This window comes from Aphidius gifuensis, linkage group LG2 (genome assembly GCF_014905175.1).
Source record: "Aphidius gifuensis isolate YNYX2018 linkage group LG2, ASM1490517v1, whole genome shotgun sequence".
In the NCBI taxonomy this organism is placed as follows: Eukaryota; Metazoa; Arthropoda; class Insecta; order Hymenoptera; family Braconidae; genus Aphidius; species Aphidius gifuensis.
The window spans coordinates 16812422-16884510 of NC_057789.1; the positions used below are offsets into that span (position 1 = coordinate 16812422).

Genomic DNA, 72089 nt, shown 5'->3' on the forward strand with positions numbered 1-72089 from the left:
AATCTGTTGTTACAATACATAGCTTAAATGATTGGGCAAATCAGTATTATATGTAGCATAAGCAATTAATAATTTTTTAACTTATGGTGTTAATAATACACTTTTTAATTCATTTGAAGAAAATGTTTCATTAATTTTTTTTTTTTTTTTTTACAAACTATCTAATGATTCCGTGAATGTCTTATTATTTTCTATTGACATATTGTTTGATAAACATGTATCAACAATTTTGTTATATTTTGTTGATATAACATCAACTAGTTTCGTGAATGTGGAATTATTTGTTTTTTTAAATAAAGTTGAAGTCTCAAGATTTGTTTAGTAAAAGTATTATTATTTTTTTTTGCCCAATACATTTAATGATTTAGACGTAAAAGTAATATTTGTATTAGTAAGAGTTTTACTGTGAAAACTATCGTCAATTTTACCATATGAATTATCCAAATAATCTTTTGAAGACGGATTCCAGAAACATCACTAAACATACCTATTTGCATCATTGATTCAGTTAAAATTTGTGAAACAGCCATTGCTAAACAATCACCAATGTCATTGTGAATATTTCAATCCATTGTAAATTTATTATTGTTAATTTCGTTCTTATTAATTTTATCAATATCTGTTGTTGATGTATCTAAAAAAAAATGGTCTTAATGTGTTCATAATTGTTGGAACCTCAAAATTAGGTGTTAAATTGATAGAAGAATTAATACTATTGAGACATATTTAAAAATGCAACAAGACTTTCTTGACCATTTGATAATGACGGTAATATTAATAAATAATAAATAAATAAATATTAATAACGTGCCTGACACTTATGGTCTCAACATTGCTAACACATGTTCTGTGTCTTTTTGATTTCTATGATCATTTTCATTATTCATTTTTATTGATGATTATTGTTGATAATTTAATTTCCAAACATGATTACTCGTTGGTAATGTTATTTCCATTATTAATTCCAAACTCATTCTTCCATTTTTTTCGGTCTCGTAAAAGTTCTTATATCGATTGTTTTTGTTGTATCATTTGCCCAATCATTAAGTGAACTTACTGATAAATCTTTTCTTAACCAAGCTTGAATATCCCACACAAAAAAAATATATAATTTATATATAAAATTATATATAATAATTATATATAACAATTATATATAAGATTGGACGAAAACGTGTATGTAATTTATATAAAATTTATATATAACGATTATATATAATTTAAATATAATAGTTTATATAAAATTATATATATTTTTTATATAATTTTTATCACATTCCTCCCCTCCCCTGCTCCTCCCATGAATTGTTTTTATTCAAAAATTTTCTTAAATTTTAATTCAAAAAAATCAAAAACAAATCTTCCATTAGGATTTCAACCCGGGACCTTCTGGTTGCGAGGCAAGTACTTTACCTCGAAGCCACAAATCTTATGATAGATCTTTGTAAAAATATAAATAAGAACATGACTTTTCTCAATTTTTTTACTTTCTGGTTTTAATACCGATTTTATCTTTTTTTTCATAATAATATGAACGAAGAGATGTTAAAATCAAAATTTTATATATTGGAATAAAAGTCAGTTATAGAATTTTGATTAAAACAGCAAAGTAAAAAAATTTAGAATTGTCATATTCTTATGTATATTTTTATAGTAATCAATCGTAAGATTTGTGGCTTCGAGGTAAAGTTCTCGCCGCCCAACCAGAAGGATCCGAGTTCGAATCCTGACGAAAGTTTTTTTTTGATTTTTTTAAATTAAAATTTAAGAAAACTTTTGAATAAAAACAATTCATGGGAGGAGGAGAGGAGGGAGAGAATGTGATAAAATTTATATAAAAAATATATATAATTTCATATAAACTATTATATATAATCGTTATATATAAATTATCTACTCGTTTTCACCCAATTTTATATATAATTGTTGTATATAATTATTATATATAATTTTATATATAAATTATATATTTGTTTTCCGTGTGGGATCTTCGACACTTGATGATATTCTGTCACTCACTGACAGCAACCATCTTTCATTGTCATCAAAATTAACATGTGATACATCAATTATACCATCGAGAAATTCGTTGATAATGATGTCTTGGGCATCATTGTTTTCAATATAATCCACCTTATCTGACATTTTATTATTATTAATATTTGTTACTCGAACTTACTAAATAGTTGTGCATAACAAAAAAATAAACAAGTCAAAAATAGTATTTAAAAATATGTTAGCTTTTTTGCTCTATAGACAGATGCTTCTGGCGGCTGATTTAGATTAAATCCTTTTACATATAACTTAATATAAAGAAAAAAACGCATTAAACTTGATGAAAAGAAAAATAAACAATAACAACATGTGACTTGAAATTATAGCTTGAAGCAGCTTAAAAAATCATTATTGAATTCGCGCCATCGATGCGATATTGAATACTGTAAAGATACCTAAAAGTTTTTTCACACTATTTACTATTCTTGCTCAATTTTATTTTTATTATGAATCGCTCTGGACCTGGAATCAATGATGCTTTATGTTGCTTTGATTTGATTTCATTTTATAATTTTTGTCAGAATGCCCTAACTTTTGAGAGAAATTTCAGGAAAAACCCAATTTCTGGAACTGCAATAGTCCCAACAACATATGGCGCGCGCACCATCGATGCGATATTGAATACTGTCCTGATATAAAAGTCCTTTCACACCATTCTACTATTCTTGCTCAATTTTATTTTGTAATGTTGTCAAATTGCTCTGGACTTGGAAGTCATTGTATTGTCCGGCGGTAAGCGGCACAAACTTTTTCAATTTTAATATTTAATTATTACAATTTCTATTCAGGGTACTTTTTGATGCCCCTAGCTCCATCTTACAAAGCGTATATATATTACATTTGAGGGAGCTAGAGGTTTTGCACCCTCAACAATTTACTTGAGCCGGCACTATTGCCAAGCGCATCTACCGCCAATTTTAATTAGGAAAATTAGATATAAATTAATATAATGAGTAATATCGACGGAATCCTAAAAATATAGGGATTCTCTCGATACCACTCATGTCATAATTCAATGACTAGAAATAATTTTAATTAATGATTGAAAATTATAAGATTTTCCTCGACCAATCAGAAATGAGTGACATAAGGAAAAGTAGAAATCGACCAAGGAGGAGAACTGAACATCCCCGAAGGATCCCCACCTACCCTTATGCTCTGAGAGTATCGAGTGAGATTGATCGCTAGAATTCGGCGACTTGTTCAGTGCTAGTTCCTTGACCGACATCTGCTCTTCCAGCTCTCATAGTTTAGGCACTTTGTCTCCTCGAATTTTAATTGCTTTAAAACTTAGAATATTTTTCTACGAATCAGCACAAGCTGTAAGTTATCCTTACTTAATATTTTATTGATTATTTTATTAAATTGTTGTCTTAACAAAATTTAAGTAAATTTAGTTACTTGAATTATCAATTTGAATTCGTCAAATTATTTGCAATTTTTACTTCTATTAAATCACGACCGCATGGTCTGAATTTTTCTTGCTCGTGTAAATTAAATTCAAGGCACGCTTTGTGTTAAATCAATTAATCAAATAAATATTGAATAATATAAATTATTGGTTTGCTGCAGTAAATAATCAAGTTATTTATCTAAAATAATTAAATATTTAATTATAAAAATTCACGACCTCGTGGTCAGCCATTTGATCTTGAATACGACTTATAAAGTACAGTGAAAAGTTTCATATAATTGTTATAGTAGTAATATTTATTGTGATCCTTTTGACATAAAGCTTCACACATTTTACATTATTTTACATTACACACATCTATACACGCTGTCTCCTTCCCTAGCCTACATGTATTTACACGTATTTTCACTGACTTATCTTTCATTTCCTTCCATTCGTTTCTCACTCTCTCTTATAAACACTCTCACCCATTGGCATACCTCCCGTGTCGGTTCTCCCCTAAGCATTTTCACCACCTCTCCCATAACTTCACTACTCGACGTCTTTTGGAACAGCTGGTTCATCTTTTTCACCACACTCTCATCACACATTTCTCTCACCCTATCACATAATAATACATGCTCTAGCGTTTCCATTTCATACCCACACAACCTACAGTTCCACTCCTCTTCTCCTCTTCTAACATATCCTTTTTCAAATGCTCTTCCTATACCACCACATCTCATCTTTGCCCAGCATTCTTTATCAATAGCTTTTATTCCTTCTGCACTCCAGTACTTCTCCTCTCTCTCTCCTGTTCTTACAAACTTGAACAACGTCGCATATGTGCTTTTATTAACCATCTCCTTCTTTCTCTCTTCTTCTTTTGCCAGCCATGCGTTGTGTCTTTTTTCTATTAGTTCTATCACCTTTCCCTTTTCTTCTTTATCCATTATCATTCTAAATATTTCTGTAGATTCGATTTCTTCCATTACTTTCCTACACTCTACACCCCACTTTGTTTCATTTTTATTCACCACATTTCTACACTTTTCCCTCAGACATATGTATGGTAGCCTCTCCTCTCCCATACTTCCAATAATTTTGAGTAAAAAGTTTAGTACCCTTCTTATTCTCTTTTCTCTGGATGTCTCTGTCCTTATCTCCCTGCTCCATACGTATTCTGGCGTATTTTTTGCCACTCCGAGCGCCATTTTGCACATTCTCGCCCTCATTGTGTCCACTATTTTATTCTCGCTTTCTCCCTATCCCCAGCATTCCACGCCATACATTAATACCGACTCCGCCAGCGCTTCGTATAGGTATATTCTTTTCCTCATTGTGTCTCTTTTTGCCCTCTTAATTACGCCCCACGTTGCGTTTGTCGCTCTCCATGCCCTTGCTACAACGTACTTTCTGTGCTTATTCCATCCTCCTCTATCCGAAATCCAGCACCCCAGATACTTGATACTCCTTACTTCTTCTACCAACTCTCCCTTGAACCTCCAATCTTCCTTCAATTTTTTCTTCCTTCCTTTCGAAAACCTCATGACTTTCGTTTTCTTCGCGTTCACCTCCAGCTTATTACTATTTACATATTTTTCCAGTATCAGCAACATCTCCCTTATCTCCTCTTTATTTTCTGCCATCATTACAATGTCATCCGCGTACTTCAACGCATTTATCTTTGTCTTTCCCATCACTAACCCTCCAACATTTCTTCTTTCCCATTCATCATCTAGATCATCTATAAATATGTTGAATAGTAGTGCACTCATCGCGCATCCCTGTCTCACTTCTTTATCTGCCTGTATTTCCTCCGTCAATTCCTCTCCTGCTATAACCCGACACGTCGTCCGCCTGTATACCGCCTTAATAAATTCATACATTCTACCCTTTATTCCTAATTTCTCCAGCTTATTGTACAGTATTTTCCGATCCACCATATCAAACGCCTTCTTGAAATCGACAAAAACTATTCCTATTTTTCCTCCTTTCTTTTTCAATTTCTCTCCAATTATTGTGTTTATGACAAATACATGGTCCATTGTGCGTCTTCCGCTCCTAAATCCCGCTTGATTCTCTTTCAGTTTTTTTTCTTTCTCTATCCACTCATTTAGCCTCCGGGTCATGATATTTGTCATCACTTTATATCCAGCGTTCAGGAATGCTACACCCCTGTAGTTCCCTGCGTCATTCATATCCCCTTCCTTGAAAATCGGATAGATCAGTGCACTCTCTCATTCTTCAGGTATCTTTCCCTCTTTCCAGTTCTTATTCATGATCTCTCTCAATTTTTCCCTCCCCTCTTTTGGCAATGCATATATGAACTCTGCCGCTACTCCGTCATCCACAGCTGCTTTTCCCATTTTCATTCTTTTCAGTGCTTCTATTAACTCTTTGCTGGTGATCTCTGCGTTCATTATGTATTCCTCTCTCCCCATGCTCTCTTCTCCCTCTCCTTTTCTTTTATATTATTACTGTTAGCCTAAACATTATCTCTACTTGCACCGTCCTCATCCTCTTTGGCATCATTCTCTCTCTCCTTCATCCTTTCTACCCTTTCCATCGCTCCTATTAGATTTTCAAAATGCTTATACCATTCATCCTTGCTTATTCCTTCACTCGGTACCGATCTTTTCTTATCTCTAAATTCATTGAACCTTTTCCACCATTCTCCCTGGTCTTTGCATCGACTCAACTCTACACACTTCTTCTCGTTCCATAGCTCCTTTTTTTCTTCACATATCCTTCTGTATTTTCTCTTCAACTCAATGTACCGTCTCTTATCATCCATCCCATTCGTTTTCCTAAAATTATTTAATTCCCTATACATCACTTTTTTGCACCGTTCGCATTCGTCATCATACCATTCACATCTTTTAACTCCTTTCCTATATGCTTTCTTCATCTTACATTTTTCGGCCGCACTTTTTACGACCTCCAGCATGTCTCTCCATTCCCGCTCCTCTTTCTCTCTCTCACTCATCTCTTTAATAATCTCTTTTTGGTACTCTTTTGCCTTCTCACTCATCCATCTACATTTATCAGCTTCATCCTGCTTCTTACTTGTATTATTGCACTTTACACTTCTATCATCATCTTTGTTTTTGCTTCTATTCTTATCCGCACTTCCATTTTTTTCCTCATCGTATCTCAGCACAAATTTTACCGGCAAGTGATCCGATTCCGTCCTTGTTTCTACCCTAATCTCACTTATAATCTCGCTTGCCTTCTCACTCACTGACATTATTAAATCCAGCACTGATCCTTTTCCCTTTTCGCAGTCGCCAATATATGTCAATTTACCTGGCCGATCTCCTATTATTTTTCCATTCATCACACACGCCCCTATCTCCTCGCAAAAGCCAAGTAACTTCTCACCCTCTCTATTTAAAACTCTGTCTTCCGATGCTCTTTTTTCATACATATCGTTTCTCATATGCTCTTCAACGTATCCGCACTCCTCCCCTATTCTCGCATTCCAATCTCCTACAATAAACATTGCCCCTCCACTCCAGTTTAATTCATCCATCACAATTCTTATTTCCTCGCACACCTTCCCCACTCCTACGTTATTATACACCGTCACTATACTAATTTCACTCTCACCGCCTATCTTCATCACTAGTGCCATTCCGTATTCCCACTCCCTCACATGTATAAGGTACTCCAGCTCTTTATTAATTCCGATTAGCTGTCCCCCAGCTACCCTTTCCCTTTTTTTTCTCTTTTCGCTGCCTTTCCCCACCATTTGAAGCTCTTACTTATGCGGTTCAATTCTCTTTCTTGTCTCTCTTGTTCCAACCATGTCTCTTGCATTATTACTATGTCGTATTTTTCAATGTATTGCCTTGTCTCTTCTTGCTTAATTTTCCCGATTCCAGCTCTATTCCATAGCATGCATTCGATACTTCCATGTCTACTATCTTTTCTGTTCAGCTCATTCTCTCTGCTTTTCTTCCTCTCAATCTCGAAAAAACTCGAGTCTTCCTTTTTTGTCATTCCATACCCTCACCTTTCCATCTCCTATCAGTTTGTGGTATTTAATTTTGAACTCTCTTCCATCCTTTTTGCCTTCTTCTACTATCTTTTTCAGCTACCAGTGAACTTGCTTCTCTCTCGCTGTCATGTCACTTCCTATAAACATGCCTTTTTCTTCCAGCTCATCCTTGTAGTCGAACATCTTCTGTTTCTCCCTATATGTATCACATTTAATCACTACTCTATTTTCGTATCCTGTCGCCTTAATAATTTTTATTCTTCCTCCCGTTGTTTTCTTCAACCCATCTATTATATCCTTTTCCACTCTCCATTCCTTCGGAATCCTTCCTACTATTACACTATTCTTTTTACGTAATATTCTTTTTCTAACTTCCTGGTCCCATTCCTCTTCACTCATCGACTGCGGTCCACTCTTGCCTTTTGTATTTTCTTTTCCTTTTTCTTTTTTTTCATCCGCTTTCTTTCTTCCCTTATCAGTTGTCTTCCCATCCTTATTTCTTCCTTCACCCTTTTCAGTTTCTTTTCCGCCCTTGCTCCCGTCTCTTTTAGTCCCAGCTCCTGGTCCTCCTTCTTTTTGTTATTGTCTTCCACTCCCATTCTCGCTCCTATATTGCTTATTCGGTATCTGCGAGTCCTTCTTAACTCCATTATCTTTCTGATCATTTCTTATCCCGGGTGTTTCACTCTTAATCTCATTAATTATGTCTCTTTTAATGCTTCTCACTTCTTCCTGCATTTTCATTAGCTCTTCCGACTTCTTTGGCTGACCCTCTTTTTGCCGCTTCAATCTCTCTTGTCAGCTCCAGCACTATTTCTGTATTCTCCTGCTTCATTAATTGCAGATTACTCCTTAGCTTTTTTAGTATTTCTTCTGTACTATCCCTGATCATTGATGCTATATTTATTTGCATCTGTCTCGTTTCAAGCTTCATTTCTTCCATAATTTCCTTCCTAATTTTTTCCCAGTTTTCCTCGAAAATTTCTTGCCACACTTTCTTCATTTTCTCTTTAACAGTCTGTTCCCAATCCTTTTCTTCATCATCTCCATTGCGACCTGCCTCATTAATGTTTTCTATATTTTTTTCCGGTTCTTCCCCTTCATCTTCCTCTGTGGTTTGATTTATTTCTTCTCTTCTATTTTCTTTCATATCATCTGCTGTAGCCTCTAGGACTTCTTCGTTGCCTCCCTCTATTGTCTTATTATCTAGCTGAGTACTTAATCCTTGGCTTTCTACCTTGCCATCTGTTTGGTCAAAGCATTTTGTAGGTGTCCTCGCTAGACTCTTCCTCGCAACGAATACATACGTCATATCAAGCTCACCTCCGTGCTTACTTTCTCTCTCATCCATATCACTGTCCTTCTTTTCCCTTTCGCTTTTTGATCTCAGATAATTAACAAGTGATCCACTTTGCTCGTCGGGCTTCTCTTCTTTTGTTGGCCTTCTTCTCCTCCGTTTCACCACTAGCTCCTCTGCACCACCCTTGTCATCGTCATCATCTGTGATGTGCAACATTTCTTTGATCTTGTTTCTTTTACCTCCCAAACTAACCTTACTCTTGTCCTTCGCCACCTCACGTCTTTGTGTCACCCTCATCTCCTTTGTCTCCACTTCCTTTCTTTTTCACCTTATCCTTGACTTTTCCACTTCCTAATTAATCCTTTTCGCCAAACCTACTCGCTTTACTATTCCTTTAATTCCGTTTTCTAATCACTTATTCGCACGATCGCAAAAAACACGTCTTTCCTCCACGCGCGCTAACTTACTTCTCTCATATAATTGTTATATTTAAATTTGAATAAAAGTAATATTTTTATTACAATTTTACTGTAAAATCAGTGCTACGCTTGTGTCTGTAATTTGACATAATTCAACCTTCGACATCAAACAACCAAATTGTATAATAATATTGTACCACATATATATATATATATATATATTCGCATCATCAATTCATTGGCAATAAAATTAAACAAGCGAACCTGTCATTTACGAGCCAAATTCAAGGTCAACCCAAGGTACACGCCGTCACCAGATTTTTAAATTAAAACATCTACAACCAATGTAAGTACCTTATCATAACAAAAAAAAAACCTGGTTTTTTTCACAAAAAGAAGCGTCAAGTATTCGAAATCGTTTAGCTATTTTATTGTTTTAGGTACTGTGTCAAGAATTAATATATTTTTAATGCATTGTCTCTGTTGTTTTAAACTTGACCCCACCTCTTTTTTCCAATTTGAATTTCATATTTACATATAATATATATTGAACGAGGTAGGGTCAAGTTTAAAATTTTGTCAACAGTTAAGACTTAATTATATGCATTAAAAATATATTTAATTCTTGACTTTTTTTGGTACCACATCTTTTTGTATTAAAACAATAAAATAGCTTAACGATTTCGAGTACTTGACGCTTTTTTTTGTAAAAAAAACTAGGTTTTTTTTTTTGTTATGATATCACATCTTTTTGTAAAGTTTAAATAATAATATATTTTTTTTCATGCGTAGACGAATTTATTTATTATTTATTCTCATGGAGTTTTATAAGGAGGGTAATCTGTGACGTTAGATTGTGTATTAGCTTTTAGCATATAGGCAGCTGTTGAAGCTCGCGGAATGGAGCAATCGGAGGAAGCCAGTGCATATTATCACCAGTAACGGTGCTAGTAAGTCTTATGCACAAAGTCACATGTTGTTTTTGTTTATTTTTTTTTCCATCAAGTTCAATGACTTTTTTTTTTTTTTTTTGCGTTTATATATACAATTAATTCATTAATTAATTTTAATTGTTAAGTTAAAATTATTTTTTTAATTGTCAATCAATAATTATTTCAACTTTCTAATAAATTGTAGGCTAGATGTCAACGATTTATTGATGTAACATCGGGAAAATCTAAATATCGTATTTTTATCATCACAATCATCATCATCTTGATTTTTAGGACAGTTGAATGTTAAGTTTGGAGATAGTTGTAAACGAATACTGTCATTAATGTTTTGATTTTCTTCTAAATAATAATATGAGTCTAAATCTGTTGTTACAATGCATAGCTTCAATGATGAGGCGAATCAGTATCATATGTAGCATTAGCAATTAATGATTTTCTAACTGATGGTGTTGATAATGCACTTTTTAATTCACTTGATATGAATGTTATATTATTTTTCTATTTTTTTTTTTTTACAAACTTTCTAATGATTCCGTGAATTATTTTCTATTGACATATTATTTGATTAACATGTATCAACAATTTTGTTATATCATCAATTTTTAAGTCTCAAGTTTTTACCATTAAAAACATTTGATGATTTAGTAAAAGTATCATTATTTTTTTTTGCCTAATACATTTAACGATTTAGACGTAAAAGTATTATTTGTATGAGTAAGAATATTACTGTGAAAACTATCGTCAATTCCACCATTTGAATTATCCAACTAATCTTTAGAAGATGGATTACTTCCAAAAACATCACTAAACATACTTATTTGCATCATTGATTCAGTTAAAATTTGTGAAACAGGCATTGCTAAACGATCACCAATGTCATCGTTACATTGTGAATATTTCAATCCGTTTTTAATAAATTTATTATTCTTAGTTTCGTTTTCATTAATTTTATCAATATCTGTTGATGTAAAAAAAAATGATCTTGATGTGTTCATAATTGTTGCATCCTCAAAATCAGTCGTTCAATTGATAAAAGAATTAATACCATTTGATTATGACATATTTAAAAATGCATTAAGACTTTCTTGACCATTTGATAATTTCAATGATATTAATAACGTGCCTGACACTGATGGTCTCAGCATTGTTGACACATGTTCTTTGTCTTTTTGATTTTGATTATCATTTTCATTATTTATTTTTATTGATGATTCTTGTTGATAATTTAATTTCCAAACATTATTACTTCTTGGTGATGTTATTTCCATTATTAATTCCAAACTTATTCTTCCATTTTTTTCGGTCTCGTAAAAGTTCTTAGATCAATTGTTTTTGTTGTATCATTTGACAAATCATTAAGTGAACTTACTGACAAATCTTTTCTTAACCAAGCTTGAAGATCTTCGACACTTGATGATATTCTGTCACTCACTCACACTGACAGCAACCTTCTTTTATTGTCATCAAAATTAACATGTGATAGATCGAGAAATTCATTTATAATGATGTCTTGGGCATCATTGTTTTAAATATTATTGACATTATCTGACATTTTATTATTATTAATATTTATCACTCGAACTTACTAAATAGTTGTGCATCAACCATCACAAAAAGATGAACAAGTCAAAAATAGTATTTAAAAATATGTTAGCTTTTTTGCTCTATAGACAGATGCTTCTGGCAGCTGATTTAGATATTCAAAAATAAATCCTTTTACATATAATGTAAAAAAAAAAAATTATTAAACTTTTTATTATTTTTTTATTTTTTTATTTTTTATTCATTAATTTTTTTTTTCTCATACTTGACGCGAGGAACTACCGTGACTCTGGATATTAGTAACATTAGCACACCTGATGAGCAGGATTCGCGCCTCTATCCCAACGACATGTGACGCGCGCACTATCGATGCGATATTGAATACTGTACTGATATAAATAAAGGTTCTTTCACACCATTCTACTATTCTTGCTCAATTTTATTTTATAATGTTGTCGAATTGCTCTGGACTTGGAAGCCATAATGCTTTGATCTCATTTAGTTTTATAATGTTTGTCAGAGTGCGGTAAGGTTTTAAAGAATTTCAAGAAAAACGCCATTTCTGAAAATGATTCTGAAGTTTAAAAAAAAAATATACATCTAAAAAATCTGTTTTTTTTTTTTTTTTTTATTAAAAATCTTGTATTGATTTATAGGATGATCAGAAAACAGAATATTTTTATCTCATCTCAATCATATTTCGGACGGTTAGGGTTAGCTCTATGCCATGTATAATAGGCACAGTAGTTATCTCGTTTCCCCACTTTTTTTTTTTTTCTCATACTTGACGCGAGGCACTACTGTGCCTCTTGATAAAATATAGAAAAGAAAAGGATTTTTTAAATTCATCACACTATCAATTTTTTTATAGAAATGGAGATTATTAAACTTTTATTTGCACACAATATATTATTGCATCTACTATGATATTTAATGCCAGTATCTAAGCTTATAGTTATAAAGGATATTATTTCTGATTTATACATATAATTTGAATATTTTATGCATTGATGTTGGCACGAAAACAAAAAATATTATTTATGATTTCATTAAGGGAGTTCGAACAACACTCGATTCTATTTAACTTTTTATTAAATTTTTAGAGTAGGTTTATGAAATAGTTATCCATCTTATGCCAAAATTTCAGAAGTCTATACCTGCTAGTAAAATAGTTATTAATGTTTAAAGTCAACAACTTTTAACGTGTACGTTTACGGGAAAGTCGAAAAATGTTAAAAAAAAAAAAACATATATCAAATTTTTACCGTGTTCTTAAATTCACACCTCAATAAAAAACTATCTGTATGAAACTTTAAAATCTTAGAATAATTATAGAAAAAAAAAAAGTTCAAGTTACCTGCTAGAAAGTTAAACAATCATTGTTTAAAAAAAAAAAAAAAGTCAAAGAGTGAAGGAGTGGAGGTAACAAAATACGTTTGTGTGCATATAGATACACACAACCGCACATGTATTGGGGGAAAACAGGACCGTCTACGCAGAAAAAAGTGAGGGGTGCCGCATAAAATTTTATAAATTTTTACTATAGGATTGAGGGGCCCACTAGGTCACATTTCTTGTTTGTACTTTTTTCGTTCGAACTCCCTTAAACAAAATTATAGGTTGTCAATGGTACCTGGCTGAATCCTTTCATGTACATAAGGGTTTTTCAATTACGGCCAGATAAAATATCAATGTTAATCACTGAAAAAGAAATGAACTATCATTAACATTTGCTTGAATTTACGTGCTTTTGAATAGTAAATGGCTCAACACGCATATGAAATCGTTTTATCAAATTTAATCTCGAAAATTGATGAGAAATGCATACGTCATGTAAACAGAGTGATTCGAATTCAAGGAATACACGTTTTTATAAATGAATATAATTCACGAGTTAAAGATTTTAATCACTAGATTTATTTCATTTTTTTTTTTAGTGCAATCTACTTTTTATTGAATCGATGAGCAATGTATAAATAAAAATGTCGATTACGTTCTGTGAATTTTATTCAATCATAATATATGCCAATGAATCAAATTAGCTACTGTACGAATATTTTTTCTTACGGAACAGGATTCATCCGAATAAGCCAAGAGATTTTTTTTTTATCACAGATGGAGCTACCGTTGAAATATCGTAGCCGGATCAAGAGGCAAATTTTCCTTTTATAATTACGGAAGGCTCCAGTAATACCGGGACGTAAGACCATTCACTTAATAATTCAGAGTTTTTCTTTAAGATATCCGTATGTTTTTATTTAAAGTTAATGGAAAATCCCGTAAAAATTGAAGGAATGGTCTTACGTCCTGGTAAAACAGGAGCCTCCTGTAATTTTAGAAGGAAAATTTTCTCAGTGTGAGAAAAAAAAAAAAGTGGGAGAAACGAGATCAACTACCGTGCCTATATATTATCGGCATAAAGCCTAACCCTCCAATTCCTTGGGAAATTATTTTAAAATATGATTTATCAGATGAAAATATTATGTCTTCTCATCATTTTATTAAATCAAAATCACACTTTTTTATAGAAAAAAAAACAAATTTTTTAGATGTATACTTTTTTTTCAAACTTCAAAATCATTGTCAGAAATTGCGTTTTTTCTTGGATTTCTTTAAAAAGTTAGGGCACTCTGACAAACTTTATAGAACGAAATTTTATATTAAAGTATTATAGCTTCCAAGTTCAGAGCAATTCGACAACCTTATAAAATAAAATTGAGCAATAATAGTCGAATGGTGTGAAAGAGCCTTTATTTATATTAGTACAGTATTCAATGTCGCATCGATCGTGCTACAGTATTCAAATCGCAGCGTTGGTGCGCGCACCATATGTCGTTGGGATATGGGCGCGAATCCTGATCATCATATGTACTAATGTACTAGTATCAAGAGGCACGGTAGTGCCTCGCGTCAAGTATGAGAAAAAAAAAGAAAGTGGAGGAACCAGATACCTACCGTGCCTAATATACACGGCATAGAGCTAACCCTAACCCTCCAATTTCTTGGGAATTTATTTTAAAATATGATTGATGAGATAAAGATATTTTGTCTTCTGATCATCCTATTGAATCAATATTAAACTTTTTAATAAAAAAAAAACAGATTTTTTAGATGTAAACTTTTTTTTTAAAGTTTAAAATCAATTTCAGAAATTGCGTTTTTCTTGATATTTCTTTAAAACCTTACCACACTCTGACAAACATTCTAAACCCAAATCAGATCAAAGCATTATGGCTTCCAAGTCCAGAGCTATTCGACAACATTATAAAATAAAATTGAGCAAGAATAGTAGAATGGTGTGAAAGAACCTTTATATCAGGACAGTATTCAATACCGCATCGATGTTGCGCTCGCTATATGTTGTTGGGATTATTACAGTTCCAGAAATTACGTTTTTCCTGAAATTTCTCTCAAAAGTTAAGGCATTCTGACAAACATTATAAAATGAAATCAAATCGAAGCACTGTTAAAAAACTTTTAGGTATATTTACAGTATTCAATATCGCATCGATGGCGCGAATTGAATAATGATTTTTTAAGCTGCTTTAAGCTATAATTCCAAGTCACATGCTGTTGTTATTGTTTATTTTCCTTTTCATCAAGTTTAATGAGTTTTTTTTTTTTATTAAGTTATATGTAAAAGGATTTATTTCTGAATATTTAAATCAGCTGCCAGAAGCATCTGTCTATAGAGCAAAAAAGCTAACATATTTTTAAATATTATTTTTGACTTGTTCATCTTTTTGTGATGGTTGATGCACAATTATTCTGTAAGTTTGAGTAATAAATATTAATAATAATGAAATGTCAGATAAAGTGAATAATATTTAAAACAATGATGCCCAAACCATCATATCAACGAATTTCTCGATAGTATGATTGATCTATCACATGTTAATTTTGATAACAATGAAAGATGGTTGCTGTCAGTGAGTGACAAAATATCATCAAATGTCGAAGATCTTCAAGTTTGGTAAAGAAAAGATTTATCAGTAAGTTCACTTAATGATTTGTCAAATGATGCAACAAAAACAATTGATAAAAGAACTTTTACAAGACCGAAAAAAAAAAATGGAAGAATGAGTTCGGAATTATTAATGGAAATAACATTACCAAAAAGTAATAATGTTCGGAAATTAAATTATCAACAAGAATCATCAATAAAAATAAATAATGAAAACGATAATCAAAATCAAAAATACAAAGAACATGTGTTAGCAATGTTGAGACCATAAGTGTCAGGCACGTTATTAATATCATTGAAATTATCAAATGGTCAAGAAAGTCTTAATGCATTTTTAAATGTCACAATCAAATGGTATTAATTCTTTCATCAATTGAACTACTAATTTTAAGGATGCAACAATTATGAACACATCAAGACCATTTTTCTTTAGAAAAATCAACAACAGATATCGATAAAATCAATGAAAACGAAATTAACAATAATAAATTTACAATGGATTGAATGTTATTGTATGAATAGTGTGTGTGTGTGTGTGTGAGCATGTGTGCGAATAGGGTGACCAAATTAATTTAATAAAATTACAACAATACTTGATTAATATAAATATAAATTGTTGTGCTATTATTATTTAAAATACCAGCCATTTTCAGGTTATATTTGATAAATTTGTTTGTTAATTTTTAAAAAACAATTTTCATAATATCAAATAAATTTGAAATATTAAAATAAAAATTCAGAATATTACAAGTAAAATCTTGATCGGTTAAAATCATTCTAATCTCTAATTAAATTTATAACTCACTAAATTCATTTGATCGATAATAACTTAAAATCATTATTTTGGTCGTATTTTTGTTCCTCATTAATAATTAAAAATTTTAACGTGAGATATAAATCACCGCCTTGAAAGTCAGCTTGCTAAGGTTTTATTGTAAGTAATAATTAAAACTAAAATGTAAAGTAATTATCAAGTGGTAGTTGCATCATAAAATTGTGAATTATTAAATAATTGTTTATTTATTTATTTGTTTATTTATTTATTTATTCATTTGATTTTCATGTACCCAGCGGCTTTTACAGCCATTAAAGGGTTACAGAGTAAAATTGCAGAAAAAAAAATTCCACAATTTAGCAGTTTTACAATTAGAAATATTATTTTACAATAACGTAGTACACTATATAGTAGTACAATATAACAGCTATATATACAATAAGTGAAATAAGATTTAGTAATTAATGACTAAAATTAGAATTAAGAAATAAAAATAATAATAATAATAATGCCTTAAAATTAACGACATCAATTTATTGAATAATAACGTGTGTCTGCATACGTTATTAGTTGTGTTTATCATATTGATTAGCGGAGGTTGAGATGACGATACACATGATCCAGATACAGCATAGAACGGTGACACACTACGTAATTTATTTTTTATTTTATTTTATTTTATTTAATATCCCAGGGCTGGAGGCCATTATTGGGACCAGGGTAAAATTGCAGTAAGCAATTTAAATACAAAATACATAATATATTACAATTTCTCAAATTAAATCCTTAAATATTAGATATAAGTGTTACTCACAATAATCAATAATCATATTATAGTATATATTTTTGTTGATAATTCCTAAATGATGATGGCTTAAAAAGTTAAGAATAAATAACAATATTAGAAAACTACCCAAATCAAAGTCAAATCAAAATACCATATTTAAGACTGTCTAGACAATTTGACACAGTCTAGTATAAACCCAGGTGTAATGTGCTCACAAGACATAACTCTGCTAAACAGTGACGTGTTACGACACGCTTTATTTGTAAGTTCGATCATATTTTGTAAGGGAGGAATAGTTGATGACACACATTGTCCAGTTGTAGAGTAGAATGGTGATACATTTCTTAGTTTAGTTGCCAATATTCGTAACCTAACATCAGAGAGTAGACCTAGACAATCAACAGCTCCGGTTAGCAATTTAATAAAAAAGATTATTGTTAATGTATCACGATGTACCGAGATGTTTGTCATATCATCACATCCTCTATCTAGAACCAATGCCTGTGTGCGATATAGCAAGTACTTTATGAATCTACGCTGAACTTTGTTCATTAACTGAAGTTGTTTTTTAGTTCTTAATGCATACGCCGCTGTACAATAATCCAGCTTAGACTTTACGAATGCATTGTACAGTGCTTTTATTGTAGAGGGACTCTTGAATGATCTAGACAAACGAAAAACCAGGCCATAGAGTTGCACTTGGCTATATTTACTTGAAGGTCGTTGGACTCACACCAACCTACGAAAATATTTAAATTTTTTTGTAAGTAATGGCAATCATTCAGTGTTTTGATAGGTAAGTACAGTTTAACATCGTCAGCATAAAGTAGTGTATAGCAGGATAATCTGCTAGATAAATCATTAATATAAATGTTAAACAACAATGGGCCTAAATTAGACCCTTGAGGTACACCAGAAGTTGGTCTATATGGTGATGATAAAATCCCATTGACACAGACATAACAGCAGCGATCAACAAGGTAAGACCAAACAAGGTTTATGTAGGAGAGAGGCAAGTTAATTGCAACTAATTTAGTAACTAAAGTTACCCAGTTTATCTTGTCAAATGCCTTTGTCATGTCTGTGTATATCACATCAACCTGAATGCTCTTGTTAAGATGAGACGATACATATTGACTAAACTCCACAAGGTTAGAACAGGTGCTACGCATGGGTGTGAATCCATGTTGGTAGCTAGACAGATAAGGAGAGAAGTAAGACATGATAACCTTGTAGAGTAATTTTTCAAAGATTTTAGAACAAACAGGGAGAAGAGATATTTGTCTGTAGTTCGATACTATCAACGGATTACCTGCTTTAAATAGTGGCTTAACCACTGAGTGTTTCCAACAGGTAGGGTAAATACCTGTGGATATAGCCATATCAAATATAATCTTGAGAGGTTCTATCAAAGCATCTGGGCAAATCCTTATTAACGAACCAGGCAGGTTATCATAACCACAAGTATTGCTGTTTTTAACAATTAGGATAGCACGAGCAACATCCTCAGAGGTAACAAGATCCTGATCATTCAAAAACCCATTATCCACAACCAAGTCCAAGCTGGATTTTACATTAGTACCAAGTTTATTAAATACACTAGAGAAATGTACAGCAAATGCATCAGGATATATCCTGTAAATTATAATTAATAGTATTATTAATTAACAGACAGTTCAGTGTGTTAGTTTGATGTTTTTTATCATTGATAAATTTCCAAAACATCTTTGGATTTTTACTAATATTACTCTCGATTTTCTTATTATATAACTCGAGATCTCGAGTAGTTACTTGTTTTATTGCTAAAGTAATTGATTTGACTCTTGAATTTATTGCTAGTGAATCATTAGATTTTTTAATTTTTAGGTATTTATGTTTGCCTTTGATAAGAGCAATCAGCTCAGATGAGTACCAGTTAGAATACTTATATGTCCTATGATGATATTTAGGGGGACAGTAATTACTGTCAACTAATTTAAAGAAAGTATCATAAAAGTTTTTACAAAGATCATCAACTGTAGTTGTAGTATCATCAAGGTTGAGCTGATTTACCCAGTTTATGTTTCTTAACTGTATCTTAAATTTATCTACATCTAAATACTTAATATTATATTTTGATGATAAGACGAGTGATGACTTAGAGCTACTACACTTAGAGGTGTAGTGAGCAATGTATAGGTGAAGAGGTGGATGATAGTCATCCTGTTTAACCAAAGCTGATCCCTGAGAAACGATACAAGTGGCACCAGATACAAGAATAAGGTCAAGAATTTTATCATGAGAGTTCTTAACAGAATTGAGTTGTTGTAGGTTAAGTGTATTAATAAACATAGATATAATAGAGTAGACCATAATATTTGATGATTTTGATGTTGTATTGTAATCAGGTAAATTAAAATCCCCAGCTATAATCAAATTGTTCTTATATGTACTTAAATATTCTTGCAGTAGTTTTATAAACTTAGTAAATATTTTGCTCTTACTATTAATGATATCAGGGGGAATGTAAACTACAATTATTCTGTAAGGTAGACCAAGATAATCAAGGTATATACCCAGTATATTAATCTCAATAATGTTATTGATCTCCTCTGGTAAGTTAAGTATGTGTAGATTATTAAATTTATTTAATTTTACTGCACAGAGTACACCTCCACCTTTTGTTTTATAATTAATATCTCTATCAGCTCTGAAGACAACAAAATGTTGGCTTTCAAAGTAATGATAGGATGATATACTAGGATCCAGCTATGATTCAGTAATGAGAATAATATCAGGATCAAGTACGAGCGAATTAACATACGTATCCTCAAATTTGTTTTTGATGCTTCTAGTATTTTGGTAAAGAATTGTAAAACCTAGATCAGAATGTGCCATAGTACCAGTAGAATTAGAACTGAAAGATAAAGATGAATTAGCTGAAGGAAGACATGTAGGTGATTGAGAGTATACAATATTTGTTTTAGACAGTGATAATGATTTATTATTGCTAAATTTTGTGCTATTATTAGATATCACGTTGTTGGGTGTGTGTTGGCCTGAACCTTGAAGACCCCATTGATGAACCTGATTCGTGGGTTTGTAACCCCATCTTGTGCCAGCTGAGTTTTCAACTGACGTCTTTGTGCCAGTTGAGAGGGTGTAAAGTCCTGTGAGATAACCAGTGCTGCCATCCAACCTGTCAGTGATTTCGCCTTTTTCATCTCCATGAATCTCTGCACAAAGATATCTTTATAGAAAATATTATTAAATTTCACCTTTGTCATTCTGGGCTTTGTTAAGGCACCAGAATGAGGGTGAATTCTTGACGATGTCACTTTGACAGTACCAATACTCGGTTGAGAGTCAAAAACAAGTTGTATTAGTTGATCAACCTTACCTCTATCACTTACAACACGTTGGGTAACATTTAACTCGTTATCTGGGTCTTCAGGTATGCCAAAAACAATGACGTTTGGCATACGTTCCAGAATTAATTTACTATTATTTATATCATCACTCATTTGAGTGATACTCATTTGATTATCAGCAATAGTTGATGTATTTGTTTTGATTTGTGTTGAGTTGTTCCCAATTGTTGTATTTAGTATTTTTACATTGTTGTTAAGCTGACCTAATTCAGCATCAATTGTTGCAAATTTTTTATTTACAGTAACTGTAAAAGATTTAAATGTATCAATAATATTGCTTAATTTAGCATCAATCGATGCATCAATTGATACTGTTTGTTGATCAAGGAGGCTCTTGATTTGTTCAAGTGTAATATCACCAGTAGATGTTGTGTTTTTACGTGGCCGACCAGGAGGACGTTTATCAGTCATAGTTGACTCAGATGATTGTGACATAATACCATTGGAGCTTGCTTGTTGTGAGTTCAATAACATGATGTTATTGGAACTAAATACATCATCATGACAGTCAAGAGATGTGCTAGGTCTTGTTGGAGATCTCACTATTGACATTGTGTGTATATGATGATACAGCTGATGATACAGCTGATTGATATTCACGAGTAGCGACGTCTGGTGTGACAAATTAAAAACCTTGGTAGGTAATGTAGAACAGAATAACAAAGTGCTGGTAGTGGTAAGATTATGAATTAACTGCGATATATTGAAGATAAAGAAGAGTATACAGGCGACCACGCCCAAACCACCAGGTCTAGAAGATGATGTCAATGTAACGCAGTGATACTATATACATATGTATATAATATGATAAACTCCACAATTATGAACCAACAAGATGTTTCTTGATTTAAACAATTATTTATAGTAGCACACTTTGACTTAATATTGTATATGTGACCACGCCCAAACCACCAGGTCTAGAAGATGATGTCAATGTAATGCGGTAAAACTTATATACATATGTATATGATATGATAAACTCCACAATTATGCAAGATGTTTCTTGATTTAAACAATTATTTTATAGTAGCACACTTTGAAATAATATTGTATATGTAACCAGGTTAAAATGACACTGATACCACGCTTGGTCTTAGATCTTATGTCTCTAGTGCTTTTGCAGTTTGATAATTACACTATTACTTTGTAATGTTTATGTGTCAATAAAATCAAGTTGTTAATCACTTTATATTTTAAATATCGTATAACAATTGTTGTATTAATAAAATTATATGTGACAAATGTCGTTAAGTCAATGACGCCTGAGAGGTTATGTTACAACCGACTCAACTTTTAGCACATAAAAAACTATTAAATTATTGAAAATAACACTTCTTTTTTACACAATAATATATATAGCTGGTGGATCCGTACTGACAGTATGATAATTAACAATTAAATTGACTTTAAGATCAATAATGGAAATTTGTTAAAAATGCTTACGAGAGACGATGCGCAGCGTACGGCGTCCAACCACATACAATTTAGTGGATAGAATCCTAATCCTGACATCAGATAAGAGGTCAGGACAGTTAACTACACCTGTTAGTAGTTTAATAAAGAAAATGATTACAAGTGTGTCACGGTGAACTGAAATACTAGTCATGTCTGCAAGTTGGATTAAGGCATCGTCATCACAACCTCTATCAAAGGACAGAGCCTGCGTACGATAAAACAAGTATTTCATGAACCTTCTCTGAACTTTATAGAATAGAGCTAGTTGTTTTTTAGTACGTAAGTAATAAACAGAGATACAGTAGTCCAGCCTCGATCTGACAAATGATTTATAGATAGCCTTGATGGTAGTAGGGTTTTTAAATGATTTTGCAAGACAAAAAACAAGACTCAGTGATGACATCGCAAATTTAACAACATGTTCCACTTGAGAGTTAAATAGAAGTTTATTGTCAAACACAATACCAAGGTCAGTAGTAATACGCAAGCGAGATAGCATTGTTCCTTTAATACAGTAGTTATAAATGAGTGGATGAGTAGATTTACTATATGACATGGTACTGCATTTTACAATATTAACTTCAAGACTGTTGATTGTGCACCATTAGACAAATTTATTTAAGTTTGCCTGCAAGTGTTGACAGTCATGAACAGATTGAATAGGCAAAAATAACTTGATATCATCAGCATACAATAATGAAAAGCAGAAAAGACGTTCTGATAAGTCATTGATATAGATGTTGAAGAGTAGTGGACCCAAATTGGATCCTTGGATGACTCCAGATGTTGGCGAGTAGGGTGCAGAAAGAGTGCCATTGATGAACACATAACAAAGGCGATCGACAAGATAAGACCAGATTAGGTTGATGAGAGAGTGAGGTAGATTAATCGATAGTAATTTAGAGACAAGTGTTAGCCAGTCAATCCTATCGAACGCCTTAGTCATGTCAGTATATATCACATCTACCTGTACGTTATTGTCTAAATGACTGGAGACAAATTGTGTAAACTCAACAAGGTTCGTACATGTACTTCTCATAGGTGTGAAGCCATGTTGATATCGAGATTAAAAAGGTAAAAAGTAGGACATGATAACCTTATAGAGTATTATTTTAAATAGTTTAGAGCATACAGGAAGAAGTGATATTTGCCTATAGTTAGAGACAAGTAAAGGATTACCTTTTTTATACAAGGGTAGACTGTTTCCAGACTGATGGATAAATACCAGAAAACAATGCCTTGTTGAAAATATAGTATAGTGGTTGGATTAGAGCATCAGGGCAAATCTTAATTACAGTACCAGACAGATTATCAAGACCAGATGAGTTATGATTTTTTACTTTCAGAATTGCACGAGAAATGTCATCAAGGGTAATGTGTGTAATATGATTATTATGCGAGTATGGAGACATGAGTAGATCAAAGCTGGAGTGAATATCACTTACCATATTATTATTGGTTTTAGTGTAATTTTTGATACTATTACTATTTACCATATTATTATTATAGCTGCTATTATCATTAAGAGTATTTCTGTTACTACTATTGCTATTAATATTATTAATATTATGAAATACTTCTGCAAAGTGCGAAGCAAATGAGTTAGAGATGGTTGATGAATCATGAATTATATTAATAAGCAGACAGTTTATTGTCGAAAATTGACTTTTTTTTAGTTTATAAATTTCCAGAATAATTTAGGGTTCATTTTGAGGTTGGAATCAATACTATTGTTTTGAGACAAAAAATCTCTGTGAGTTAAATGTTTAATTGACTTAGTAATTGATTGTAATCTTAAAGAATTAGTGGCTGATGTATTGCGTTTAAGTAATTTATAATATTTATGTTTAGATAAGATGAGACTGATAAGTTCAGTTCAGTACCAGCATGGATAGGATAATGATTTGTGATTGGGCAACTTAGGGTGGTAACAAACATTGAGTATATCAAAAAGAATATTGTAAAAAATATCACAAAGATAATCAACCGATACCATGCTGTCACCCATAATAGCTTGCCAATTAGTAGATCTTAATTTGATCTTAAAATTATCTATGTTAATATATTTAACAATATATTTAGTATTTAAGTCGTTAGAGATTGAGGGACCAGTGATAATGTTGGGTGACGGTGAGTTATGAAAGATTTGTAGCAAAAGTGGAGGATGATAAGTATCAGGCTGAACCAAGGCAGAACCACGTGATATAGTGCAGTTAGGACAGGATACAAATACAAGGTCAAGTAATATATCATGAGAGTTTAGTATGGTATTACATTGTTGAAGATTTAAAGCAGACAACAGCAAAGAAATATTTGAGTAAATTTTACCAATATGTGATGAGTTCATTGAGTTATATTCAGGGAGATTGAAGTCACCAGCGATAATCAGGTTACTTTTAAATTTAATTAAATACTCATGAAGTACTTCAATAAACCTTGAAAATAACTTGCTGTTGCTATTAACAACTTCTGGAGGTATATACGTGACAATAATTCTGTACGATGTGCCTTGGTAATCAAGATATATACCCAGAGTATCAATTTCAACTTAATAACTGTTGGTAAATTAATAACATGAAATTTATTAAACATGATGCGTTTAAGAGTACAAAGAACACCTTACACCAACACTTACTTTAACATTAACTGGACAAACATCAATTCTTGAGACACAATATTTTCCACCAATTCAATTATCTAATGGAAAAAAATATTCGCTAGCTCTCATTTCTTTTTTGTCATTCAATTTAATACCAAATATTGATGAAGACAATAACGAAATTCCATATTATAGTAATGAGAGTGATGATACAATTACAATACCAGTAGGTAGTTGTGAACTTGATGATCTTGCTAAAGGACTAGAAGTACATAAAGTCAAGTTGACATACAATAAATATACTTTACATTCATCTATTGAAAGTGAAAGAGCCATTGATTTTACACGATGAAAATCACCAGCAAGTTTACTTGGATTTGCACGAAGAATATTGGAGCTTAGTCAAGTACATGTAACAGACTTTTCTGTGAATATTATAAAAGAAAATACACTGCAAATAGAGTGTAACATCACAACGGGTGCTTATGTTAATGATAAAAAAGTTCATACAATACATTACTTTTTCCCAGCTGTTCCTCCTGGTTATAAAATAATAGAAGTGCCAGCAAATCCAATCTATCTACCAGTTAGTGTGAAGACAATTGATCATCTACAATTAAGAATAGTTGATCAAAACAATAGACTAGTTAATTTTTGTGGTAAAAATTTGGGACTCAGAGTAAAAAATTCTGAACTTGGAATTTTAATCGGATAAATAGAAATTGTTTTACACGTCGGAATTATTAAAGAAAATATGTTTGATATCAATGCACCAGTCCAATTCAATGATGATATAACAAACTACGAGTTACATGCACATCAGGCATTCAGATCATCAAGCTTCAATAATAGTGATGAAATTAGGATATCTATACAAAATCAAGACGTGTTTGTTTTACCTGCAAAAAGCTACATACATATAAGTGGCAAATTGTGTAAAAAAGTAGTGATGATGCAGCAACTGGCATTGATCTGACTCACAATGCAATGGATTTTTTGTTTGAAAAAATACGTTATGACTTGAATGGTGTTTTAGTTCATAAATCACGAAATGTTGGCATTAAAACAACGATTAACATTTATTTATCATTGAACTCAAAAATGAATTATGAAAATGCTGGATGGCTGAATCCTGACAGTTAATATAAATTAACAAATGAAGCTGGCTATTTCGATATATGTATACAATTAAAAATGCTACTTGGCTTTGGTGAAGACTACTAAAAAATTATTGCCAATGCAAAGCATGAAATTATCATGATACGATCTCGTTACATGATAAAGATAAAGATAAAGATAAAGATAAAGATAAAGATAATAATAAAAATAATAATAATAATAATAATAATAATAATAATAATAATAATAATAATAATAATAATAATAAAAATAATAATAATAATAATAATAATAATAAAAATAATAATAATAATACATAATAATAATAATAATAATAATAATAATAATAATAATAATAATAATAATAATAATAATAATAATAATAATAATAATAATAATAATAATAATAATAATAATAATAATAATAATAATAATAATAATAATAATAATAATAATAATAATAATAATAATAATAATAATAATAATAATAATAATAATAATAATAATAATAATAATAATAATAATAATAATAATAATAATAATAATAATAATAATAATAATAATAATAATAATAATAATAATAATAATAATAATAATAATAATAATAATAATAATAATAATAATAATAATAATAATAATAATAATAATAATAATAATAATAATAATAATAATAATAATAATAATAATAATAATAATAATAATAATAATAATAATAATAATAATAATAATAATAATAATAATAATAATAATAATAATAATAATAATAATAATAATAATAATAATAATAATAATAATAATAATAATAAATTTCTGTGTTTTGATTCATAAAGCCATTTCTTTACCAAAATCATCATTATTTATTACGTAGCCATTATCAAATATTATATCGCAATTGTCTGTGCCATTGCATGCCATAATCAAACGACCTTTATTCACACCTTCTTGTAACTCAGCGAATTTCTTTTCATCTGAATTAAAAAGATCTGCAAATGTGTTGGGTAAATATAAGTAATAGTTGTTGTCGATTTCAGCTGTTACTGCACCACCATATTTTCCTCCAGTAAACTTCTGCAGCTTGGTTACTTTATAAACAATATTTTTTTGTAGATCTCTCAATGTTTTGCGTTGTTCTGCTTTTTGGAGTTGTTTCGTTTTTGTGAATAACATTTTGAATTATCTGAAATATTAAAAAATGATAAACATATATATCATTTTACATCATTCATAATTATAATAATAATAATCAATATTTTGTATGGCTATTTATTTATAATGATTGTTCGAATAAATTGTTTTATTTTTTGCCAAAATTATGAAGTAAATTTATTTAATATACTGATTAATATAAAAAGAAAAAACTTACCTATAGATGAATATTCAATTTGTTGTTGTCCTAGCCTTGCTCTTGCAATAGTTGAGAGAATCTAATGCTGTTGGATGTTCAAACTACAGTATATATGCAGCACAAATTCTCTCATCACTAAATTACACATTTTTCGATCGGTTTAAAAATTTTTTCCGATATTTTTAAAAGTTTGTGAATGGTTGAAAAAATATTTGGGTGGGAGACAAATTGAAATTATTTCACAAAAAAAGAATTCATTGATGTTTTGAAAGTGGGGAAATACCGAGAAAATTCTGAAATTTCTGCTGGGTTTCGCAGACTGTCAATCATATTTTTTATTATTATTTTTCAAAATTGTCATGCTGTTTTTAAAACTTCTTAGCTAGAAGATAATCATTAAATTTAAATTCTCCTGGTGATTTTCTATGAAAAGAAATTTTAAACTGTCGGAGAAAGTTTTAAAAAATTATTGTCAAAATATTTAAATGAGGATTTGTAAATATCATACGGAGTTAAAAATTTACTTCTATAGAAATAATATTCCTCTTATGTTTGCCAATTCAATTCTAGGTATTTTGCACCATTTTTCAATACAATGCAAATAGTGTTCGGAGACAAGTTGGATCTTGCATAAAATTCTTTAAATGTGGAAATGTATAGAAAAATGATAAAAATTTTATTGATATGTATGTATGTATTGTAATAACTAAATTTAAAGAACAATTTTATTTTATTTTATAAACGATTTTATTTATTTATTATTCATTTTATTTATTCAGTTATACAAATTCATTGCAAAGTAATAATATTGTTCATACAATTTAAACACATAAACGAAATTTTTTTGGCTACATTAATTCCTTAGCTTAATCTTTTCCTTAGCTACTGATTTTTTTTGGTATTTTAATTTATTAAAATAAATTGTATTAATTTTATTTGTCAAACAAATAAATAAAATACCAAGGAAAAGCAGTAGTTGAGGAAAATATGAAAATAATGAATTAATGTTGCTTACCCCTTAATTTTTTTGGCTATATTAATTCTTTAGATCCATCTTTTCCGTCGCTACTGCTTTTTTTTATATAGGTAATTTATTAGATAGTAAATCCAATAACTAAATTTTTAAATCATTAATCAAATAAATACACAAAAAATGATTTAGAGAGATTTACCACTGCTATTCTCTTATGAACACTGGTACGCCATCTAGTATAATTCAATTGTAAGTTGTTTATAATTCAATTATAAAAATTGTTACTTTTGACGTCAATTTGACATGAGGAATTAAAAAAATTGACTTCAATTTCTACCTGGGTTTTTCAATAATTTATCCCGATGATATTCTGGTTAGGATTTGATGTATAGTATTTATATGAATAATATTGATTCGTCAACTATTATGACGTTACTTTTGTAATGCCTTATATATCATAAAAACCATAAAAAATAACGCTGGTAAATGCTGAGCTTTGCATGGACGCGATACTTCTTCTTTCGACTACCCTGTGAAAAAAAAGTTGCACACTAAAATTAAGTAAAATAAATGATCCGATATGAACATATAAATCTTGTAAAATATAAAAATGAACAAACAATTCGTTTATTATAAAAACAGCATTATTGTATTTCTTTTTATTTTATAATATACACTTCTCAATTATCATTTTATTTCTATAGCAGTATCAAACAATTTCCCTTCTTTGACGTTATCAATTAGATTACGTTCAATTTACAACATTATCTTATAATTCTAATAACTTTTTCATAGGTTGTTATATCTCTGGGTATGCGAGAATGCCATAACAATAATAGTACATTGTGATACGAGTGTGTAAAGCAGGGCTTTCTCAAACGCTGTGAATGAGAAAGAACCCTACTTATATGCAGATGTGTCACAGACGTTTTTTCTTTACGTAGGCATTTTTATCTCTACTTCAATATACGTTTGCATTGGTGAAGCAGCTGTTATCTTACTTTACACTTACTCATCTTTTATATTTTACTTCACAAAGTGTTTTTTCACTTCAGTAATGCGAAAGGCGTGTCAAAGTGGGATAATGGCCTGCTTCACCGACGTAGATGCGTTCGATAAAGTAATGATAACAATGCTACAGTAAGGGAAGACTATAAGATTAATTAGTGTAAGACGTTATAAAAATATAAAATCACTTTCGTTTTTGCTTTCGCTCAAACAATACACGATGTATTTACAAAATGATTTATAAAAATGCTTGTGATTTTATAAAAACGATCAAACGAAATTTTTTGTATTTAGCTATGTTTAAGGCCACTCTTGGTAAATCAACATAATAAACTCTAGCTTAATGTATCAATAAAACTTGAATAGAATAACTTAAGATCAAACTCACTTTAAAATAAAAAATAAAAATTCGATTGTCTTCATTCGAAAAAGCTCAACGAAATTCCTAATTGAATATCCAAATACTTTATCCAGTACAACAGTTCTATTACTAAAATACTTTCTTTCATTTTTAATCATTAGCACACTAATAGAAAAAAATGCTATTGTTATTTTCTATATTTTCAAAAAATTGCGATATTTATTGGAAAGAAAATTATATCCGTTAAATTGGAATAAAAGAGTAGCGGCAACAAAATACGTTGGTGTGCGTGTTGGTACACACAACTTTATATTTATCGAAAGATGACTGGATCGTCTAACCAACAAAATTAGTGAGGTGTTGGAGACACTAAAGATAATAGGAATCGTTACGTAAAACGCCAGATTTTATTGATAAAATCATTGCGCCCTGGCAGAAGACGTCAGAACAAATTGAGAGCGTTTAAGCTTTAAAATGAGCGTTATTCCAATATCAGTCTAATCGCTATTCAATAGCAAAATAACGCCATAATTATGAAGCCCCTAATTCGAATATAAACAGATAAATTAGATGATGATACTTTTCAAAAAATTGTCCATACAATTTAAACACATAAACGATTCCTATACTAGATTTTATTATAAATAATTTGTCGATTCTAAAATGGAACCTTTTCAGGTTATAAAACAAGTTATGCCATAAGTTAAATCAGATGGAAAACCAGAATCATGGAAATTATTTATTAAATATTGATTTTATGATAAATATTATTATTTTGAGGTAATATATTGTTTAATATGCAAAAAAAAAAAAATTCTGTTAAGATCAATCAACTAGCATACAATTGCAAATCAATAGCAAAATATTTTGTAATATCAAAATATCAATATATTTATTTTGATTTGTATATTGATATAACAATATATTTTCTGAAATGACAATATTTATGAAAAAAAAAAAAAACAGAAAAAAAAAAAAAAAACAATATTTAATGAACAATATCCATGATTTTGGTTTACTATTGATTTGCTACTGAAATGCTATCGAACGCCTGTTGATCAATCAGGTGGCCGACCTCATTTTAGAATTGGTGATAATAAAATATAGTTTAAAAAATGATAACGTGTTCAAATGTATAATTTTTTTTTTTATGTTTCATCATCTGATTAATTTGTTTATATTCAAAAAAAATGCTTCATTTTTATTTTGCTATTGAAGAGCGATTGGACCGCTATTAAAATAGCGCCGATTCCAATATATTGAGTTTTTTGCCAGAGCAGAGGTTGTTAGGCGCTGTTGACGTCACAGACAAAACTGAGACTTGGCTACACTGTAAAGAATTGATCCAGGCAAGTTCTGTTTTAAATGGGCATTTTAAAAAATTTTACCCGATTTTGACGAAAAAGTTATTTTAAAGGTATTTCGACCTCCCGATTTCAATAAAAATATTTAAAACATTCTATACCCCTGCGAAAGGGTTAAAAAAAATTAATTAAAAATAAAATTATCGATTCAAAAAATTTTTTTTTAGTCATATTATAAATTAAATAAACTATCGTATGCTCATAATAATATTGCTATTTCTATTTTCTCGCGGCCCGTAATTATTTTTGGGGGAAAAGGGGTGGTTTTTTCGGGAAAATGTCCTACAACGAAATTAATGTACTACGATTAAAGAAAATTTTCCCGTTTTTATTTTTTTTTCCGTCGATTATTGAGAAAGTTATTTGTGATTTTTCCGTGATTTGAGAGAATTGATTGAAATCGAATTTAAAAGTTTATGTAACTAATACTATTACGGTGCGTGTAACTACAACAGCTGTGTGTGCGTGTGTGCGTCTAGTCGGGTACAGTCGAGTAGCGTCGGGTAACGTCGGGTCAAAATAAAACTGTCTCTCTTTTTTATATATCTATCGCGATCGCGCAGGAGAGTTTTGAGTGGTGACTCGTGAGGGGAAACGCGTTAATCAAAAAATATAAAACTTTAAAAATTAATTACGCGAAAACGGATGGTTGAAAAAAAAAACTTATAAAACTAACCCCCCCCTAAAATATTATTCTCTACAACTTTTATTTGGAACATTTTTATCTTATTCTAACATAGATCGCGGAATCAATAATTTTATTTTTAATTAATTTTTTTTAACCCTTTCCCAGGGGCATAGAATTTTTTAAAAAATTTTATTGAAATCGGGAGGTCGAAATACCTTTAAAATAATTTTTTCGTCAAAATCGGGTAAAATTTTTGAAATGCCCATTCAAAACAGAACGTGCCTGGATCAAATTAAAGCGCGACTTGCTTGCACTCTGTACAATATTAGTCCAAGTTAGTGTGTGTAGGTGTGTGTGCCAGCCATATGTTGCTACATCTAATTTTATTAGAGATTTTAAATGGAAACTTATTATTGACCTATCGAAAAATTTTATTTTTCAATTGATCAACGAAACTTGACTTCTAGTATAGACTCTTTTTATAGTATATCTATTTTTTGAAAATGATGAAGATGCCTACAAGAGCTAATGTTGAATATTATTTTTAATAAAATAATTATGAAAACTTCCTCCGAACAACATGAAAAGATAAATATAACATCATATTGACAATTTGAAAATCTGACTCTGTAAAAAATTTCAGAACATTGTCATTATCTTTAAAAAAAACAATCAATATGAGTAAAAATCGTCATCATTTGAGCGATCCTTTTGAAATATAGACTGGTTAACTTAATTGAGATGAGTTTTTTTTTATCAAAATGAATAGTAACAATAAATAAATAAAACAAAGCAATAAATTTTGAAAATTAACCAAAATGTATTTTTGAATTTGCCAATATTCAATTAACTTTTTCAATTTATATAAGTACAATTTTTTTGGTTCTTGAACGAAATATACCTGAAGGAGATTTCTAGCCTAACCTAATTTAAGATTATCTTGTAAAATCTTGTTCGCTACTCCGCGAACCATCACGCATGAACAGAACATTAATAAACTGTTTATGCTGATGGAGAAAATTTTATTTTTTCATATTTATATGTAAAATTACTTCGATAAAAAAAATTATTTATTATATTTTGGAACAATATTCAACAATAAAATTATTGTTGGAACATTTTTTTTCCAACTAATGAATAAATTCATTGAAAAGAGTCAATGTTGTTCCAGCTTAATCGATTATTTATCGAACTCGATTAAAATAGCTTTCAAAATGAACAGAAAGCTTGCTTTCTGCTCCGAAAATAATCTCTTAAACCTAAAAAAATACAAACGGTCTGAATCTTGAAAAATTATGTCCAAATGGCAACAGTTTTCAGGAAAAGGAAATATTTTTCTTTAACTTGAAGCCCCAAATTACAAAAAAAAATCAGCTAGATTGTAGCATTTTTCTCTCAACAATAGCAATTGTTTGTGTTAGTGTGCTAGCAGATAGAAATAGTAACAGGTACCTGAGGCATATAATTCTTGAACTAATTTGTTTCATTTCAAAATTGAAAAATTAAATAATATAAAAAGACATAATTCTTTAAAAAAAACTATGCGTTTCAAAAATTTATAATATACAAATCTAGTCATATGAACTAAAACGTAAAAAAATTTTGGCACATATTTAAAACTTAATGAACAATAACTGTGAAGTTGAAAAAAGTAATAAATGCTCCAATTATGGTTGACTCTGAATTATTGAAATTCTCGTAAATTATATTTTTTAGACTTATTTTTCAAATGAAATAACTATCTAAACTGTCAATTTTTTTTCAATTTATTCTCCTATTCATTTTTTGAGACAACAAATGTCAAAGCAAAGAGTTATCCAATATACAAAATCATGCTGTCAGAATATTTAAAATCAAGCATAAATCACGTAAAACCACAACTAAATATTGTTTAACGTTATTTACTTTTTTAGATTATTGATTTTTAGTCACTTTTAATATCAAGTAATTAACATTTTTTGTTAGCAGCAAATAAAAAAACCTTTATTTAAATGATCTAAAATAAAAATTTTATTGATTTAAAATCTTAAAAATTAAATAAGTTGATTTGAAATTACACCATGGTGTCATAAAAATTCTTTATGTTACAAGGGCAGTGGGAATAATGTGTAAATTTCCAAAGCGTAAGAGGGGTAGTGCGTTTTTTGGAAATTCACACATTATTACCACTGTCTCTAGTAACATAAAATATAGTTCGATACATGTGCCCAATCAGAGAGCCCTCTCACAACTCGCCAAGGCTCGTGCTTGCCCCTCCAGATTCGTTGTGAGCACACTCTTTGCTTGGGCACTTGTAACGAAATATACTATTAAGAATAACCCCTCTTGTCGGAGTTGACATCTTTTATACGCAAGGATCGATGAATCCTGACATTTCTGTTCTTAACAATTTTATTTCCTGGTAGAACACCCTGAATTGACTATCAATTTATTATTTATTTGTTGTGCTTGGAAAACGAAATTAGTTAAGATTTCGAGATTTTTTTCTCAACATAGTTTTCAAAATAAACTTTTGAACACTAAAATTTTTTTGTTCTTTCCAGAAGCAAGATGCAAATAGACAGAGGCTTCAAAAATCACTAGGGCATCCAAAAATCAGGATAGCGAACTTGGGAAAATTTCTGACATTTTGTTATAGAAGATGTCATTATTGTTATAACGTTAAGCCGTGTCTTCAAATTAATAAGGTAACTTCCAACTATTTTATTTCTAGGCTATTATCTTGGATTTTGGATGTCCAAGTGATGCTTTGAAGGCAACAGCCAGCATATATCATTGTATGTAGAGTATGATCTACACTTTACTTGCTAGCGTATATCTGTTCACACACATATTACTAAAGAACTTTTCAAGCAGTAGTACGTGAATATGGCTTGGAATCAACCTTAACGACTAAAAAGATAGGTAAAGATAAAAAAAAGCACAACCGTCATTAATAGTAGCAGCTGGCATTGAAAAAATTGGGCATTTTCAAACAACAATGCCCATGAAAATAAATCAATAGAAAAAATTTTTGAAGCATGCTCATTAATAGTTAATGTAACTGATAATACTGCTAGGTTGCTTGCTTGTCTATAATGAATGAAAAAAAAATATTAAAATTCGACGATGCACATAGTAATTATGTTTCATAATGATAAATAATTTGTCGATATTTTAATATTGTTTCTTCGTCAGCAGTTGGTTTTCAATTTTTCTTTTTTGTGATTATCTGATGCCTGTTTTCTCAAATGACACTTCAACAGAAACAAAACATTTAATAAATGTGACTCAATAGATTAAAAACTTAATCAAATAGACGGATTCAGTTAAATTCTTACTTAAAAATATATAGAACTAAACCAGTCAGCTTCATTAAATATTCCAGAACAAAATGAATGATAAAGATAATATCGTCATTCAGTTTTAACAGTGAATGAATCTAGCAAATGAGTTGAACTCTCATTATCATTTTCTTCACATTTATTTTGTCCATCTGAGTATCTAGCATGTGTTCTGAGGTGCCTGGTGATCATGTCTCTTCGACAGGCAGCGTAGACACATTGCGGACATTTGTATGGTTTTTCTCCGGTATGAGTTCTCTGATGAGTGCTCAAATGGTCCGATCTGCTGAATACTTGTCCACATACTCTACATGTGTAGGGTTTGACTCCAGTATGTAATCTCATATGCCTTGTCAGCATGTCAGATCTTGCAAAACTTCGGTTACAAACATCACAGCAGTATGCTTTTGCAGACGCATCTTTGGATCCTTGTTTTCTGTGCCTAGAAGCCATGTGTTTTGCAAGTCTATCATGAAGACTAAACATCTGTCCACAAACTGGACAAACGTAAGCCACATCGGTTCCAGGAGGCATTTCCTCAACGACAGGTGACACTTCTAAATTATAACGAAAAGCAACAGTCTCTTTTGTTGTTGGTGATGCGACATCACCACGAACTACTGGAACACTCACAGTTGTTTTGCTAACAAGACCAGGTGATAGCAGTTGAAGTGTTGCTGGCCTGTTCATATTCAAGTTTTTCATGGATAAATCTAATGGTGATTCTTGTGGGCAAGTACTAAGATTTTCTAAGTAGTCACTTTTGACAATGTGGCAATTTTTTTCAAGTGGCAGTTGATCCCAAGTTATATTTAAGTCCAAATGAGTTGTCCTTTTATCAGCTGTTGGCAGATACTTTGTGTGCAAATAGTGCTCAAAAGTGTAAGGAAATGGTGAAACTGGCGTCAGTCGGCTCGAATCAAGAGGCTTTGCTGCAGTTGAAGAGGCAAGAGAACGCGATTTGGATAAAGGTAGCATGATAGTAGGAATCGAACAATCCACGCAGCTATAATCCGCAAATTTTAAAAATGGTCTATGATAACTTCGAAGACTGATAGACAGCTGATTTTTCCGATTTTTTTCATTGTTTTCTGGAATTCTTTCTTCCGTTAGGTACTCTATTGGTTCTTCTTTCACTTTCTGTGTGAGAGTTAATTCAGACTTTTCAAGCCTTGAAAAACCTATCGGGGGCCTCAAAGAACTGAAAATATCCTCTTCTTCTTCCTCTTCTTCTTCTGATGCTAATAACGTAGATTCAAAACGATTTGATAATTCGTTTTCATTTGGAAGATTTTTATGGGCCTGAAGATTATCTAAGACTTGGTTCAAACGCCTTCTTTTACGAAGAGATAAATGATTCCGATTGGCTGATGGTACTTTCGTGTTATCATTGACACAAGAAGGTAAAGTCTTCTTTGGACCTGGTGGCGCAGCCACGGCATCAACAACGACACTCTCAGCCATAGTCATTGATGATGTACGGCACCCACCGCCTGGGCTCTTGGTTATGTCTGCGATAATTATGATCGCCCCTTTAACGATTCTTACTCCACACTATAACAAAATTTCGTTTAAATTATTCATGTGTCAGATCAAAATTTTTCTATCAATTTTTTAAATGAAATAGTTAATAAATATGAGAAAAATAAAGTAATTTTTTTATTGAGGCTATTATTTATGAATAATCAAGCCTTTTTTGAAGTTCTTTCTCATTCAGTCTGTCAAAAAGATGAAATAGTTACTTAAAAAATTTTCTCATGTCATTTATTCATATTGTGTTTACTTTTCGAGATAATTGAGGTCAAAGTTGAAAGCATAAACTCACTATTTGACGTATAGCAAAAGCTTTTTTCAAGAACATTAAATTTACTGTCAGTTTTTTTGTCTTGAATTTACAGACTTTTAAAAATAATAGATATCAATTTTTCTGGTGCCGTTTTTTAAATATATGTTTTTTAATAAATAAATATTGTAGTTATTACTCGATTCTATAAGCCAACCATCTCTCTCTTTCTCTCATGTAAACTCTCTTGCACAGTTACATCAAGTAAGCCCAAGTGAAAATGCTCTGTCGAATCAACATCGGACCCGACTTATTTTGAAGATAACATGTATATTGTTTAACATGATACATTGTGTAAGCATAGGGAAAGTTTTTTAGATTCAACACGTTATCTCAATATTAAGTTGATTTTATTAGTAAATTTCTACCGGTTGACGCGGTAATTGGTTTATTGGGATAGATAAGTTAACACACATAATCACAACATTTTTCTACTGAAAAGAACATATTTAAGGCATTAAGGGCACCAATTCATTTTTCGTATAAAACATGACTGGATGCGCGATCTTTTGGAACCTCAAATTTATCGGGAAACGGTGAATTCAGTTCCACCAGATGTGACCAGGTACACATTCGAATGTATATAAACGGTCGGAAAACAATGGCCTAGGGGGTAACCATGGGGTACCACGGAACTGAATTCACCTAGGTCCTGCAATTTACATACAGCCTTCAAGAAACCTGAACATACAAAAACAATTTTTTTTTTCTTCAATATTACACGGAGAGAAATCCGCAGCAAATATTACTGTAGTGGTACAGTATAATCTCTCTATAGTGACATCGTCGGGGCTCAAATTCTCGGAATTTATTATAGAGAGCGTCTCCCACTCTAGCGTCGAGGGTAATTGAGTGAGCGCGACGGATAGAATAATAAAAAGAGAAAGAATATACTACGTCACACACCGATACACCAACACAAGTAGGGACATTCTGGAGTGAGGGAAAAAATTCTCCTACGCTGACGCTCGATGTCACTATAGAGAATGTCACTATAGAGAGATTATACTGTATCGTAAAAATCATAGCTGACGTCATTAAAGCGACTAATTCCCACTTATTATAATGATTATTATTATATTTCATCTAAATTTTTTACTGTAGTCTACCGGAATTTTTGGAGTTCTCGAGTTAATGGTATACTTTATGCCAGAAATTACTGTAGTGTACAGCAGGTTTTCCCGCCAGATGACACGAATATTTATTGGAAATCAAGTGTGTTCCTAACCTCTTCTAAAAAAGTTTATTGTTTTTATTTTATTCATGAATCTAAATAAAAATGCGGTGAAACACATGAAAATTATAAAATGGTTTATTTTTTTAAAATTAATAAACACGTTACATTTTTATTTTGATGTTTAAACAATAAGGTTTTTATTTAATTTTTTGTGTTGTTTTTTTGTTTTGTTTTGATTAAAATTACTGTAGTGTAGTAGGAAATTCTAGTCGATCCTGGTGGCCTCCCCACGCAACTTCTCAATTTCCAGTAAAACTACAGTAAAATTTGTTTGATACTCTACAGCATCATTTGCTGCGGATTTCTCTCCGTGTAGTTTTCAAAAAGGAAAAAATTAAATAAAAAATCGAATCTACAGACATTCCGCGTTTTTTCGATTGATGGATTTTGAAAATAATAACTATATTAGAAAAAATATCAATTGTTATTTTTTCGAGGTCGTTACACATTTGGAATTCGGCATGTCAATTTTGTGCGAGATTTGAAAAATGGAGAATGAGAAACGATAACCAAAAAAAAAAAAAAAAAAAAAAATAGAGAGTAACGATACACATAAACACATATCTGTGTAACATAAAAAAAGGGAGAAATGAATTTAAAATAAAAATGTTAATGTTTAAACCATCGAGACTGGTCTTGTTTTTATATGAGAATATAAACAATAATATCGACAAAATGAGAAAATGATATTATTTATTTATCAATAGAACGATAATACTACACGATACTACAAATTTTTTTATGAATTCAATATTATAAATGATTGAAGTATGAATTATTATTATTGACACTTATTAAAAATTGACATTTGACATTTTATTGACTATAAAAATTATAATGTATTGAAACCACGAGTTTAAGATACATAAAAAACTAAATTATTTCTTCCGGGATAAAAAAATCATGTATTGAAAAAGTATAGAATGTATATAGAATTATTAAAAATGAATAAAAACAGTATTTAAACATATAAAAGTATAACCGGTAGTTAATCGTGAGTATTGAAAATGTATGGAAACTCAAAACTGTAAAAATATTAGTCCCCTAAAAAACTTAGAATAATTTACTCTAATTAAAGGTGTTTAATTATTAAACTATTATTGTTAAAATTATAATTAAGCAATCATAGTTATTACACAATAAATGCAAAATGAATGGAAAAGATATTGGCAAATGTATTTAAGGAAAGGATGTAGCAAAATAAATTAATTTGTACTCTAAATTAGTTCCTTAGCCATTTGCCACAATTATATCTGTTTATTATGTCAGATATAGCTAAAAAGTTGATGAAGACATTTGCAAATAGCTTTTTAATTGATTAACAATGGCAAATGTATCTAAGGAAAGGATGAAACCAAATAAATTAATTAACAGTCTAGATTAATTCCTCACCAATAATTTCTATAATAAATTGAAATAATTGTGGCCAATGGCTGAGGATATTATAATCTAAACTAATAATTTAATTATTTGGTTTTATCCTTTTCTTAACAACATTTGCCATAATTGATTAATTCAAAAGCTATTGGGAAATGTTGCTAAGGAAAGGATGAAAGCAAATAAATTAATTCAATTAATCATTTAATTAATTTCCTTAGCAATATTTCCTATAATAAATAAAAATAATTATGGCAAAATCTGTTGCGGAATTAATGAAGACTATGAATTAATTTATTTGGTTACATCGTTTTATTAGCAACATTTGCCAATGGCTTTTTAATTAATCAATTATGAAAAATATAGCTAAGAAAAGGATGTAGCCAAATAAATTAATGAGTAGCCAAAATTAATTTCTCAGCTATTTGCCATAATGATTTTAATTTGCTAAGCAATGCACTGATAATAATTGGTTATTTTCCAATTTACTCTTCAGTTAAGAATTTTCAAAATTTTTTCGAAAAAATTCAATTTTTCCATTTTACACAATATTAAGGTTGAATGTAAATAGAATTTCCAACTATACGATTTTCGAATTTTTGGTCTCATATAAAAGCCAGAATAATTATCTATTTTGTTGATTTTTTTCAGAATTTTACACAACGGTTTTTTTTAGATAATTAATGTCAAAGTTGACAACTTTAACACGTAGGTATAGGGACTGAACACACATTTTCTTCTCTAGCTCAAAAAGTTTCTATACGATTTTACTCAATTTACTATCAGTTTGTACTTCTTTACAATACGGATTTTTGAAGCCCTCAATGATCATTTTCTACAACGGATTTTAGAAGATATTCAATTATTAGAGTTAAAATTTTCTATCATTAGCGGTCATTCTCTTTCTTTTATTCGTCCTTCTGTCTCATGTTTCTTGGCTATGGTAGTATGTGTGTGTCTATCCAGATAGACTGCATACACACATACTACCAAGAACCTGTCAGTATAGTGAATATATTTTGGACAGAGGGGCACTAAAAATATGTTTGATAACCGTGTGTAGATGCGCACCCTCTTGGGCCCAAACTTTGTTCACCGATGCGATTTACATTCAACCTTAAGTTATTGTTTTAAAACAATGCAGTTATAACAATAAAAAAAATTCACACTGTTTGAATCTATAGATCTGAGATATAATTTTGTCTCTGAAAACAGCCTCTGAAAACTATCTCTATAGTGGCCAAATTAGAGGTAGTTCAGAGGTTGCTGCAAGCCTCTCGATCAGAGACAATAGTCTCTGACAAATTCTAAAATATTATCTGCGTGACTCTGATATAAAGATGATTGCCTCTGCAATCGAGTCTCTATTTTAGATTCAATCCTGGCCAGTGATCACTTTGTTAACTTTAAAAAAGATAACTATGTATAGTTGAGCATTATCCTTTGTCTATAACTGACCATTAAATATTAATATAAATCGAAAAAAAAAAAAAAAAAAAAACTTGACATCAATTTGTTAGGTTTATTTTATTAATACTCTATGACGATCATTTTATAAAACACATCAAATTAAGTTTCTACGGTATACCGGTCTTCTCAATACCAGTCCAACTCCTACCAGCGTTACTATCATCGTGACCTGACATAACATGTTTTTGATTTCTTTAATGAACTTTGAAAACGATTTAAATTTTAATTGTTTTATTTTGAATATCGTTATTGTAATAAACACCACAAAAAAAATATCATTTTTATGATGACAAGAAAATAATATAATGTCATGATATTTTTATTGTTACAGGTCGTTTCTACAATTAAGGATACAGTAATAAATTATAATGAAAAAAAATTCATTTGTCAATGTTTGATTCCATGGCAACTCTTGCATACAGTTGCCGGAAAAAACAGCAAATTTCATTTTTTTTAAATAAAAAAAAAAAAATAAAAAAAGAAGAGAAAAAAAAATTATCGTGTTGCGAGTACGCGCGAGGAAAGTGAAACTTCTTTCAGAGTAGTCACGTATATCACGCTGAATAATAATTATAATAATAATATTAATACTGACAATAATATTTAAATATAAATATTACACGGAGAGAATTTTTTATTTTTTTTTACCAAAAAAACATAGCAAACTTTGCAATGGCCCATAGCTGAGCTGCGCCATCTATTTTTTTTATGATATTTTCATATGGGCCATAGCAAAATATCGTGTGGGCGTGGCTATTTTTTTTTTTTTTTGTGTACCATAGTAATTTTTGTTATGGTCAAACGCAGAATTTATTTTGTTTATTAAAAATATTATAAAAAAATTTTTTTTAATGTCAATATTTATAATTTTTTTGTTTTTTTTTTTTTTTTTTATTCTCTACGATGAATAGTTTGACATATAAAATTGAACTTAACCAGGGATTGAACCTCGTATCCTCCGAATAGAAACCCTACGCGTTATCCGCTGCGCCACAACAACGATTACGAAAATTAACATTCGTTTGTTTTACATTCACAATTTAAAAATAAGCAAAGTCACGCCTGCGCAGTCGACTAAAAAGTGGAGGCAGTTGACATTTCTGAGTCCATCATTATTTTTGCTATGGTGCAATGTAATTTTTAGGCTGGATTATTTTAACCTATAAATTTTGCCTCGGTAAAAATTTCTTGATGCGTTGTAATTTTTTATCTGAACATCGCAAAAAGAAAACATTATATACATTGCAATGGTACATTTCAATTTTTCAAAGCAAAAATTGTTTTTTTTTGATAACGTGTTAGTAAATATTTTAATAGTCAGAAGATAGACCCTCGATGATATGGCACCATAGCTGAAATTCGCTGAAAATTTTTCTCCGTGTATTAGTTAATAATAATTATTAGTATTTATATTTCGAGTATTATTATTAATATCGTCGCATTAATGGAAGAAGGGCGTAAGTGCAATTTTCGGGCTTTTCATCTAAGTTTAAGGCTTAAAGATAAAAAAAAAAAAGCACGTAATCACCTTTAATAAAGGATAAAAGGCGTATGTTCAGGGACTTACGCCTTTTTTTGCATTATCAAAATCATGTTTAATAAAAGATGAAGATTTGTAATTATTTTTATGTTTTTCTTATTAATAATAAATTATTTATAATTATCAGTAAACAATCAATAATTCAAAAAATCCTGCCATTAAATAAAATTCAAATAAAATTAGAAATACGCCTTTCATCTTTTATCAAAAATTATTTTGATAACGGAAAAAAGACGTAAATCCTCGGACATACGCCCTTTATCCTTTATCTAAGGTTGTTACGCCCTTTTTCCCTTTTTTTTTAAGTTTTAAAGTTAAATGAAAAACCCGAAAATTTATAAATTTGCACTTACGCCCTTTTTCCTTTAAAATTGACGTTTTGGGCACTTACGCCCTTCATCCTCTAATGCGACGATATAATTGATACGATTGATATTATTACTAATATTATATTGATATTATTGTTAATCATAATATTATTGGAATTATTGTTATTTATAATGATATTATTCATATATAACCATAGTATAAATAAAATAACAATAATTTCGAAAATATCATCGATAATAATAATATCAATATAATGGTAGTAATAATAACAATGGTATCAACCATATTAATAATAATAACAATAATATTATCGATTTATAATAATATCAGTGATATAAATAATATTAATAATAATATTGACAATAACATTCATATATAAATATTGATAATTATTAGAATTTATATTTAGAATATTATTATTATAGATATTATTATTAACACGGGAAAAAATGTGACATAGTAAAAATTTAACTATCTTAGAAATCCTATAGGTATCACTGATATATACAAAACAAAATATTTAAAATTACAATGGGGCATAGCAAAACTGATGAAAGACTCAGAAATGTCAACTGCCCCCACTTTTTAGTCGACTGCGCAGGTGCGACTGCTTATTTTTCAATTGTTGATGTAAAACAAATAAAATAATATTTACGTGTACGTCGTCGTAACGCAGGGGATACCGCGTAGGATTAGCACCCGGGAGGTATGGGGTTCAAGTCCTGGGCTTGGACAGTTTTTTACGTCTGCGTATTTATCGTAGAAAAAAAAAAAAAAAAAAATTGGAAATGTCGAAATTATAAAAAAAACATTTTTTTATAATATTTTTTTAGAGCGTTTATAAACAAAGTAAATTTTGCGTTTGACTATTTTAAAAATTACTATGCCACACCGCGGAAGGTCGCATCTCAATTTTTAATATTATGCTTTTATGGTACCAGCTTACTGTAACACAACGCAAAAATTGATATGGTATTATATTTAAAAAAATGTAAATTTTTCTCAGTGAATATCAATACTATTGTGAATAATTGATAATATAATCGAAATTATTGTTGTTATAATTATCATCATTTATATATATTTATAGTATGAATAATAATAGTAACAATAATTTTATAAATAATTATATTAATAATAGTTTGAATAATACTAAAAATTTATAATATCAATGGTATTTATAATAATAATAATAATAATAATTACGATATAATATTGATAATATTTTGAATATGATTAATACTCAGTTATAGTGTTTAATAATTTTTAAATAAAAAAAAAATTTTGGTAACGAATTCGTTCCCGGTTGAAAATTGAAAATTTTCAAAACTTCGGCAAAAGCCTTTGTGGTCCCTACAGCTCTGAGATCAAATATTTATTAGATTTATCAAATTTTATATTAATAACACTTTATTTATGGAAAAACATTCAATTTATACTTTTTTTTTGTTTTTTTTTTAATTTAAAAACGCCAAAATTATAAAAAGTTTTAATAAAAAAGAGAAATTAAGTATTAAAATATAGTGACAGAAAAAAAATAGTTGATAGTTTTTTTTTATTCCTTAAACAACAAAATTTAAAGTGTCAACCCTCAATATTTTTTTTTAAAAATTATGTATCAACATAAATACCGATTTTACCGATCGAGCGAGCAAGGTAAAGAAGGATTGCAGCATAAACGCGAGTCGTTCTTAAAAATATGAAAAACCGAATTGACAATAATTGTTTAGGCATTTTATAAAGCCCAAAAAATTCTTTATTAAATTTCTGAAAGCCACACTATTCACAAACAAACTGTTAAAATCAATCCTTCATGGTTATTTCTTCATTATAAGATAGTGCATAGTACTTATTGTAATAAACAATTGTTCATAGCTCATTAATTTGAGCTCGGAGCGATTTTTATCAAGAGAGTGTGGCTCTCAGTATTCGAACAACTAACAATTTGAGACTAAATTGAAGTTTTTAAGTTCAATTTTTCAAGAGTTATACGAAATCTAAAAAAACGTTGAATTAGTTTTTTCGTTAATTAACAAATTTCTAACAATCGTAGAAAAATTGTTATTTCTCAATTGAATAGACTTTTTAATTTCAAGTATTCTGGCAAAAAATTGCATCTATGATTTGTTTTTAGTTTTCTTAATAATTCGTCTTAAAAATTTATCAACAATCTTCTTTTGTTAATAATAAATTAATAAAAAATTACGCAAACTTCTATCATATCCTTGGTTATATGAATTACATGTTTTGGCTACGTTAATGTATTTTATGTATTAAATGTAAGAAAACACCGCAAGGACAAGCAGTAGCTAAAAAAATAATGTGGCCAGAAAAAATTTTTTTTAAAAAACAATAGTTTCCTAGCTACATCTTTTCCTTAGATACTGCTTTTCCGTGGAAATTTTTATCTTTTAGAAAAAGAGTACATGTATTTTCTTCATTAAAAAATCAAAAATGTCCAAAGAAAAGTAGTAGCTACGGAAAAGATGTAGCTAAGGAATTAATGTTGTCAAGGAATTATGTTTGAAGGGAATAATGTTCCTTTAAACAAAATTTTTTCACCAACATTTATTCCTTAGCTACATCTTTTCCTGAGCCACTGCTTTTCCTTGGACCTTTTCATTTATTTAATAAATGAAATATATGTTATTTTATTTTTAAAAAATAAAAATGCCCAAGGGAAAGCAGTAGCTAAGGAAAAGATGTGTAGCTAAGGAATTAATGTTGCCAAGGAATTATGTTTGAAGGAAATAATGTTGCTTGAAATATAATTTTCTAAGCAACATTAATTCCTTAGCTACATCTTTTACTTAGCTACTGTTTTTCCTTGGGCATTTTTATTCATTAAATTAATAATATACATGTCACTTTATTTTCAAAAAATAAAAATGCCCAAGAGAAAGCAGTAGCTAAGGAATTAATGTAGCCAGAAAAATTTTTTATTAAGCAACAATAATTCCTTTGCTCCATATTTTCCATGAACCTCTTTTTCCTTGGACATTTTTGATTTAAAAAAAAAAAAAATACATGTACTTTTTTTAAAAAAGATAAAAATGTCCAAGAAAAAACAGTAGCCAAGGAAAAGATGGAGCTAATAAATTATTGTTGCTTAAAGAAAAATTTTTCTGGCTTCATTAATTCCTTAGCTACATCTTTTTGTTAGCTACTGCTTTTGCTTGGGCATTTTCAATAAAAAAAATACATGTACTTTTATTTAAAAAGATAAAAATGTCCAAGGAAAAGTAGTAATTGATGAAAAGATCGAGGTAAGGAATTAATGTGTCTAGAAAAATTATTTTTTAAGCAACATTAATCCTTCAGCTCAATCTTTTTCTTAGTTACTGTTTTTCTTTGGACATATTCATTTTCAAAAAATAATTTAGATATTATATTTCTGTTGGTAAAGTCACTTGACATTACTTAGTTACTTAAAACAAAACTTTGAAGGATTACTTCAAAACCCTAAAGCGTGAATACAAAACTTTAAAACTTTAAAACAAATTACTTGCGTCTTAATTTACAACTCGTGTGTTTCCATTCAAAAGTATGTTTGAGTATTAACGTAAAAGTCTTATTATATATTTCCAAGTCTTATAACAAAACCTACGAGTTTCATTCCAAAACCAAAGTACACTAGAAAAAACTATTGTGATTCAACTTAAAACACTTGTGTTTCAAGTTAAAACTCTCGTGTGTCAATTCAAGAAGCTTTACTGTTAATTCAAGAGACAGAGTTTATTTTCAAAACTCGAAAGTCTTATATCAAGACTCAACAAGGTTTCAAGTTGAGACAATTGGGCTTCAATCGAAGTCGCATTAGGTTTTAGTTCGAAATCTTACAGAGCTTTAGATAAAACTATAAATTCTATTCTTGATGCTTGAAAATTTCTGCTAGTGATCTCAATGATTTTTCACTGCACAGTAAAAAAAAATGTAAAATGTAGAAAAAATGTAAATGTTAAAATAAAAATGTCAAATGTTCAACGTTATTTTAAGTGTTAAAGGAAATTTAACATTTTCGTATCTCTAACATCTGAAAAAATTTAAAAATTAGAAAAAATAAAAATTTGACATTTAAAAAAATGTCAATTTATTTGAAACATGAAATTAACACTTAAAAAAATGTTAAATATCGAATTTGACATTTTTCAAATGTTAAAAATTAGTTAAGAGACGACCGCTAGGTCTAGCGAGTTGCATCAATTATTTTCCCTCGCTTCTATCAGTAAACGACGCCAAATAAAACTTTGTGTTATCAAAATAAGTTTAATACATATTATAAAAATCAATAATATAATTGAAGAAGTATTCTTCAGCTCATCTTTTTTTTTTTGTTTTATCGAGATCATATCCATTCGGAATAAATAATTATTCATTTCTTATTATCAATATGTCATAGCTATAACCTATGATTTTGACCATTTGTGTCAATTTTTTTTTTATATTATACATCCATTTTATTAGAAATAAATTTATTTTGTGTAAATTAATATTATTATCAATAGTTTGAGATTGTTTGTAATTTGATAATTAAGAAACGATTGTAATAAATAATTTGAAATATAATCATATTTATATGCATATTTTCTTCAAGACAATTTACATTTTTTTAAATGACAAATTTTTAACACTTTTTTGGATGTCAAAATCGATTTACACTTTTTTGAATGTTAAATTTTAACATTTTTTCCAGTGTTAATTTTTAACATTTTTTGAAAAGTTAATTTTTTAAAATTTTTTAAATGTTAACCTGACATTTTGTTGTGGTAACATGACTGTTTTCACGTTAGAGCTATGAGTCAAAATTAAAATAGATATTTCAAACCATTTTTTATTCAAAATGAATAATATTTTTTAGGGAATTTTATTAGGGAATTTTATTAGGGAATTTTAATTTCCTATTGTTTTCGCTTTTCTTCTGGACCCCCCCCAACCATGGTAGACACCCCCCCAAAAAATTTTCTAAGTCCCTTAATCTTAACCAATACAATATATATGGAAAATATAAAGAAAAATATAGAAAAGTCACTGAATATAAAGAAAAAAAAGCTAAATATGGGAAAATATCAGTGAATATAAAGAAAAATATAGAAAAGTGACTGAATATAAAGAAAAAAACGATAAATATGGGAAAATATCAGTAAATATAAAGGAGAATATAGGAAAATATCAAAGAAAAATCGGTAAATATAAAGGAAAATATAGAAAAGTGACTGAATATAAAGAAAAAAACGATAAATAAGGGAACATATCAATTATGCCTCCCCCCCCCCCCCAAAAAAAATTTCTAAGTCCCTTAATTAATCTAAACAAGATGAATATGGAAAATAAAGAAAAATATAGAAAAATAAAGAATATATAAACGAATAAACGAAAATATAGAAAAATCACTGAATATAAAGAAAAATACGATAATTATAGGAAAATATTAGAAAAATATGAGTAAACAAAAAAGAAAAGTATAGCAAAATATCATGGAAAAATCATATTTAACAACAAGATTTTTCAACAAAAAGATTTAAAAAAAATTATTAACATGATAAATTATTAAATATTCAAGTTAAACGAAATGTATACGATCACTGGAGGATTAGTGAGAAAAATTAATGAACAATACCCATCAATAAATAATAAAGAAATAATCATACCAGTAGAAGCTAATATAAAATTCGATGACGATAAGGAAAATGAAAATTACCAAAAATTAATTTCGAGATTAAAAAAATACAGTAAATTGTACATCTACCAATTAATTCATTTGCAGGCAAAATAATTTTAGCGAAAAAAAAAAAAAAATTCAATAATAATAATGACATTATTTAGATATCATCGCAATCATAATAGCAATAAATAAAGTGGAATTTATATATGCAATGTCAGGACGGTTATTAAAATAAAGAACAATAACATTAGCAGACGACAGTGATTATGAAGTAAAATAAAATTTAAATGAAAAAAAGTTTGATTAAACTAAACAAAGATAATAAATTTACCAAAGGAAATATATTTTAGATTGAACTAACTTTATGGAATGAAGAGGCAGAAAATTTCTAGGGAAAAAAGGGTGATGTGATAGCATTAAAGGAATTGAAAATAAATGAATATAAAAAAATTAAAAATATAACGACGACTTCAGCAACAACTAAAACGTTAAATCCTGATTCAACCGAGAGAAAAAAGTAAATAAAATAAATACAATTGAACTCGACAATTTTGTAATAAATATTTAACATTGACAGGCTAAAATCATAATACAACAAAATGAATAAAAACGGAGAGTTTATAAGGTTAGAAGGAAGCGTTTCTGGATATGAAGATGACGCATTAGAAGGAACAAGCAAAATAAATGAAAATTAAATAAATTTTAGTTGTAACAATAATCATTGTAACGATAGAGAATGAAATAAATTTGTAGTCACGAATTTCGATATATATTAAAGAAGAAATTGAAGTTCCCCCCGCAGGGAAGGCACAGTTGCTTCAGCAACTGTATGATCATTTTTTTTTATTTTAAACCATTTTTTGCCAAGAAGTTTTCTTCTAAAATTCAGAAGAAATTTTTCACAGTGTACAGTAGTTGAAATTTTTTTATGTTACAAGGGCAGTGGGAATAATGTGTAAATTTCCAAAGCGTAAGAGGGGTAGTGCGTTTTTTGGAAATTCACACATTATTACCACTGTTCCTAGTAACATAATAGTATATTGTGTAACACACCTTACCACTCGAGTTACATACAATATTTTATACCACGAATGCAGTGTTAACGAGATTTTACGCGCCACAAACCTAGACTTGTCACATGTTGTAAATGTTAGTTGTCATAATTGTAGTTTGTTATTCGTCTTAAAAAAAAAAAATAATAATAAAGTTATTAAATATTAAAAAACAATAGATAAATTAACATCGCGAAACACGTCGCGAAGCCCAAAAGGGGGGGGGGGCAGCATAAGAAAAAAACACATCCAATATAATTCAAATAAAAAGTATTTAAAGTTTAAAATATTTTCTAAAAATAAAAAAAATTATCTGACATGATATGATAAAAAATAAAACATTAAATTTAAATTATTTAGAATAAAAAAATTGATTAATTAATGATCAAACTATAAAATAGAATTAAATTCAAATTAAAAATCAATAACAAGTAATAAGAAATACCATTAAAAAAAAAAAAAAAACTTCAAGAATACAAACAGCCAGTCACAAATATACCACATTCTTAGGTTAGAAGTATTAAACCAAAAAAGAAAATTGAAGAAAAATCAAAAAAATATTGTAATATTAAATATTATTATTAACAACTATTATTTTTACATATCTTGACACACAAATATTTATCATTTCATGGTGTATCATTTAAAATACAATTATCCATTGACGTAGATAAATCTAATTCTGTCATCTTGGACAATCTTGGATGACTTAAATTGAGTGTATGTGTTTTTTTTTTTATATCATATGTGTATGTGTGCGATACTCATACTACGTCGTTGGAATCGAGGCTTAACACTGGATGCAAAAAATACCCGTTGAGGGCGCAAAAAACAGAGGCACATTTCGGTTATTCCAGGCACATTTCGGTTACTCTAGGCAAATTCCGGTTACTCCACGATCATTTTGGTTATCGTTCTATAAACGTCAATTTACATCACCGTTAGGGCGCGTAGAAATGCCGCGATACGATACGATACGATAATTGGCTGATCTAAAAATTCGACAAAAAAACGGATTATCGTGTCGTCTTATTATCGTATCGTCATAGGTGTTGTCGTATCGTATCGGGTATTATCGACATTATCGACGATAATTTTTTTGTTTGAGTATAATTTACGGGGAAATTTTAAAATATTTTTTGCATACAAAAGCATTATAAAAGCAGGAAGAATTATCTTAAGGACAATAAGTAAATTACATGAATTATCTAAGTAAAAATTATTATACTCAAAATTTATTATGTTTAAATTCATGGTTTAAAAGTTCATTGGCAAATAATATTGAAAAAAAACTTGAAAACCAAATTAAAAAAAAAAAAAAGATCTGGTAACGTTTGTTGGGGCGTGTGGCCCGCGTTACCGTTGAAAATTAAAAATTTTCAATACTCCGGCTAGGGCCGTGTTAAATTTTATCTCTTAAATGGTTTTTAAAAGTAACAATACAATAATAGTACATTTTTTTTTATTTTTCTGAAAATCGATTTTTTTTTTTTTTCGTTCAAGTTAAGGCAAGCTATAACTTCTGTTAGAATCAACGGAATGACTTCTTATTAAGCTCAAAAAACGTAGTTTTTAAAACTCTATCGCCCCTTAAGGAGTTTCTCCTGATTCCAATTGTCAATTTTTTTCTATTTTTGAAACAAAAGAGACAAAAATATTTCAAAAATTCTATTTTTTACTATTTTATGAAAACTATAATTTTTTTTGAAAAAAGTTTCGACTAAAAGTTGTAGGATTTTACCACACATGCTTTTTAAGTCTTATACAAAGTATCTAGGACGATTTTGTCGAAAGTTAGAGCGTTTTTCAGAAATTACTCGAAAACTAGGAATGCAATAACTTTTGATAAAATTGTAGTAGAGACTTCGTATTAGGCTCAAACAACGCGTCTTCTGAAACTCCATTGCCCTTCATGAAAAAGAGCATTATCTGTTCAGTCACTTTTTTTTTTTTTAAAAAAAACTAAATTTAAAAAAAAAAAAAAATCGGTTTTTTTTTAATTTTTATGAAAAATATGATTAATAGATCAAAATTTTTTCGGAGAGGCGATAGAATTTTCGAATACGCATGTTTTAAGCCTAATATAATCCTAATATAGGGTTCTGACCTATTCACCATGGCATCTGGTGGCTGATTAGTAAACTATTTCTGGATCTGGGAATCATGATAATAATATAATACGTACAGGACATACCAACACACACAAATAGTGAGGTGGTAGTGATTCGTAGCCAAGTGTCAAAATACGTGTATACAGATTTAATATTATAAATATTAATAAATAAATTGATTATTAAAAAATGATTGTCGAGGCTAGTATATTTTTAGAGCGAATAAAAAAAAAATAAATACATAGGTATATATATGTTCAGGAGAGAATTTTATCAGTCGCGCTAAAAATAATTTTAATTTAGAATTTCATATTTTTTGAGAGCCCAATAAGTGCCTAATCAAAAACAAAAACTTGAAAACAGTAGATCGTCTTTTAGTGTGGAAAAATTTATCAAGAATGATCAATAATAACATGATAAAAATATAACACTTAAATAATACTGTATTTGTTATTCAAACGACGCGCCAAAAAGGATCCGGAATGCGCCATATTGGCTCACGGACACGGTTAGTGTGTGTGCGTGCTACTAAACCCCGCCCATAGGTCAGATCCCTATAAGCCTAAGTCTCTAACACCATTTCATCATGAGTTATCGTTTGCCTAAAAAATGAAAACGGCACAAGCTATAACTCAAAATAGAGTTGTCGCAGAGGTTTCATATTAGGCTTAAAATAATCGTTTTTCAAAATTCTATAACTTTTTCAAATGAATTTTTATCGTACGAATAGTATTTTTCGTGCAAAAAAAAAACACAATTTTTTTTTTTTTCGTTTTTCGGGAAAAAAAAAAATGGCCGAATAGATAATGTTTTTTTTTATTAGGGGCGATAGAATTTCCAGAGCCGCTTTTTTTGAGCCAAATCTGAAGTCTTTACGACAATTAGTTATGAACGTTTTTTTTTTTTGGGGGATAAATCCAATACTGCGGCTGAGCCTTTCGGCTCCTAGCCTCCGTAATATTATAACACATGCAACAACGGTTTATATAATTTATATAAAATTATTATTAATTATCATATTATTATAATTTATATTACTTTCATATTGTTAGATTAATATGTATCTAATATTATATGTTGCAGTAATCTATTTTTACTTTAATTTAATATTTTGTGGAGTTTAACAATATGAAAATATTGCTTTGATTTAAATGTATATTTTTTCCGACATTATCGCGATAACACGATAATTTTATCGGTTATCGTCAGTCCAATATCGTATCGTGTCGTGACAACGATACGATAAAAAATGGCATTATCGTATCGTTGTCGTCACTATCGTATCGTCTTGTCGCGATATTATCGATTATCGCGGCATCTCTAAGGGTAAAATCGAGTTTACAATGCATGAGTGGTATAAAATATAGTTCGATACATGGGCCCAATCAGAAAGCCCGCTCACTCTCTGCCTGGGCACTTGTGACGAAATATACTAATTCGAGTACTGTGCATAAAAGACCTAGCGTCTTAGATTGAAATTACTGTACAGTATTAGAAATGATTTTCTAGTAATGTGCATTAAAATACTAGCATCTTACTTGAAAATTACAGGACAATGCATGATTTAAAATTACAGTACCCAAACTTGAAATTTAAGGTTCAGTACTAGAATTTTAGTGTATATAGCGTACTAGAAATGTGCATTAAATTTCATGTTTTTTTAAAAAATGTACAGTAAAGTTGTAGTAATACGCATAACACTTCAAATTCACACTACGGTAGTTTATTTTTAATGTAAATTTACATTAAAATTCTATTTTTTTTTGCTGTAAATTTACAGGATTGTGCATGAATTTTAGTTTATAGCACAAAAAATGTAATTTTATATCGACAAAAAAGAAATTTAATGCATAATGTACACGCAACATGTTAGAAATTTTCGTTCATTTTTAACAGTGAATGAACGTAGAATTTACGTTTTTTTTAAGTAAATTTCCCGGTTTACTTTTTTTCGTGCACTAATGATATATTTAAATCAATCAATAAAATATAAGATTGAAATTGAAATTCCATATTATATTGACTTATGAATCAATCAAATAATCGCATTTTCACTAATGTTGCCTAGTTAAATCCAGTAGAATATCAAAATAATTTGTTTCGTTTTTTTACAAAACTTTTTCTTTGACACGCCACGTAATACAACTAAAAAAGCAGTCTTAGAGAGTATAGAAACTACGTATTGAGTATTCTATATAGATTCGTCTGTTTATAGGTACCGTTTAAAACAGTATGCAATCGAAAATTAAGTAGCTGTGTGCCGAACATCATATAATAAACGATATAACGTTCTATTCATCTCAACAAAGCATATATGATATTATTGTTTACGTTTGAAAATGATGAATACGTAATTAGTGATAAAATGAGATGACTATAGATCAAATCTTTTTTAAGCTCCTAAATTAAGAACGGTAGGAAACTAAAATACTAACTAATTTCACCAAAAATCAATGATATGATTTCAAAAAAATATGATGGCTGTGTCTTGATTAATAATCGAATTGATAAACAGTATACTTGTGACCACTTGCTCGTACTGAAACCCTTATATACCTCTTCCACTTTTACAGTGGAATCCATAATCAATTTAAAATATTAGCTACTAAAGAACCATTTCAATATTTTAAACAAAAATTTGCTGTGAGTATTTCTATTTAGAATAGTTCTCCGGAATAAAAACAAGAAATCATTTTTCATTTTTATTTTAACACATATTGAAAACGAATTATCATCCTTATTTAATGTAATATCTGAAGCTGCCTAAGCTAGATAACAATATGTTTAAATAAAAATATGCGAATTATCTGTCACAAAAGCTAGAAATTATTGAATGAGCATGCTCTGGTAAATAAAAAAAAAAAGTTCTGAAGTATAAGTATCTAAAAATTGAATTGCACATTTTTTATTTGCAACAAATAAAAAATGTGCAATTCAATTTTTAGATACTTATACTTCAGAACTTTTTTTTTTTATTTACCAGAGCACCTGGACCTTCGGTACTCATAATGAATTACCAATAATGTGCTGTGTGACTTTTTTTATGATATATATATAAAAACAACGAAAAAGACGTATGAGAAATAACTTAAGTCGTGATCTTCGTCAAATTCTTCTTTCTTCAATTTAGGAAGTTCAAATATAAATGAACAGGCATACACCTATATTGAATACAAAAGATAATTGCCTATATTGGAATAGAATTCAAAGTGTGTGCATAGGCTGGATTTTAGTGGCGATTCTTTACTACGAGTCTTATTTCTTGCTCGTTTATTTTTACACACTGTCTTGTTCAAAAAAAGAAGATAAAAAACATCGCTGATGCTCAAGGTGGAATGATGGGCGCTCGAGATGCTGAATACCGGCTCGAAGGGAAAGGAGACACGAAGTAGCAGCATGCCTCAGGCAAGCACCTGTAACTGGAAAAGAAATAACGTGAAAAATAAAACTGATACGAATGTAGAAACAGGTTGAGACAAGAACCTCGTGGGCGTGAGTAGAGAGGTGAGGCGAGTTGATCTTTCTTGGTATATATACGACTTATATATGAACGACTGACGGATTCGATCATACGCAAATGCCATTCAAATTGTATATTTTTCAAGGAAAACCTTTTTCCAGTGTTAACAGCCTCATTAAACAGTTTGAAATTATATGTCAACTTGTTTTATCAATTATATCTCTTGTGCAGAAGTTCATTAAATACTTAAATCACTTGCTAAAATTTTTGACATCACATATACATTGTTGCTTTAGGCGAGCTGCTCCTGATGAATTTTCTACCACAATGAAGATACACTCAGCGATGGACTTGCCCTGAGAGTAAATTAAAGTCACTAAATGATAAAGATGTTAAATGTTAAATTATATCCAAATCGTAACATCGTTCCAAAACTAGCAAATCAGTTAATGCCGTATTTCAATATTACTTTAATATGAATATGTATATGAAAATCACGAAACAAATGAAATATAGTTTGTTCATCAAAAGTCGGAATTGAAAAATTGATTTCCGCCACTCAAAAAGATAGATATTGAAATCCATTATGTGTATTATATTTACGTATAAATGAATTACTTGTAGTTTTGGCAACTTGCTTGTTGTTATTATAATATAAAGCTGCAAACACACATATTTGTACCCTCGAGTACATGTATTTTTCAATCAAAATTTATCTTGAAGATGTTAGAGCATCTACCGTCTGAAATGACGAATATTCGTTATAAAAGAAAAAACATTTTTTATCAATAATATCAGTTTTTTTCAAACATTTGAAGAATTCTCCAGTGATAGTAATTGTTTATATGTCTTGTCGCTCTCCAAAAAAAAGTTTACCTCAAACAATAATCATGTGAAATAACGTTTTTGTAAACAGTTGTTTTCTTTTAAATTTTAGGAAAATTCTTTAAATGAAGTAAATTACACGAAATTTTTGTTTCTCAGCATGAAAAAAGTTTTCTCAGAGAACCCAGTTTTTTTTTGAGTAAATAATTCATCTAGATCGTTAATATATTTTAAGAAAATTTATAAGATGTTATCTGATGTAAGATATTTATAAGAAAATATTGTAAATTTATCAAATGTAAAGATAATTAAAAGTAGGTTTTATTCAGGGTCAAATAATAGTCACATGTCCGAAATATTTAAGAATGTTTTGCGAAAATTAATTTCTATTAATTGAGAGTTCAAATTAAGTTACTGCCAATGTCCAATGATCATTTTCGGAATAAACTACGATAAATTTTTGGACATAAGGTTAAATATCTAGTCATACTTAAATAATGAGCGATGAAAATCCACCTGTTTTCGGACTTATAAAATATAATATTGTTAATATGTATTGTTAAACATTGTTGTCATGAAAAGTAAATGACAGTTTTTTCGATTAAAAAAAAAAACAATATTGATTTGAAATTTTTATTTTTTTTTCCGATTAAATGACGAAATATATAATCAAAAAATATAGCTTGTGTATTCTTCAGTAAACTTGCTCACATAATTAATCATGAATTATTGAAGATGTAATGTAAACCTTTTTTTAACTCAAATTTCAAGAAAAACTCTCATAGAAAGTTGTCGGAAAAATTTCAGTGATCACTATTTACTAGGTTCATTCAGTATATTAACCATGAAAATTAAATAACTTTCTCTGAGTAAAGTTATGTTTTTTTTTTTTTTATATATATGAATTATAAAACAAAACTATTATTATTATTAGATTTTTTTTTCAAAACAAAATTGTAGGAACTAATTATTTGGTATGGATCTATCAAAAGCAATTCAATATCTTTCATAAAAGTTGATTTCATTCAACTTATCGCAGTTTGTTCATTTACAACTAAGATAACTACTTTAAAATATCGATACTTTGTTAGTTACCTGACAGTTAAAATAGGTTTGCTTTTAAATGAAATTGAAAATAAATTTTTGGGACTGTGATTTAACTTTAAACAAACTCATTCTTACAAAACTTTGAACTACAAATTTCGAAAAATGTCAGTCCTGTCAACATATTACTTATAGGCACCTACACATATCAAAGGTAACTTATCATAATATGTGAGAACTATATCTAAACCATGGATAACTTGCATTTATAGTCTTATGTATATTTTATATGGAGTGAATAAATTTTGTAATTCACATGTGAATCAATTTTTTTACTATTTCCTTACCTAAATTAATGCTTCTAACTTTAGTTTCATCCATCTCATGTGCTTCGATTACGCCTGACAATGATGGATATAACAATTTTTGATTATTTTGTATCCGTTCTTTCACTTTTATATACACTTAAAGATAATACTGGTTTGAGATTCGTTTTAACTAAATCAGAAAATTTTCCAGTGAGCTTTATTTAGATTTGTTCATAGTTTTTCTATTCATAAGATTGGAATAAATTCCAACTATAATCAAATAGATGTAAAATTTGACGAGTTAATTTTTTATTTTCAATATGACAAATATTTTTTTAGAATAATTGATAAATCCAACTTTATATGTTTTTGTTAAATCACATCGAACTAAAACTCCAATTCGATCTCCGTTTTCATCATAAAGTCTTTTTTTCCTACTTATACATATGCTGGAGAAGTATTTCTTTCCTGCTTATATTTTCACAAAAAAAAAAAATCATTCTAGTTTCTGCAAATACTACTCAAATATTTTTATCAATGACAGTAATATGAAACTGCCATTCATACCACGACTGGATTCATTAATTTTTGTGCTAATGATTTTTCACTCAGTATTATCAAGGCATGCACGTACGTTAAATTAAACAATACAAATTAAAAAAATATAAATGTTAAAAAAAAAAAAACACATCCAAACAAAACAGAAGTAAACTAAACTGAGAATAACGAAATAAAAAACGAAATGATAGAAAAATGAACAAAAGAAAAAAATAAATAAAATATGGTTTCAGTAGCGCAGTCTTACGCCGACTGTTAAGTCGAGAAGTGTGAATTTTACCTCTGATCGCTGCTGGTGTCCCCTCTCCTATTTTGTTGTCCCCTATGTTTTGCGAGGTATCTTACACCCTAAATTCAGTTCAGAACTCTCTCTATACCGCTCAACGCTGCCCCACAAAGTTTCGATCACATCACTCATTCTCGGGATTCCACAGTTGTCTTACGTGTGTTAAAGCACAATGTTCATGAACGAACGTCACCGTTCGAATGATCTCTCATTTTTTTTTTTTAAACTGGTGTTTTCTAACTTTCCAAGCTAACTAAATCTCTGTTTACCGGTAGAAATAAATGAAAACAACTATCTTTACAGTAGATAAGTAACGATCTTAACTTACGCCACATGAATAATGGCGTACTTATGACCACGCACCTTTTTTATTTATTTATCTTAATTTTTTTATCATGTTCTTTATATATATATAATAACATATATATAAAAACATATATATCTCTTTATTTCTTTTTCTCTTTGTGATGCCAAATCTTAAATAGAAAAATACAACATGGCCCAAGCCTGGCGAAATTTTCTTAGGCTTGGAATCTAGTTTTGGTCGATGATTGGGGTGTCATTCCAAATTAATTTTGGATGCCAGTAATGAGCGGGTACTATAGCTATCAGAAGTGGCCCAAGATTATAACTAATATTGACCCAAGCTGGTTAATTTCTTCTGGTTATTCAAAATTATGAGCATATAATAATTGAAAACGTTTTTCAATTTGACTCGATCAGGACTTGAACCGGAGACGTCTGCGTAACATTCTAAAACATCACCACTTAGCCACAGTGACTATATTATAAATTGATTATCAATTCATCGATTTCATCATTTGAACCAACGACGCCAACTTAAGAATCAACCAATACTTGACCGATAAAAAAATATTATAGATTATTTAGTCTTTGTACAAGTAAAAAAATATATTCGACGATTTATAGGAATTTAAACTTAGATTTTCTATAAAGTTATTTTATACATCTTCATTGTGTTTTTCCAAATCAATCATCTTATACGAGATATTTTTAATTTTCGTTTTATTTATATATATGTAAACAGTGAGTAGTTTAAATGAAAAGTCATAAACAAGTAAATTAATCACTACTGTTCACTGATATATCTTAAAGAGAATTAAAAAAAAGTATACCATGAAAAATAATCGATTCGAAAAAACATAATATACAATATATATATTTATAGTATAGTATATTTATTTATTTATTTATTTATTTATTTATTTATTTATTTATTCATTTATTTAGTTATTTATTTATTTGTTTAGTATATGTAGAAAATCTATGTCCAAATGAGTATATTTTTTTTATATATTTTTAACTTGGGTACAGAGCCATAACTTGGTTGCGATCTGCGTATCAAACTAATGCAACTCGAGAATCAACCAGAACATGGACGATAGATAGTAAGTTATAAGTTGGTCAGCTTTGAGTGAGCCTGAGCCATATAGCTCTGATGAAGATCTTTCGTCATGGTTACTTGAGAGTCAACAAACGCTTGGCTGATGAATGAGCTAAAAAACATGGCATTTTTGGCTTTGGCTATGGCTATGACTTTTATTTCTAGTGCTGGACACACGAGAATTTACCAACACTTGATAGGTGGACGGCCTTAAATATGCTGACCAGCTCTTCGACCAGTGGCTGGCCAATTATTTGTCTACAAGTACTGTGGTACCACAGCAGACATGATAAAAATTGTACATAAATTTGTCTTTCTGAAAATTCATACTGGTCTTCCCTCGAGAGATGCTTGAACAATCGTTTCTGAGACCCAGATATAGTTTTTTAAGTCCAAAAACGAAACCGAGTGATATTGATTTTTCAAAGCACTGGTTTTTCATCGAGAGATTAAGAGACTAAGATAATTTTTTTAAGACCTAAATTTAGAGCAAAATGTCTTTGCAGTTTCGCTAAAAATGTATCTAAAGATCATTGGAAGATGCATGTTTTTCATCGGAAAACAACAGACAATGGCTACAAATGTTGAAAAAGACGTTTCAAAGACCAAAAACACTAGAGAAAAAAAAAAAATTATCTTGGGAAAGAATATCTGTATAAATTAATTGGTAGCTACAGAACTTAAGATAGATTCAACCCTTCAATAAACTTTATTAATTGATTGTTCAAAATTTGATGAAATTTTTTTTGTTTCGGAACAGCTATTCGAATACTCTAACCCAGCATTATCATGGTATATTCTGACATCTTCTAGTTCACTGGGATCACTTAGTGGTTTATTTTCACAATCATTTTCCTCTTTATTATCACCTATATTTTTATTAACGTGTTACTCGAGTAAACTTGAGACCTCTGGTGGATGGCGTTTTAAAACAAAATATTTTCTATGAGTGCGAAAAAGATAGAAAAAAAAAAAAAGCATTGTTTCTCACTTCCACTCATGTATTTAGACAAAGACAAAAATTTATTTTTCTATTCTATGAACAAAATATTTTAGGTCAGAAAATTATTATTTAACTAAAAAATTTGTCTTTTTTTCCTCTACAGACTGATAGTTTTTGAGAATTTTCCAACTTTTAGTTTTGTATGAAAGTTTAAGTTGAACCCAAAAAAAAGTAAAATCTCCCTATCTCACTGTGTTTAACCTTGAAAAAAATAGCGACTTTAATAGTTTATTATAAACAAACAAAGTTACCTAGGGGCTAGGACAAAAAAAAAGTTATGAATAGATGTATTTCTTTGCATAGAATCGTTTTTTATCAATTACATTGGTCTCTAACTATTTGGACTTTACTCGAGTAACACCTTAACCACATTTGGATTTTTTTTTTATTTAAACTATTATCAAGAAAATGTTTTAGTCAATCATGTTGAAAAAAGTCATAGAAAAAATTTTTATCACTGAACTTGTCGGACACTTCATATAATCTTCTTTTTCATGTGATTTAGAATTTATTTTCTTCCCCTTTCTACTTTTATTTGCAATTTAGTCCATTGAAAATATCAATCACACATATTAGACATTTTTTAAGGAGAACACATATTTTTCAAAGTGCACACATATTGTTCGAGTAAACGAAATAAAAAAAAATAAATTTAATGTTATATACATATATATGACATACCCAATATTTTTCTCTACATGTTTTTATACCTTATATGTTTTTGGATAAAGAAGAAACAGAAAAGTCAAGGTTTATTCGTATAGATTTGAATATAGAGCCTAGCTGAAAAAATGCCTGCGAGTGACTACTGAGTATATGTCTCTCAATTTAAGGCATGTGACGTCATCATTTCTTTTTAAGCGTATACATTGTTACAGGGTTAAAAAAAAGTAAAAGAATTTTTTTTATAAAACTTGATTCTTTTCTTTCTTATGCGACAAATAATGACAATTACACAAAACTAATGCTCATTAGCCCGCTCTTTTTTTATAAAATTATTTAAGATTGTTTCCTTTTATAATAATTCAGTACAAACTATTAGGTCACCGCATGGATAGAATTAACATGTAATTTTTACATTGTTTGATGTAACTCTGGTATCGTTGGTGAAAAAATGTAAATATTATTTTTTTTTCTGTAAAGTTTGGGTAAAAGATCATAAAAAATATATTTTTTAGGAAACGAGTTTTCGTAGAACAATTTAATTTTCGTTTAAAAAAAATGTCTTGCTTCACGTTATTTGATTGCATGGTTATCATTCTTAATCATGATTCTGTACACTATTGAGATTCTAAAAGGTTTGACTGAAAAGTATATTATGGTACTGGTATAGAGAGTAACTGTAATGGTCAGAAAAGCTGCATTTCTGAGCGTGTATCTCGACCTTCGAGGCTCTCAACAATCAATTTATCTTTCAACAAATAAAATCAATTTCAACTGGTGGGTGGTCAGTTGAATCCTGACAAAATATATATTGTGAGGAATTCATATCTAGACATTTGTATACATTTCGTTACAAAGAAATTGCTCCTGTAAAAATCCGTTTGCTCACGCGATAAACGAGAGTCGTTTTTATCTGTGAACTAAATTATGACGGATTTTGATTTATATATACGTCATACTTTTTTGAAAGTATATTATATTTTGAAAGGATTTGACTAATTGATAAAATGTAATTGAACTATAATAATTCAATTTCCATGTAAAAGATATGAATTCACTTAAGTCAAATGAGTTGTATTTTCTTTTCTTTTTGCGTCACTTAAATATGAATACTTCACGACGGACTGATATAATAAGTAACGAATATTTTTTCTAACGGTTGAAATCAAAGTCTCCGAGGGTTTAGACCGTTAGAGTTTTTACGGGTGGCGTCTTTCCCATTTTCAACAGGGCACGTGCTGCCGGGTGCTGTAATCTTTTTCGAAGCACCTAACGCGTCATCCTTCCATCACCCTAATAAAAAAAAGTTTTTTATTATATAAAATAGTATAGAAGATTTGTTAGTATCTTTTTCCCTCTATTCCCGCCTTCTCTTTAAATCTTTACCTCATCCTAACTGTATAGTAGGTTATTTCATATACAAAACCGAAACTAACAAGAAAAGCACGAGCTAGAACAGCTGCGAACAGATGAGCCATTTACCAACAATCTTTTGTAGTTGCATCAAGATGCGTACATATTTTATGGGAAAAATTAATTCAAGAAAACATGTGATCGAATACTATATTTTATACTTCTTCAATTATTATTGATGTTTCTTTAAGTGAGCCATATATCGGTCGTATCAGATTAGATGAATTTTTTTAGTATGGGCTCCTTTAATAAATGAGTGAAAAAATTTTCCTGGTAGCAATCCAGGAAAGTGATAAAAAAAAGTAGAAGAGGGTGACAGCTTGTCCGTTGCCGAAACATCTTGAAATATCTTTTTTACATTCTAGACAATCCCTGGAAAAAATTGTAGAGTATTTTTCAGTATTACAAAGTCTTGCACAGTCTTTTAGAGTATATCTTTTCAATACTTTCGACTTTTTAGCGTCAATGTGAGTAATCCACGGTAGTGTTTTTTTCAGCAACATTAAAGTGCTCTTCTTATGAGTAATATCTTTTGATCGAATAGTTAAATGCGTTTGTAATTTTTTGAATTTTATTATATCTTTATTGATTTATTTTAAGTTTACGCCCTTGTTATTTCGTATAGAAGTAACAATATATTATTAAAAGGACCTTATTAATAGAAAATATTCGAGAACTCATTCAAAAATTAGAAAATGTAGTTTGCAGTTCATGTAGCTAACATATGAAAAATTCAAAAATCATTTCGTGAATATTTTTAAACGTAATATTCACAATGTAAAAAACAAAAATCAGAGCTAAAAAAATGGATGGTAGAAATGTCAAATGTTTTAACCATGTTTTCATTTCAATTTTTTGAATCAATGATTAAAATGCAGTGATTCTTAGACGTCATCATGATGAAATAATTAGTGATTCAAATTTATAAACATTATCAGTAGAGCATGGAAATGGACAACTGTCATTTTCGAATTAGTGTTTTTCCGGAGATTAAAAAAAACTCAGAGCTTTGTGCATGAATATGTAAAAAAATTATAAAGTTATAAAAGTTTAGCTACCTGAAATCAAAAAAACGAAGTATTCTAACAAAATACAATTGAGGGTCTCAATAATTATTACGCGCGCAACAAAACAGCGACTCGCTATCACTCATATTGGAACCTTCGATATGCGTGTCAAACGCGACCGTGCTCTATTGTTGTTAACTCTATAACTTTTTAAATTATTAATTTAAATTTTTGAAATTTTAGAAATATATTCTACATATATAAATAAACATTTTTTACGCTGAAAGTTATCCAAATTTTCAAATTTCTTCGCTAAACGGTTGAGTCAAAGATAAGAAGATTTAATTTTCTATTGACACAAATTAAATAAATAATATAAATAAATAATATCATTATTTTCTAAAAATTTTTTTTCACCCTTATTCTTTGTTAATAAATGTATATATAGGTAACATATCAAGAGTTTTTATTGATAAACAAAAGAGATATACTCGTATTATTATTGAAAAATGAAAAAAATCGGAGATGGAATAATATTTTTAATTAATTTTTTTCAATTAAAATAATTTAAAAAAAAAGAAAATTATAAAAGCAATATATTTTTCTTTCAACGTTTTCTACATGCCTATATTTTTTAACTTTTTTTTTTTTGATGACTTTGAAAATTAAGAATTGTCCAAGCCATTGGACAATACTTCTACCGTTTTTTGAGCGTGCAGGTCGTTATTGCATCCAGACCCTCAATTATGTTTGTCAAGTATTTGACATATTATGCAACAACAACAACAATAATATCAATAATGTAGGTACTATTCTAAGTCTACTTAGCTATAGCAATCTTTATTCTCTAGTGGAGATAAATGAAGTTTTATTAAATCAAAAAATTGTAATACCGGAACACTTTCGAAACACTTTTAAAATACTCGAATATATAAAAAATAGGATTTAGAGACAAGCTTTTTTAAGAATTAATCTTTGTACTTCCCAATTATACCTTTTAAAATGAAAATAAAGAACGGTCCATTAGTGATATTCAATTTTTCAAGTGATATAATAACTTAAGATTAACGATTCCGTCCAAAATATTCAAAAAAAAAATAAGATGTATATATATACGATATGGGTGTAGTCACTGGTTTGGCATATGTGGGTCTGTATCCTTAACGCACTGAACTGCAGTCATGACGCGTATATTCAAAAAAATATATTCATGTTTGAATATTTATAACTCGTAAAATTCAATAATGAATATACATAGAAACAAAATTCTATATTCATAATGAGTTTTTTTCGCAGTTTCTGCATAATTGAAGGGTGAATAGGGTATTTTTTTATTTTAAATTTCTTAAACTACCTAGTGGTTTTGATTTCCAACAATTTGATCCGTTTCCGAAGAATATTGGTTAATATTAAAGCCCTCAAAAAGTGTTACCAGTTGAAAAATAACTATAGAAAAAAAAAAAAGAAACATATAAGACCAATAGATTTTCTGGCCAGAACCCACTATCGAAAATAATTTACAAATACTCATAACTTTCGCTGGATATCATTCTAACTCTAGAAAAGATACAATGTCAATCTGTACATTTCATTGAATTTCAATGAAATGTAGCCCAAAAAGTACAATAAGTCAAGGGCATGAACATAATATTAAATAAAAAAAAAAAAGTAAAAATACATCTCAAATACTATAATAATTTCATATCGATATCCAGGAAAGCTAACTAATGAACATAGAACTTTTTTTTACATATATATATATATATATAGTGACGTCATTTATTCAGCTTTATTGCTTTTAAAAATGTTTTTCTCTTTTTATTTCTCTTAAAAAATATGAGAAAAAGCCCAATGTCTAGTTGGAATATGTACCATTTACTTCATAATATTGATATACTTCATATCATTTTGAAAAAACATTAGTTTCAAGAAGTTTTATGATTTAGTATAATGATTATACGTAAGCATATACAATCATAAGTCACACTTATCGTATTTTTCTCAATTTAATTTTCTGTTCTCATGTTTTTCTTCTTATGTTGTCGTTCAGTTTTTTATTTTATGGATATTTTTATTCGCAATTTCTAATTTGCGTATTATAAATGATATCATATCATAATTAACTGATTTATCGCATTCTTCTTTTCTAAAAATTTTTGAAAAAGCTTGTAAAATTTAAAATGTAAAAATTTTTACTGTAAGTGACGAAATATTTTTTTAAATAATTGTTTATTAGTTCAGTATGTATAGAATTCGTTCAAATAGTATAACAAAATAAATTGTATTTTACCTGTAATGGCAGAAGCTGTAAAATGATTAGTTTCGTTGTGATGGTATTTGTTGATCACGAAATAATTATCACTTACTTACTAAAACTACTATTCATATACTGAATGAACGTAATCTCTCTTATTATAAGTCTTGGTAAACACAAAGATGTATTAATAAACTGAACCCAAACTATTTACTACGAACGGTAAATTCAATTTACTGAATTCCATTCAACAAAAAATCAAGTAATGTAAAGTAAAACAGAATCTTGACGTAACTTTATTCTAGGGTAGAAATGTGCAACTGGTGAATTTATTCCACACCAACTTGAGTGAACTTCCTTATTCATCTCCCTTCATGTCATCCCCACTTTAAGTCTTTTCACCCTCTCAGTAAAACGAACGGAGGAGGAGACTATATTCAACTTTTTGCTGACATTCGTTCGATTCGGTACTAAACTGTGATTCTACGTATAGATCAAGGTAGAGTGGAAGAGTGAGATACACATTACTAACACGTTGAGAAAAAATAAGTCAGGAGGTGAGGGATCGAACAGATGCAATTCGCAAAGCAGGGGGTATATATCTTTTCTCATATATCTGCACTAATACTCGAAATATAAAAAAAAATTTCCCATCGAATTTTGGATGGTTCAATGAGTTTTGGAAATTGATAAAGCAATCTATCTACAATACATGTATACTATGTATACTGTTTTGTTATTGATTGTCTTAAAAAACTACTAGTTCATTTTAGAGCGTATGAGTTCGTAATCAACATTGTTACAGCAACGGGTGAAGTATTTTTCAATATCTTCTTTTCTTAAAAACGGAAGGAATAGCAATCGTTTTTATAAAACAATAAGTGCGAAAGGAACCTAGATAGTCACTAGATGCTGAATTCAACCAGTTTTCTATTCAACATATAATATATTTCTTTTCTCTTATATTTCAATTTGACTTTACTTAATGGCTATTAACTATGATAATAAATTTAATTACTAAGTAAATTTATACTACTTACTACGCTGTAGCCTATTTTGTGCTTTTCTGACAAGATAAAATAATAGTATAGAAGCATCTATAATTTGCAATATTATCATTGGAAAATTTGCACATCAATTTAGATGAGATTTAAAATAATAATTCGATTTTCTCACGAATTAATAAATTGTTTGATTCGGGTGACATGGAAACTGTAAATTCCCACGGAATATTGAATAATAAACAATTTCTTTTCTTTGGGTTGCTAACAACCCTCTCTGTTTAAAGCTTAGTGGTATGATTGGAGTAGTGGCGAAGGGGAGAAGGTGGCACTAGGAAGCATTCGATTCCCACGGCTTTTTGAACGCATTGTGTATTACCCTACGAAAAATATTTTTTATTGTTATGGTCAGACATTTTGTAGAATAATTACATTCCGGTATCGTTTGGTTATCGCTATTTCATCTAACACATCTCTGGTAGAAATTTATTGCTCGAACCGACCTCAGATCAAGTGACTTCTGAGATAACATAGATAAACTATAAACGGCTATGTCTATAATACACTGAGAGAAAAAGTTGCTAAAATATAGCAAAATTTTGCTTGAAAGTTTTAGGCTTTGATTTAAAAAAAAAATGTATTAAATTGAGCATAAAATTTTTTAATTAAAGCAATTTATTTGCTTTAATTTGAGACAGTTTTCTTTTTATTTAAGAGAAAAGAGAATTAACCCGGGTAAAAATCATTATGTCTCTCGGAGATATTTGAGAGATCTCTGAAATGTCTCTTAGTCAAGTCTCGTTTGTGGCACGATCCGAGACTTGGCTGAGAGACTATGTTAAAGTCTCTATAATATCTTTGTCTCTCCTAAGAAAAATCTGGTAGAAAAAAAATGTAGGCAATTAAACCCATGGATTTTATAACATAATAAATCTAAAAGTGTACTTTAAAAATAAAAAATACTTGTTTGTAGATTGATAAAAAAAAAAAAATGTAATATTTTTAATTCATTAATATTATTATTGATTGGTTAATTTTTTTTTACAATAAAATTTATGTTTTAGATGAATTTTGAGTTTATTAAAATTATTGTAAATTTATAATCAATACGGCTTAATTTATATGATATCGCTTTTTTATTTTTTATATAGTTTTTTTATTTTTTTTAGATTTTGTAGAGACTTTAACACAGTCTCTCTAATATCTCCGAGAGACATAATTATTTTTCAAAGAAAGATTTATTAGAGACAAAGATTTTATAGAGACTTTAACATAGTCTCTCAGCCAAGTCTCGGATCATGCTGAAAACAAGACTTGACTGAGAGACATTTCAGAGATCTCTCTAATATCTCCGAGAGACATAATTATTTTTCAAAGAAAGATTTATTAGAGACGAAGATTTTAGAATTTAGAATTTATTAAAATTATTGTAAATTTATAATCAATACGGCTTAATTTATATGATATCGCTTTTTTATTTTTTATATAGTTTCTTTATTTTTTTTAGATTTTGTAGAGACTTTAACACAGTCTCTCTAATATCTCCGAGAGACATAATTATTTTTCAAAGAAAGATTTATTAGAGACAAAGATTTTATAGAGACTTTAACATAGTCTCTCAGCCAAGTCTCGGATCGTGCCACAAACGAGACTTGACTAAGAGACATTTCAGAGATCTCTCAAATATCTCCGAGAGACATAATGATTTTTACCCGGGAATTTAAGAAAAACTTTGCTAAAAAGGAAGCAAAAATATCCTTTAAATCAAGCGAATAAGCGGTCTAGTTAAAACAAAAGTTGCTAAAATTAAATGACATTTGATTTTATTTAATGGGTAAATCGTTTAATTTAAGGATAATATTGATTGAATTAATAGAAAATTGTTTTTATACAAATGATAAATGAATTAATTTAAAAAAATTATGAATCAATTCAAGACAAAAAGCGATCTAGTTAAGACACAAGTTGCTAAAATTGAGCGACATTTCATTTAATGGGTAAGTCGTTTAACTGGGAAATTATCGATTAATTTGAAAAATTATAAATCAATTTAAAGCAAAGCGTTCTAATCAAGACGAAAGTTTAAAATTGAGCGACATTTCTTTTAATTTAATGGTTAAGTCGTTTAATTTGAGGATAATATTGATTAAGTTGATAGAAAATTGTTTTTTCAAAGAAATTTCTGGATTAACTGTTAAGACACGTTAAATTAAGCAACAATTGATTCAATTCGGGTGTCAAAGTCGAACTTGAGGAAATTATCAATTAATTAAAAAATTCTGAATCAAACGAAGCGCGATCTAATAAGTTGTTAAATTGAGCCACATTTCATTTAATTTAATGGTTGTCGTTTAATTTAAGGAAGTTATAGATTAAATTAATAGAAAATTGTTTTTATTTTTGATAAAAGAAATAAAAAAAAAAATTATTTTTTTATTTTTCCTTTTTTTTCAGGACTTACTTTATTTTACACTTGAAGTTTTAATTGTTTTTTTGTCTAACCGAGCCTCGAACCTGCCTGATCTAAACCTATCTATACTTTTGTGCGTTACCCCCTGAACCATCGCGCGTTAACGTATCAGAGACAAAATTATGAAGCCCTTGAATCAAAAGTTTCATCACATCCCGATAGGCTGGTTGGTTTTATTTTTTTTACATGTAAATTTTATGTTTAAATTTTTATTAATAAATCTTTCTGTCACTTTATTTAACTAGCTTAAAGGAAAACAAAAAAAATACCTATCTCACTATAGGCACTTAGTTATTTTATTTTAGATGTCTTCTCGAAATAATTAGAAATAAATATTCAACTGATTTTGAGAAAGAAAAAATTTTTACGATATATGTATAAAATATTTTAAGAAGACATCTAAAATAAAATAACCAAGTGCCTATAGTGAGATAGGTATTTTTTTCGTTTTTCTTTAAGCTAGTGAAATAAAGTGACAGAAAGATGTATTAATAAAAATTTAAACAATTACATGTAAAAAAAATAAAACCAACCAGCCTATCGGGATGTGATGAAACTTTTGATTCAAGGGCTTCATAATTTTGTCTCTGATACGTTAACGCGCGATGGTTCAGGGGGTAACGCACTAGCTTTTAAAAGTATAGGTTTAGATAGGTTTAGATTAGGCAGAGGTTCGAGGCTCGGTTAGGACGAAAAAAAAAAAAAAAAAACAATTAAAACTTCAAGTGTAAAATAAAATAAGTCCTGAAAAAAAAGGAAAAATAAAAAAATAATTTTTTTTTTTATTTTCATTTCTTTTAATCAAAAATAAAAACAATTTTCTATTAATTTAATCTATAACTTCCTTAAATTAAACGACTTAACCATTAAATTAAACGAAATGTCGCTCAATTTTAGCAACTTATGTCTTGATTAGATCGCTTTTCTGCTTTAAATTGATTCAGAATTTTTTTAAATTAATTGATAATTTCCTCAAGTTAAACGACTTACCCACTGAATTGAATCAATTGTTGCTTAATTTTAGCAACTTGTGTCTTAACTAGATCGCTTTTTGTTTTAAATTGATTCATAATTTTTTTGAATTAATCCATTTTTCTTTTGTATAAAAACAATTTTCTATTAACTTAATCAATATTATCCTCAAATTAAACGACTTAACCATTAAATTAAAAGAAATGTCGCTCAATTTTAGCAACTTTCGTCTTGATTAGAACGCTTTTCTGCTTTAAATTGATTCATAATTTTTTTAAATTAATCGATAATTTCCTCAAGTTAAACGACTTACCCATTAAATTAAATGAAATGTCGCTCAATTTTAGCAACTTGTGTCTTAACTAGATCGCTTTTTGTCTTGAATTGATTCATAATTTTTTTAAATTAATTCATTTATCATTTGTATAAAAACAATTTTCTATTAATTCAATCAATATTATCCTTAAATTAAACGATTTACCCATTAAATAAAATCAAATGTCATTTAATTTTAGCATTTTTTGTTTTAACTAGACCGCTTATTCGCTTGATTTAAAGGATATTTTTGCTTCCTTTTCAGCTTCTCCTCTCTTAAATAAATAGAAAGCTGTCTTAAATTAAAGCAAATAAATTGCTTTAATTAAAAAATATTATGCTCAATTTAATACATTTTTTTTTTAAATCAAAGCCTAAAACTTTCAAGCAAAATTTTGCTATATTTAAGCAACTTTTCTCATAAATGCAGACATTTTTTTTCTCAGTGTAAGTTGATTCGAAAGATCACTTCTGCACTGAAAGAATTAAAACGTGACTTTCATGGGGTAATACCAAAAAAAGATGCTCTAAGGTCATTCCCGCGATTCTTCAGTATTTTTCATGTAAGTTATACGTGATTTTGAGTGGACTTTACATAACAACCCCGGAAATATTCCAGGGTCTTGCCTGATACGGTATTTATCGTATATATCAATAGAATTTTCGGAAATTATTCCGGTAGACAACGGTATATTCACGTTGTAACCCGTGAAAAAATGAGTAATACACAGTAATATTCACGGATGCACGTGGAATTTGTGGGATTGATTTAATTCCACGATATAACACATGGAATTTTTCTACATGACAGATTATTTTTCACGTGAAATCACGTAAAAATAAAAAAAAATAAACAAAGAAAAGAAGAAACTCGAACATTACGTGGTTATCCCGTGAAATTAAATCATGAAAATGAAAAAAAATAAACGAAAAAGGGGGAACTTCAAAACTAGGTGGTTATCCCATGAAAATAAATCAAAACATTTTTATTTTGTAATTTGATTTATTTTCACGTGGTTACCCCGTCATGTTTGTCCTCGGACATTTAAATTTATTTGAAAAAATTGCATTAACTTTAATTGTTAAACAAATAAATAAAATACCAAGGAAAAGCAGTAGTTGAGGAAAAGATGTTGCTAAGGAATAAATGTTGCTTACCCCATAATTTTTTTGGCTACATTAATTCCTTAGCTACTGCTTTTCTTAGGCATTTTCAGTTATTCAATAGATAAAATACATGTCATTTTAATTTTCAAAAATAAAAAGGTCCAAGGAGAAGCAGTAGCTAAGGAAAAAATAAAGCTAAGGAATTACTGTTGCCAAGAAATTATGTTTCAAGGAAATAATATCTTGGCAACATTAATTCCTTAGCTACATCTTTTCCTTAGCTACTGCTTTTTCTTGGACCTTTTTATTTTTGAAAAATAAAATGACATGTATTTTATTTATTGAATAATTGAAAATGGCCAAGGAAAAGCAGTAGCGAAGAAAAAAATGTAGCTAAGGAATTAATGTTGCCAAGAAATTATCTTTCAAGGAAATAATACATTGTACTCAAGAAATAAACTCATCTTTTCAATGTACTATCCCGTGAATTCTTCGTTTTTTCCTCTGCGAAATTAACATACTACCACGAGAATATTAAGTTGTAGACCTTAGAACGTAATCTGGCGATGTTACCTTGTGATTATAAAAGTATTTTTAATG

General features: G+C 29.2%; 3 protein-coding genes across 3 annotated transcripts; all 3 read right to left on the reverse strand.

Annotated features, from left to right (window-relative positions):
- Positions 1-8163: 8163 nt before the first annotated feature.
- LOC122850436 lies at positions 8164-9048 on the reverse strand. The gene has a single exon (XM_044149588.1). It carries the CDS (start codon positions 9046-9048, stop codon positions 8164-8166), a length of 885 nt encoding a protein of 294 aa, XP_044005523.1.
- Positions 9049-16963: 7915 nt separating this feature from the next.
- On the reverse strand, positions 16964-24974 carry LOC122849231. The gene is made up of 2 exons (XM_044147903.1): positions 24692-24974; positions 16964-24611 (listed from the first exon to the last, which is right to left on the reverse strand). The coding sequence occupies exon 2, from the start codon at positions 21151-21153 to the stop codon at positions 20206-20208; it is 948 nt and encodes a 315-aa protein (XP_044003838.1). The 5' UTR covers positions 21154-24611; positions 24692-24974; the 3' UTR covers positions 16964-20205.
- A 5965-nt stretch (positions 24975-30939) lies between these two features.
- On the reverse strand, positions 30940-54405 carry LOC122850437 (zinc finger protein 232). The gene is made up of 2 exons (XM_044149589.1): positions 54379-54405; positions 30940-36330 (listed from the first exon to the last, which is right to left on the reverse strand). The coding sequence occupies exons 1-2, from the start codon at positions 54403-54405 to the stop codon at positions 34849-34851; spliced, it is 1509 nt and encodes a 502-aa protein (XP_044005524.1). The 3' UTR covers positions 30940-34848.
- Positions 54406-72089: the final 17684 nt, after the last annotated feature.

What these genes read in the sequence shown, in the direction of transcription:
- LOC122850436 (XM_044149588.1), bottom strand. Translation starts at nt 9,048, where the DNA reads ATGAGGGTGACACAAAGACGTGAGGTGGCGAAGGACAAGAGTAAGGTT.
- LOC122849231 (XM_044147903.1), bottom strand. Translation starts at nt 21,153, where the DNA reads ATGTCAATAGTGAGATCTCCAACAAGACCTAGCACATCTCTTGACTGT.
- LOC122850437 (XM_044149589.1), bottom strand. Translation starts at nt 54,405, where the DNA reads ATGAGTACCGAAGGTCCAGGTGCTCTG. An exon ending in CCGAAGGTCCAGGTGCTCTG is followed by an intron (nt 36,331 to 54,378) that starts GTAAATAAAAAA and finishes ATTTTGTTATAG; the next exon opens with TGTGGAGTAAGAATCGTTAA.